The 71,028-nt window shown below is 42.9% G+C and overlaps 2 protein-coding genes across 4 annotated transcripts in view; one reads left to right on the top strand and one right to left on the bottom strand.

Annotated features, from left to right (window-relative positions):
* AHCY (adenosylhomocysteinase) overlaps positions 1-19,043 on the top strand; it is a 24,495-nt gene extending 5,452 nt beyond the window's left edge. Inside the window, exons 4-10 of the mRNA XM_058850417.1 lie at positions 1,099-1,251; positions 5,754-5,866; positions 8,624-8,831; positions 9,576-9,663; positions 10,541-10,658; positions 14,927-15,121; positions 18,063-19,043. Coding sequence (XP_058706400.1) covers positions 1,099-1,251; positions 5,754-5,866; positions 8,624-8,831; positions 9,576-9,663; positions 10,541-10,658; positions 14,927-15,121; positions 18,063-18,194 — 1,007 coding nt within the window. The 3' untranslated portion in view covers positions 18,195-19,043. The remainder of the gene's footprint in view (positions 1-1,098; positions 1,252-5,753; positions 5,867-8,623; positions 8,832-9,575; positions 9,664-10,540; positions 10,659-14,926; positions 15,122-18,062) is intronic.
* A 12,036-nt stretch (positions 19,044-31,079) lies between these two features.
* On the bottom strand, positions 31,080-59,107 carry ASIP (agouti signaling protein). Of its 3 annotated transcripts, XM_058850963.1 has the most exons (5): positions 49,456-49,732; positions 48,377-48,510; positions 34,454-34,656; positions 32,234-32,295; positions 31,080-31,270 (listed from the first exon to the last, which is right to left on the bottom strand). In XM_058850963.1, exons 3-5 carry the CDS (start codon positions 34,626-34,628, stop codon positions 31,094-31,096), a joined length of 414 nt encoding a protein of 137 aa, XP_058706946.1. In that variant the 5' UTR covers positions 34,629-34,656; positions 48,377-48,510; positions 49,456-49,732; the 3' UTR covers positions 31,080-31,093. The 3 variants fall into 3 exon arrangements, with proteins under 3 accessions (XP_058706946.1, XP_058706945.1, XP_058706944.1); XM_058850962.1 differs by lacking the exons at positions 48,377-48,510; positions 49,456-49,732 and adding an exon at positions 58,877-59,107; XM_058850961.1 differs by lacking the exon at positions 48,377-48,510.
* Positions 59,108-71,028: the final 11,921 nt, after the last annotated feature.

Here is a 71,028-nt window from a genome sequence, read left to right as displayed (position 1 = left end):
TATTGCCACAAGTCTTTCCCTAGCTGTGGCACATTCTGTGTCAACAAAGTGATCCCTTTATCAGCTCCTTTGGTGCTACCAGCTTCAGGCATTGCCTCTGGTGTGGGATGTCACAGGGCCACATGGGATTCTTTAAACATTGGGTTGTCTTCCTTACTGCTTTCAACACCCAAAATTCAACGGAAGAGCCATTTACAGGTTGAGTGTTAAAGTGTTTGCCCTTTGTATCCTTATTTTTTGAACTTGCGCTTTTTGTTATTTTTGCACTTCACATACTGAATTTGAAACAGTGGAGGAATGGTGGGTGATCCTTTGGCTTCAGTATGAGATCCTGATACACATTACTTCAGAATAGGTAATTGCATGATTGGCTCTTCATGGCTCAGGTCAGTTTTCTGTGTAAACAGTGAAAACATGACAATTTAGCCAAGTGTTGGGGTGTGTAAATAATGTGCCCAATATGTGTTTGAGTGGTTGAGTACTTCTAGGATTGAGTATAATGTGAAGACAGTACAGATGCCTGGAAAGACATAAATCCTGGTGGATGCAACATGCCAGTGGTGGCAACCTGTTGCTGGGGCTGTACTGGCGTAGAAATACACTGCAATTAGAACAGATGAAGCACCTCAACTCGGATTTTAGTGCTGGGCTAGAGACTAGAATTTAAATTCAGAATTGCTGAAGAGTTTATATTCTGCTGCTTAGCTCATGCTGAAGTCTGGTCCCTCTTTTCTGCTGTGCTAGAAAATCCTGTAGTTGTGTTTTCATTTATCTATAACAGTATGTCCGGTACCTATTTCTAATGAGTGGGGTGCTGTGGATGTGAGTCTTTTTTAGTTTGCTTTGTCTTCTCCTTTTTAATAGGGAAGATGAATAAGGAAAGTAATGAAGTCTCAAGATTTTGACCTTGTTTGTGATCTGAAACAATGATTATTCTGAAGTCTGTTTTTCAATGCAAATGTCTTTGCTGCCCCGTGGGCACAGATAATCATCTGTCTGTCAGCTGCTGCTGGGAGCTGCTGATGAAATCTTCCTTTGGCCGCTTTACTACATGCTGAGTAAGAAACTGGCTAATGGTTTGTGTTTGTTCCCATGCAGTGTTTGCCTGGAAAGGGGAGACAGATGAGGAATACTTGTGGTGCATCGAGCAGACCCTGTACTTCAAGGATGGGCAGCCCCTCAACATGATTTTGGATGATGGTGGAGATCTTACCAACCTAGTTCATACCAAATACCCACAGCTGCTGAAAGGTGACTTGTGTTTTGTTCTGGCAGGCACAGTTCTGCCTGGGAGGATGTTTGGAGGGGTGTTTCTGCAGGAATTCACTGCTGGTGTAAAAAGGGGTGGGGGAAGAGGGACAGACAGGCATGTGCAAACAGGCTGTGAAAATTCCTTACAGTTCAAGACCAGAATCTCTTACCTGCAGGAGCTGTTTCTACCTTTGCTCTGTAGCGCATAAGCTGCATTGACTTGTCCTGGCCATGTTTCACTGTGCCCATTACCTGAGAATGACCACTAGTTCTGTGGAAAAAGCTTCCTGGAAAAGGGCTGTCTTAGTGCAGTTCTGAATGAAGTCGTGACTACCTGTAGCCTTCTGTGGAAAAGGAGCAGTTTTCTACCTTAAATAGTCATTCAGTTTGTCAGTGAAGATGCTGATGGAGTCAGGGACTCTTGCTTTGATTTGCCTTCCATGCAAGTTAGTAAAACTTAGCAGTGTAGTGTTGCTAGCATGTGTTTATGTAAAAGGTTAATGTGAAGGGAATTTGACATGAGCAGGTTGATCTGTGCCTGGTGAAGTATGACAGACTCTCCTCAGCCCTGCCAGTGTCCATCAGCTGTGCTGCAGCAAGATGTGTGCCCAGGGTTGTTCAAGGGCACATTTGGTCTGGGATGTGAAGGAAATTGGTGGGTGATACATTGGGGTGTGTTGGTGCTTTTGTAGAGGGGAGGTTGCTGTAGAAGTCTGCTGGATCAGCTCTCCTCTGAGTCGTGCTCTGCTTTAGTAGGAAGATAGGAGGAAAAAATCTGAAGGTGGCAGGCTGTGAACAGGGCTGTGTGAGGGGAGTTTGGGGCTCTGCTCCTCATCTGTGTGCTGCTGCAGGTAGGGGCACCAGGAAGAGGGAAACTTTCTCTGTGACAAGCCTCACTTTTGTCCTTCGTCCTCAGCCTGATGTCACTCATAATCCAACGCTCAACATCTTTGTGTTATTTAAACTGTAATGAAAGTTCTTTATTGGTCTTTGCTTAGCCTCTCTTCCATCAAAGGTCTTATGGTTTCTGGGTTGCCTCTGTGTGATACTCATGACCTCTTGCTTTTCCCCTGTTGGAATCCAAAGAATACCACAATTGATAATCCCTCTGTCTTATTTGTCTTCTCAGAGGCTAAAGAAAGTTTTCCATGTTCATTCTCTGTTTTGCAGGGTTCTTTCCCTGCCATGCACACCTTGGTTGGTGTCCTTGTTCCCAGGGTCTTTGAGCTGAGCTTCTTTCACACTTTCAGCCCTCCTGTTGTACTTCTTTCTCCTCTCCAGCCCTTTTCACCCTCTTGCTTGTCTTTTGATCCTGATGTGGGAGGGACTGGCATAATACAATGCAGTAGGACAATGGCTCTTGAACTGTCTAATGTCTTGGCGTCCATCTGTAGCCTGCCTCTGATAAAAAACATCCCTGTGTGGGTTTGCTTCCTGAATTCATGGAAATAACTCTTACTCTGGGGTTTTAAAGAGTCTAGGGAAGATGCAATACTTGTCAGTGTTTCCCTTCCCAAGCTGGCTGTAGTTGAAAAGCTCTTTGCTGCAGTTTAGTAAATTAAGACTGATTTTTGTAGAGGATTGCAGACTTGATCTGTTTTACCTTCCAGTCCATTGCTCCTTGGAAACAGCAAGACTTCCAGAATGGGACTCACAGAGTAGTCTTAGTCCTGATCTCCTTAATCTGAGATCTGTGCTTTGCCCTTTGCTGCAAAGTCTGCTTAAATGAAGCAGTGTAGCATCCAATTTTGGTATCTTATAGCTAACAGAGGCTAGTATATCCTAAGGGCTTGTGGGGATATCTGACCTCTGCGGAGGTGGGACAAGAGTGGCATTGGCAGACCATGCACAGTGTGTAGATTGTGAGCACGGGAGACATTTTGGCATGAGGCAGCTGAAAATAACATTTTCCATTTAAAGGCTGCTTAAGTTTTCTGGGCTAATTTCAGAGGGAATTGTCTTCCATGCTTCAGCTGCTTCTAATTTAAATAGTTTGGTCCTAGTGTGCAGCAAACAGTTGAAAATATTGTTCATTCAACCAGGAGATGTGTTAAATGTGTGTGTGGACCTGCTCAGTAAGCTTCCCCTCTTCTGAAGTGTGCCTGCAGTTAGGGAGCAGAATGGCCTTTGTACTGTTGGCCTATTTCATTAAGCCCAATGCCCTTAACACCAAGATAAACAAAGGAACAAAGGAGGAAACTAACAACTGACCTAAGGTGAACATCATCTGTGCAAAGGAGGTCTCTGGCATCTTGGCAAAAGCTATGTGTGGGGAACACTGGCTCATTTGTGATTCATTGATCAGATTTGCTCATTGCTCAGGTGAGAAATACAGGGCAAAGCAAGCCTGAGCATTTAGCAAGGCTGTGTCAGTTTAATTCAAGTTTGTCCTTGCTGCAGGCCCTTCTCTGCTCTCCAGTCACTCAGGTATTGACCATGAGTGGTGTAGGCAGCGCTTGGAGCAGCTGCAGAGTGGTTTAGACCAGCTGAAAATGGCAGCAGGGCACTGCTGGGGTGCCTCTGGGGTGGGGAAGCTGTTGGCATATGGGATGTGAGGTCTGCTTAGTGCCATGGAAAGACAATCTGCTAAGCTCAGGACTTATATCTGGAGAGCCTTTGAAGGATGAGGTGTGTCTCCTATTTGCCAGATACATAGGAAGAGAGAGGGCAGGTTTGAACTGGAGGTTCCTGATGTGACCTCCAAAAGCTTTCCTTTAAGGGGATGACTGTCCATGACCCAGGCAGATGCTCTGGAAACTGATGCTTTTGGGAAACTGTCTACAGATCCTCCATTTCACTGTGCACAAGGCTGCACTGTGAACTTGAAAGTCTCCTCCAAGCAAGCCCTAAATATGCCAAAGCCTGAATGCATTCCCATGCATCACCAGCAGGTGACCATCAGGGAAGTGGGGCTGTCGAGGGCTCTATGCTGAAATAGAAGTGGTGGGGATCAGTCAGCTTAGTCATAGAATCACAGAATGGTTTGTGTTGGGAGGGACCTTTTAAAGGCCATCTATTCCAACCTGCCTGCAATGGGCAGGACACCTTCAACTCAGGTTGCTCAGAGCCCTTTGAATGTTCCCAGGGATAGGGCATGTGGCACTTCTCAGGGCATATGCTAACCTCATTGTAAAAAAAGAAGCTGTGTTATATCTAGCCTGAATCACTGTCTTTCAATTTAAAACCATTCCCCCTTGTCCTGTTGCAACAGGCTATGCTAAACAGTCTGTCCACATCATGTAAGCCCACTTCAAGTATTAAAAAGCTGCAGTGACCTCTCTCTGGATCTTTCTCTAATCCAGTTCATCAGCCTTTTACCTTCTAGTCCTGTTGGTCTCATTTCCCTCATTTGCTACAGAATGGTCTGGGGAAGAATGGGAGGGTCCCATGGCTCAGTCTCCACTGGAGAATCTGTCCAAGTCCTGCTGTGAAAACCATGTTGAATTGCATGCAGAATTCCCTGTCTGGGCTTGGACCAGCTCACAGCTGGTTTTTTTGAGGAGTGAGGATGGTTTTGGACCAGACTTGGCAACTATAAGTAGGCAGTGCCCTGGAGCCAGGAGGACCAGTTGTGTAATGAGGGACATCACCAGCTGGTCAAGGGAGGGGTTTGTCTTGCCCTGCTCTGGGCTTGGGCAGCCTCACCTTGAATATTCTGTGGTTTTGATCACTGCAATGTAAGAAAAACGTTAAACTATTAGATAATGTCCAAAGGATGGCGAATGACCTTGAGCCATATGAGGAGGGCTAAGGGCACTTGGTCTGTTCAGCTAAAGGAGCCTGAGGGGAGAGCTCATTGCAGTTACAACTTCCCTGTGAGGGGAAGAGAAGAGGAAGATGCTGATTTCTTCTCTGTGACCAGAAACAGGAGCTGTGCCAGGGGAGGGTCAGGCTGGATGTCAGGGAAAGGTTCTTCCCCAGAGGTGCTGGCACTGCCCAGGCTCCCCAGGGAATGGGCACGGCCCCGAGGCTGCCAGAGCTCCAGGAGCGTTTGGACAGCGCTGCCAGGGATGCCCAGGGTGGGGTTGTTGGGGGGTCTGGGCAGGGCCAGGGCTGGGCTGGGGGATCCTGGGGGTCCCTCCCAGCTCAGGATATTCTGTGGGTCCGTGTGGGCTGAGGGCGCTCCGGGCTGTCAGCAGAGGGCGCTGCGGCGCCGCGGAGCGCGGCCGGGCCGGGGCTGAGGGCGAGGCCGAGGCCGGGCGGGAGCTGCCCCGGCCCCGATCCTGTCCCCGGGGCAAACCAGCCCCGAGGGGCTGCAAGGCACCCGCCTGCCTTCCCTGGGAGCCGGGCTGCTACAGCCCACTCCGGCAGGTGCAGAGGTGTGTGGCCCTGAAGCGCATCCTCTGGTGTTTCTCCAGTTGTTTGAGAGTTTTCATCTCTTCCTTGCTCTCTGCCAAGCGTTTGTTTAACTTAAGCCTCTGGGGGATGCTCCCAGCACCTGGATGGGCTGGTCTGCACAGCATTGACTCCAACTAAGGTGAATCCCTTTACTCTTCCCACAGGAATTAGAGGTATTTCAGAAGAGACAACCACGGGCGTTCACAACCTGTACAAGATGAAGGCCAGTGGGACCCTGAAAGTGCCAGCTATCAATGTGAATGACTCTGTCACTAAGGTAATACAGACAGAGCCCTTCTGCAGTATTCTCCTCTCTGGCCAGCTTGGTGTTGGAATGTTGTCATTCCCATGAAAGTATTTCTTTTCTTGCTGAGCTTCTCCTGATCTGGTTCTGAACTGAGGTTTCCACCATATCCCAAAAGTGACTCCGTGATTGACAGTGGTTACACGACTGATGCTGAAGATGGTGGCAAGCATCAGCAGTTTATTATCCTGCAGTAAAATTTTCATACCTTTTCTCTCCAAATTCCCCTGGGCAGCATAAAGCAACACTGATTCCTTCTTTCAGCACGGCCAACCCACTCTTTTATAACACACATCCTTATTGGACACAGCTGTGACCTGTTAAGGGCAAGGCTGCTTCCACTCTTTGGTAATTAGTACAGCTGCAACTCATCAGGGGGGAGGCTGCCAGCAGCGCCATCTCTATTCTCTTACAATCCATTCTCCTACACTTGATGTCTTTGTAAACTGTTGTCAGGACATCCAGGGGTTTTTTTGTATGTAAGGACATCCATTCTTCTGCTGTTTAATAGTGTGAACACACTTCTGGAGATCATGACTCCTGGGCACAGTCAGTACCTGAGGTTTCCTTACTCTGAGTAGCTTAAAGCCCCCAGGCGTGTGTCAGGTTCCAGCTGGAAAAGAGAATGTGACCTCCTTGAACTTGTGCTGGTAAAGGTTGGTTGGTCAGCCTGTGGCTGATCTCTGTGAACAGCAGTTGCAAAGGAGAAGGCAGGAGAGAGATACTTATCCCTTGCTTAGCTTTAGTGCTGCTTCCAAGATAAACCCTGGTGAGTTGACAATGAAGTAGAGTGGTGTTTAAAGGGTGGTGGTGCTTTTTGGCTGCAGATGAATTATAGTGGGAATTAAAGGTGTACTAAAGGTTTATGCATCTTGATGTTTTTTAAATCCAGTTACTGACTCTTATTTCAAGTTGCCATACAGATATTATCCTGTTGAGTTGGCAGTTCTCACGTTTGGCCTGCCTTGTCTGCAGTTTGCTGTCTCCTTTCTGCTCACTAAGATGTACCTGACACTTACTTCATAGGCTGGAATCCAGTTAATGTTGAAAGAAGTTCTTTACATCCTTTTCACCCAAATTTGTGCCACTTGCATAATAATTATTAATACTGTTCAGTATATTTGGAAATTCTAACAAAGCCTCTTGAGGGGATTTGGGATTCTAGTGCCAAGCAAGGGCTTGTTTTCAAGTACTGTTTGGTATTTATACACTACAAGATTTGTACTAACCACAATTACAGATCTCTGGGAAAATGTGCAACTGAGCTGACAAATTCTGCTCTCCCAGTCTGATACTTCCAGGTGGTGCCAAGTTCCTGTGCTAGCATTTGGAGAGAGAAGGCAGGCACAGCAGCCAACTCTGTTCTTCCCCTCTGCCACTCAAATGTTTTGGGTGGGGCAGATAGATGTCTGCATCCAACCCTCTGTATTCTCTTACTTGCATGGAAATGTACAGATACCTGGAAGGCTTTAATTGCAGTTGGGGAATTTGGTGATAAGGAAAGAGGGATGCCAACTGGCCCTGGCTCTAGAATTTGGAGGATTGGTAACAAAATTTTCTGATATATTAGTGGCAGCTATGCCTCTGATAATGTTTATAGGCACTGAGTCAGGAACTTCTGGATCTGAGGTATAATATGTTACACTTTGGCCATTATCTGCCATGGACATTTTATCCCATTTTGATTCACACAAGAACTGCAGGTGTTGTGGGTGTACCTTCTACTAGACCAGATTGCTGCCTCTGGGAATTTAATCTTAAGATTACCTGTAGCAGACAATGCTATGTTAAGTGAAAGCAAGAAGGACTGGTACCCTAAGACTGTAGAAAGCCAGGACAGGCTTTGAGACCAGAATTTTGCTGTTAATGGAGATTTCTTAGTATTGCTTCCTTGGGGAGCACAGCACAGCCATTAGTAGAAGAGGAAGCATTACAAAAATCAGCACAATAAGGTGTGTTTGAGTTTAGGAAGATGTTCAAGGGGTAAAGTAATATTTGATGAATGACTTATGGCAGTTTTGATTGGAGGGTCTGGCTGTTAATGTCAGTGTTACAGTAGGAGGATATTGTGTGATGGGGCATTTGAAATCCGGGGGTTCCTGGTTACAGTGACCGTTATTAAGAATGGCTGCTTGCTGAATTTTTCCAAGTCTTAGCAATAGTGAGTGACAGTGTTAAGGTAACTCTTCATGGGGGAAGATGTAATTTTGATCCTCTGGGGCTGCAGGAACCAGTTTCTCCTGGTTGAGGTGGGCAGCTTACTGATCTGCAGGCTGGATGTGTCTTGCAAAGATAGATGATGTGATGCTGGTGTGCTTTGCCCTCCTGTGGCATATGGTTCAGTTCATTGTCTGATAAACAGCAGCAGGGAACTGGTGAACATCTGGTTTAGGAACCCAGACCTACAGAAAAACAAAAGAAAAAGAAAGACACTTGATAAATTCAGGTTACCTGTAACAAGTTTTTAGCAAGCCCAAGCGCTGGTCATAGACACAATGTATTTATGAAATGCTTCTCACCATGTTGAAGCCTCTGTCTGATATAACCCTACAGACTGAAACTGGATAAATAAAGACATCAAACCAAGTTGTCTTGTTCTTATCCCTCATGGTGGTTAAAGTATTTAAGTGACTCTTGTAGTATTTGCATAGAAGTCCATTTTCTTTCTCTAAGGAAATTTCACTTGAGTGGTTTTCATGTGTTCTGAAACTGTTCCTTTTTCTCCCTCAGAGCAAGTTTGATAACCTTTATGGCTGCAGAGAGTCCCTCATCGATGGCATCAAGCGTGCCACAGATGTCATGATTGCTGGGAAGGTGGCAGTGGTGGCAGGATATGGGGACGTGGGTAAGGGCTGTGCCCAGGCCCTGCGGAGCTTCGGAGCCAGAGTCATCATCACGGAAATCGATCCCATCAACGCGCTCCAGGCAGCCATGGAAGGTGGGAGCTGAAGCAGAGCAGGAATTTGGGCATCTGACAGGGTCTCTGCAGTGCAGTGTAGAGCAGTAAATGAGAGCTGGCCAAGAAGGGTTCAGTGGGTTTCAGCCCTGACCCTGCTGAGGTACAGTTGAATCCAGTTTAATTGTAGGAATTCTTTCCTTGCAGTTAGGGAAGGGGTTACTAGAGGCCTTGAAGATGTGTTTGGAGTCAAGGATTCAGAGACCATAGGGTGATAAGGCTGAGGGATTGTCCTTAAGTTGTGTGGCTCTAAACTCCATTAAAAAGCACCTTACCCTCTCAATAAGCTTTTTTAAAGAGCAGTGCCATACTGTCTTTCCAGCTGAGCTCAGGGATGCTCTTCTATGGTTGCCTCATGTAACTGTGCCTCTTGGTATCAATTTATACCATTTCTGTTCATACCTGCCAAGAACTGCAGGAGTTGTGGGGGCATTTTTGCAAATTCGACCCCCTGAATCCAGTCTTGAATGCTGTACCCAAGACTATTCCTCTGGGCATTGAATGCACAGACCCACGGATTTGAGAAGGGTTGAGGGATGGATGGTTTTTGTGCCATGTTGGTGTTTTGCAACAGCAGCATCCCACTACCTTGCATCATCCCTAGGCCAGGTGTGGGCAGAAATGTTTGACTCATTCTTTCTCTGTACTCTTTTACTTCTGGTATTGTGTCCCACTTGTTAATAAATGTTGGAGGTTGTTTAGAGGAATAACTTCTTCTCTTTTCAGGTTATGAAGTTACAACTATGGAGGAGGCCTGCAAAGAGGGCAACATCTTTGTCACCACCACTGGCTGCACTGACATTGTGCAGGGCAGGTATGGCTAAGCCACTTGCTTTAGTGAAAGCATACCTGTACAGTTAGATTTGTTTTTTTAAATACAACCAAAACCTGTCAGCAGTGTGGTTAGGGTTACCACACAATTGGACTTCTGGACATCAGAATTTAGCATGAATTTAGTGAGAAATTAAATCTTTGGTCAGTTTTGTTGGATTTTGCCACATTGCAGTTGTTCCAGGCTTATGGAATCTAATGGTGCAGAAACAAAAGCTGCAGAGGGATAGATTGACTTTTGGAGAATGAGGACATCAGGGCTGAATTCTGTGTTAGGCCAGACAAATGTGAACAGAGGAGAGGAGGCAGGTAAAGGTTGAAAGTGATTCCATCAGTGGGTGCATATAGCAGCTGAAACCAGCCTGTTCTCAATGAACTGCCCTGCAGCGTTTGGTTACTGCTTTGTAGATGTCAGTTTATAGCCCCATCTCCACACAGACTCCTTCCTTTCTTTGCCATGATGACTGTACATGTTGTAATGGAAGAACAGATTAGGTAGAAGGAGATCAGGCTATTAGTGTCTAGAGATGTAAAACTGCTGGGAACTTCAAAGTCATGAAGAATTTTTTTTCTGTGTAAAAAGGAAACTAACTGCAGGTATTTGTTTTGACCAATAAAAATTTTATTACTTTCCACACTGGGAAAATACTTTCTCTCCAGTAAGCTCTTATATCCTTGGGAAATGTCCTTCCCTAGAAGCTTGAAAGTCTTTTTCCAGTAGACTTCCCATGCCTGGAGGGGTTACCAGCCCCACACACTTTGTGAGAGTCAATGCAGTCAGGATTGGGTACTAGTCAGGAATGCGGATTAGAGCATCTGCTTTTGATTAACTTTTGATGCAACTTTTTTTTCTTTTGCAGGCACTTTGAGCAGATGAAGGATGATGCTATAGTGTGTAATATAGGCCATTTTGATGTGGAAGTTGATGCCAAGTGGCTGAATGACAATGCAGTGGAGGCAGTGAATGTCAAACCTCAGGTGAGACAGCCTTTCCACAGGCTCTCCTGCTGGAAAAAAGCAATGGCTACTCAGTGTCTGTTTCTAGAGAGTATTTCTCTTCAGGTTCTTTGGTGTTTCTGGCTTTGTTGGAAGCCACTGTTGCTCTGGTCAGAATGCAGATTCTGCTAACCTGGAACAAGCTGCACATGATATTCTTGGGTTGGCATTAAAGTGATTGTTCCAGCCAGTGCCCAAGTCCCTCTGGGGAGAGGTGCCTGGTATGGGTACATCTTTCTCCATGTGTTCCCAGTTCCTTGAGAGGCAGGAGCCTACCCTTAGTGCTTGTTGTAGAGACAATTAATGTAATCAAGTCCATTCAGCTTTGATATTTGGGGCATGGGGTTTGCACATGTGCTTGCTTTGATAGCCCTGAGCTGAAAACAATGCCATAGCTCAGCTTCAAAAAGCAAGTTAGATGAGAAATACAGAACAGACCATTAGAGACCCGATAAAACTTAAGAGCAGAGCCCATAGATTGCCTGGTACCTGCCCCAAATTTCCTCTTGTAGAGCTGTTTGCTCATGTACTGCTCTGTAGCAGAACAGATGTGATCCTGAGGGAATCTCAATGGAATCTCTTTTGGGATTCTGTCAAGGTTTGAAAAAATTCACACCTCTTTGTTTTCAAAGTGTAGTGTATTTTTTTTCAGTCTACTCTGAGACTGAAGCCTCAGGAAAGCCTGTCTGGATCTCTGACAAACTTGGGTTTCTCTTCCAGACTTGGTGGCTTCAGTTGAGAAACCTGTGTGGGCAGACCAGGCAGGATGTTTTACCCTTGCTCAGTTTGCATGCCCACCATGTATTTGCTTTTAGCTATGGCTGTGGCTACACAAGGAAAATCAGGATCTGAAAATTTCAGGTTTTTTGCTGTGTGTCTTAAAGCAGAAAAACAAAACTGAATTAGATCAAATTTGTTTTCTGACACCAACACTGAGGGAGAACATCACATAAAGCAAACCAGGCTTTATCTGACTTGGTGTGGGACTTGTGTTACCTTTTGAAGAGGGAGTGTCCTTGCTGATAGCAGGATTCTGGGACAGGTTTTGTACTTTTTAATAACACCACACCCAAATATACCTCTCAGATCTTCATCTGCCCTTCCAATTTCCATAACTCCCCTGTGCCTTCTTGGCCACCTGCATCAAAGTCTTACCAAGTGTTTGTGGGAGGTATGTTGGGACACTTTGCATGGCCTTAACCAAGTATGGAGTTATACCCTCAAGTGCTCACTTTGTTCAGGTTTGTTCTTGCCCATGGCCTTAGTGGAGCTGACTCTGTTCAGCAGCTCTTGTCCTAGAGGAGCCCACAGGTACCTGCCTGCTTTCTGTTAGCTCAGGTTGTTTTAAAACTAAATCTTGGACTGTTTGAAGAATAAACACTGTTGAAGGTTTAATTTGGTGTTAATATGACACCACACAAATCGCCCTCAGAGAGGCAGTAAATCCCTTTTTATATATTTTGCTTTGAGAAGCAGTCTGGCATTGATGACAGTGCTATAAGGTGCAGTGTGGTCCCAGGTGTGAAAATTGTAACAAGTTTCTGATTGTAAAACAAATAAAATTACCTTTTGAAAAGGATGGAATTTGGGTCAGGGTTGTCCATATGGGTTAATGCTGAAGAAATCTAACTTATTGAATATTCAGATTTTTACTAAAGCTTGTCAGCTTCTTTTCTGTATCCTGAACCAGAGAGGGGAATATAGTACAAGAACAAAAATCCCTGACTTTTTGTGAGGACACCTGTCTCTTGATGAGAGGATTAATGCCAGGGCTGAAGGGGTGGTTAACTTCACCTGGAGGTACAAAGTAATTGAGACTGTCCAGCATGAAAGTTTGAGCACTGGGCTGATTTAAGAGCTATTTAGTACTTTAATAAGAAGAACATTTAACTGTGCCATTGTGACTGATGTGTTGCTTTCAGAGGACAGGTGAGGAGGAAATAGGTTTTTTACTGAAAAGCTGGTGGGTTGGTTTGGCTCTGGGTTTGCACTGCAGCCTTGCTCAGCTGTGTTTGGGTATCAGAGACTGACCTGCAGCACAAACTCAACTCGAGAGGTCAAGCAAAGGTCAAGGTCAATGAACTTAGGCCTATAAATTATTCCCATATAGTGTGAAGGGAAGTGCAAAGCAGCCAAAAAATCCAGAGCTAAGTAAATTTGAATGGGGAAAAGGAGGAGGCATTTGTCTAAGTGTGGAGAGAAGCTTATTGCTTAGATAATTTGAATTCTGCTTCTGGAGCAATTTTGTGAGTTTATGAATCAGCCTGTATATGAGATGTGTTTCCACAGTACTGACTTAAGCCTCTGCTGGTACCACTACTATTTTTGTATTTCTGTGCATTCATTTTGTATTTTCTATGTTCCTGTGTGCATTGAATGACTCCACAGGTTGCTGAAGGTGTGGGGTTCTGTGCACAAGCCAGCAGCTGTCCAGGGGCAAGTTGTATGGATATTATGAAAGGATATAATATTTTGACGTCTAAACCACCCAATTCAGACTTGAAAACTGAAATGCTACTTTAACTGCACAACTATCTTTTGTAGTTCAATCTGTAAATGCAGTGTTTGTTATAAGCAATACTGTAGCTGTTCTCAGGGTTTTTCATGTTCTGCTTCCCATCTGGTTCCTTTATTTTTTGTTACTTCCTCCCATAATCTCATGATGGCCCATATGGTGTTTTTTGGGTGGACTGAGCACTGTCACTGGTGGTCCACAATGGAGAATTGGCATCCAAAATAACAACTGCAGCTGCTCAGAGGGGATCATTCTTACCCCACTTGATGAGTGTTTTTGGGCAGGAGAAATCAAGGCTGACTTAGGGCTGCTTTTTGAGGTGGTTACTTCCTGCATGTGTTGTGCTGAAATCACAATAATCTGTCATGTGAACCCGAGAAGCAGAAAATGGTGCTGTGATTGAAGCATAGCTGGAGCAGGCAGGTGGAGGCACAGACCTGCTCTGAAGGCAAAATGCCTGTTACAGAAAACATGGTTTGTATTGGTTTGTTCTTGGCATCTCTGCTAAAGACCTGCATGAGGATCTTTTTTCAGAAATGGGTATTCTTACAATTACAGTTTCATCACATGTGTCTTTTAACTTACACACCAAAGCTTTAAGAACAAAATTGAAAATTGTGTTTTACTTAATATTAAATAACTTTTAGCTTCTAAAGTTTAAATAAAGCTGTAAAGAAGGACCTTTTTAGGTCTGTCACAGTTGCTTTGCTGTGCTAGCAGAAGATAAATGGTCTGAAGCATTAAGTTTTGTCAAAGGAGATTGCTGATTGTTTTAAGTATTTCCAAAGTGCTCTACTCTCAAATGCTTGGTATGACATGAGCAGTAAGTACCAGTTAATACTGAATATTCTTGTGACTTTATGGGCCATATTGGTGTTTCATTATTGCTTTAATAATAAAATGTAACCTCCTCCAGGGTGAAGGCAGGGCAGAGAGGAGCTATTGAAAGTGGAAAGGAGAAGCTGGTTTAAGTTTAACATTGCAGGAGTCCAGTCTGCCCTAGGCAGCTGGGGCACATGCTAAGTGACATTATCTCCTGAGCTGTGTGGGACAGTGACATTATCTGTCTGCTGTGTTGTGTGGGGCTCTCACAGCTGAGGCCCTGTCTCCTTAGCCCATCTGAGCCTGGATTCTGTGTGCAGAGTCCTGCTGTCCCTGGGGTGGATCCTCCCTTGGGGAGGACCATGCCTGTGGTCCCCCAAGAGCAAAGCAGGGTACACCAGGAGCCAGGACAGCTGTTATTGTATGTATTGGCCTTGCAGGGGTGGAAACAATTCCAGGGGACCTTCAACAGGCTGAGGGCTCTGGCTGTTACCCTGTGTTAGATGCCAAGGCTCTGGACTGCTGCATGCAGAAGGTGTTCCTTCTTCCCTGCCACTACACACCAGTTGAGACCAGTGGGTGTAGATGAACTGGTATTTACTGCTAGCAACACATTCCCGTCACAGCTGGCTGGGACTATACCACTACATGTGGAAAAACCAGGAGAATTGGAGAGCTGGTTAAAGAAATTGGAGAGCTGGTTAAAGAAATTGGAGAGCTATACAAAACAGATGCCAAGATAGGTGTGCTGTGAAGCCCAGGATTGCTGCAGGCTTTGAAAACACCTGGGATGGAGATGAGAGGGGTGTCTCTGTTATAACTGAAGTGCTGCAGTTGCTGAAGGGGGGAGGCCCCTTGAGCCCCCCAGGTTTGCCCCATGGCTGACGTGGCTGTGGCACTGCTGTTCCCACAGGTGGATCGCTACACGCTGCGCAACGGCCGCCACATCATCCTGCTGGCCGAGGGCCGCCTGGTCAACCTGGGCTGTGCCATGGGCCACCCCAGCTTCGTCATGAGCAACTCCTTCACCAACCAGGTCCTGGCACAGATCGAGCTCTGGACCCACAGTGACAAATATGCTGTGGGGGTCCACTTCCTGCCAAAGAAGGTGAGTGACAGCCACATAAAGGTGCTGGTAAGGAAGCCAACATCAGGTTGTTTGTGCTTGTACTCCTTTTCCTACGGAAGGTTCTGTTGTTCAGAGGATGTTTGGCTTCAGACATGCTGGGTGTGAACGGGCTGTTCTTTGGTGTGCAGAACTGGGACTTGGCTTTCCTGTGACTGAACATCCAGGCACTTTTTGACTTCTCAAAGGTGCTGGGAAGCCCTGTACTGCCTTAGGGTAGTTGGAAAGCTTCTACCCAACCAGCTTGTTACTTCTACAAACCTGTCCAGCAGAAAAGTATCATGGGCAGAGTTGAAACTGGAGTGAAACTGAGTCCCTTTTACTATGGTTGATAGAGTCCCGATCCCATTTGCACCTGAGAGAGCTTATCACAATCTGGTCCTAATAACTTCACAAGATGCCAGATTTCCTTGGATTTCCCTTTAAACTTATCTTTGCATTCTTTGTTCTTGGAAAAGTCTGGATCATGTCACAGCTTGCACATTCCTTTTAGAAAGCTAACATGGTTTTAATTTTCCAAAACAAGCCTGAGAATTTGAGATGTTCATTGAAAGAGATGCTGGAGTTAAATCCCACTGCCTTTGGAGCACAACCAGGTGGTAGAGTAAATGTGAAAACACTTTCCATTTGGGAAGTAGAATGTGTATGTTTGTGCTTACTAATGAGGTGTTTCCTGAAGAACTTAAGTTTGCAAACTCATCAGTTAAGGATCAAGTCAAGCATACCAGAAATGCAGTGTAGGAATGGATCAGCAAACTGCCAGTTAATTGTCTTCAAAGCAACAGTCTTACTGACAGCTCTCTTGAAAATGAAACCCCAGTGTTGCTGATAAAATGTGGCTTCATCCTCTCACTGAATAACAATTTTTAGTAAGCATATTTGAGGTGGAAATACATAGAAATGAGAAGAAATGCCCAGAGCAGTTAAACATGAAGTTGCCTGTTAGGGGAGCATGTGGCAGTGATCTCCTCAGGTTCATCGACTGTGATAAAATACTTTTGACCCTCTGTGCTTCACAGAGGGTTTTATTCAAAGAATAAAGCAGTCACCTTGTCAGAACCAACAAAACAGCTTTCTCTGATAATTTTCTGGATTAGTGCCTATCCTTGTTCTGTGCAATTGTTTTGAGGTCCAAATGTAAGATTTAACAATTACCAAGTACCTTACACTGCACTTTCTTTGACTGCAAGAATATTGCTTTGATCAGGCATTACAAACATGCACACATTTCTGCAATGTGTGTTCCTGGAAATCTAAGAAAACCCTTGTCTCCACATTCTTGGCACCAAATCTGTCCTGCTCAGCTTTGATTTTAAGGTGAGAATGTCTGCTTACCTTCATCTAACTTTGTGTGTCTCTTATGTCTGAGTCTCGAAGTCCCCAAGCTGAAGCAGCTGTGAAACAATTGATCCCTGCTGCTGCTTGAAAACCTCATCTGGGAATTGTCAGGGACTCTGTTCCTTTTTAAGTGGATGGAATCTGTCTTACATTCCCTGGAAATATACCTGTGAGAGCTTCATACCTCAGTCTAATCAACCAGATAAGAATACAATTTCTGACCCTTCTTTTTTTGTTTCGTGTCATCCTGACAGAATGTACTAGGCTTAAATACTTGATTCACTTCTTAACACAAGCCTTCCCCTAAAGTTTTCTTTTTTTCATGGTTTACCTGACTCTTTGGTGGATTGCATGGTTCATTGCCACCATTTCAACCATTTCCCCTTAAGTTTCTGATTTTGTCTTGTCCCTTTTGGCTGTACTGGTTCCCAAGAGGCAGGTCCACTGTGGTCATTGTGAGCAGGCTGAGCTGCAGTGAGTTACACCCTGTGCAGATGGAGCTTTTTACCTGGTTCAGCAGTGGTGGCTTTGTTACCACAGAAATGGTCCTTGGATGGGGAAATCCAGGACAAGTTTTTGAGTCATTTAGGCCCTGCTGGTTCACACAAGCTGCAGGTTTGGCCCTTGATTGTTTTGTTGATTTACTGCCCTTCAGTTACATTGCAGCCTTTCATGTCTGCTTAACTAATATGAGGGAAATATTGCTGGTTTTCTCTGTGCCACTAGGATTTAGACTTATCTTGTATCTGTTTCTTTTGCAATGATTGCCTGCTGTTTTGCAGGAATTACAAATGGTCAGGTTTGTCCCTGATCCCTGCTTGTGCTGTACTTTTTACCTCTGAATATCCCCTCTGGCTGTACATCCCCCTCTGACACAGCAGCTTGTTCACCACCCTCCTGTTTGTTTTCTGACTCTCCTGGAACACTTAACTGCCTTCTAACTTTATACATTTTTCAGTTTCTTGAGTTTACACATCTGCCTGACACCTCTGGGACAGAGATACTATATCAGCTTTTCTGTGCTTGTTTCCTACAGCTCACCTTGGTTTTAGTCTTCATAAAGACAGTGCCAGTAGATACAAGTAGATCTGCTGAATTGGAGATTCTGGAATGAATTTCATTATTCATATGCCCCTAAGATGGGCTATCTGGAGAATGCAGGATTTTTTTTTTTTCAGTGTTACGACTTGCATAATATTGTAGGAAATTTGGTATGTCCAGGTATCTTTGTAGTGGAAACTGGGGCTTTATCATTCTACCAAACTGGGTACTCTTATCTCTGAAGAGTTTGAACTCTGCTTTGCTTGCTGGATGATATGAATGTGTAAATGAGATTGAAATGGATTTGATTATATAAAATTTTGTCTCACTTAAGCTTGACTCCCTCAAAAGCACAAGCACTTCCATGTGAGTACAAGTCTGTGCTCAGACAGGTGAGGGATGTTGGCAGGAAAAAAGCTGTGTCAGTGTATGTCCTCCTTGGGGCTGCTGTTGGTTTCCACATATTCATTTCTCCCTATGGACTGTGACTTCCTGAACTAATATAACTGTTCTAATGTTCTTGTCTCAATGTTTTGTTTTCCAGCTGGATGAAGCTGTGGCTGCTGCTCATCTGGACAAGCTGAGTGTGAAGCTGACAAAGCTGAGTGACAAACAGGCCAAATACCTGGGCTTGTCCAGAGATGGGCCCTTCAAGCCAGACCACTACAGATACTGAGCAGGTGGCACTACCCAAAGACCAAAGTGCAGGGATACAACCTTCCAAAGCTCCTGTGTGTGCTGGGCTTCTGAGGACAAGCCTTTTGCCATTTTCCCCTCAGTGCTGCACAACTCTTCCCCTTACCAGGGAACCTTCAGGGCCCTGTCAGTGGAAGAGGTTTACTGACTCCTGGAATTAGAATTGGTTACTTAGCTAATGTCACAGTGAAAAGAATCCTATGCACCTTTTGTTGGTTTGTAATGCTCCAGTAAGGGGAGCAGGACAGAAGGTGGCTAAATGAGAATGTGTAGTCTTGTCATACAAGTGGCTGACAGCTTTGAGCAGTCTCACCAGTGAGGTGGGGAACGGTTTCTGCAGGGAGATGCTTTTGCCATGCCCTGCTCCAATCAGGTGAATCCCATTAGGGACTGGCACTGTCAGGCCCTCTCCACAACTGTGCCCTGGTAAAGTGCATGTTGTGAAACTGGGGGAAATAGGGAGGATATGAATTGCTTGGTCTCCTTGCTGTAAAATCAACTCCACCTCCTATTCAGAGATTAGAGCTGGAGCTTTTTCTTGGGTTAATTTACTCCATCAGCTTTGATCAGAACAAAGACCCATTTTGTGCTTCTGCCATACCAGCTTGAGGAGGGGTGAGGCAAGAGAGACTTTTAGCTTTCCAAGTGTGTTGTGAGCAGCTGAGGAGCCACTGAGGGCGTGGTTTGGTTTAGGGTCCTTGTTCAATCCTCTGCAGACACCAGCAGCACACTGCTACTCCCAACTTGATTTCTCTGAGTTGTCATGTCTGCTGTATCATGTTTGTCACTGACTTCAAGTGCTTTTATTAAAGATCTGACTGTGGCCTGACTTTTTTTTGTGCAGTGAGATGTTTTGGGGTTTACCATGGGTTTATTTACCTTTGTGTGGTCTTTAAGCTACTGAAAATACTTAGTGTAGCCACATGGGATGTCCTCAAGGCAAAGCCAGTGCTGTGGCTGCTCTGCATTTCGTGCTGTGGCTGTGGAAAGCTGCTTCTCAGGAAATATTTGAAGGGCTGAATCTTACAGGATGGTCACTCTGCCCACACAGAATTATCTCCATATACCATGGAAGTTTTTTCTTGCCACTGTCCTCTTCAGTTAGCATTGTACTGCAGACCACCTCTGTTTATAGATGTAAGAAGATAAAAGGTGGTGTTACAAAGTGCTTGAAATTCTCAGATTCATGCCCAAACCTCAGTGAGCAGTTGGAACAGATGGTGTGGAGTGTGAACTGTTGGAAGAGGATACAAAAGAGGTAAGTAAACAAGGTGTTGTTCAGTGTGCAGATTTTTTCATGGTTTTGTTTTGACCTCTAAAAATCACCAATTTGACCTGAATTTAGGTCCCACAGGGGCACCATAAATGACTCCATAATCGTTAATGGTGATTATCCTTTCTAATTTTGCTTTCTAACATCCTTTCTAATCGAAATGTAGGTGATATGCACCTTGTGCTTTTGACAGAGTAACAGGGGTGGAAAATGTCACTGGGAGAACAAATGCAGTAGGAAAATCAGGATTCCTGGTATCCTTATTCCTTAGTTTCCACTACTTTGGGCTTTGCCTTCTCAATCCACTTCACAGCTGAAATCTGCTATGCTGAAGTGCAAGGCTGTAGTTCTGCTCTTGGATCATGGATTCCTAAAATTCAATTAGGAAGGGCCACCTGGAGGTCTCTGGTTCATCCCTGTCCTCATACCAGGGCCATGCTGAGATGAACTTGCCCAGGAGAGTTTCAGTTGTCTTGGGACCGATCACATCATCTCCTTAGGCTTCTCTCCCAGAATGCGATGTCCCTCTGGTGAAAGTATTTTTCTGTGCACTTAACTGGAATTTCCTGTGTTAAAACCTGTGCTAGCTGTTTCTGTGCCTCTGGCTAGTTCCACCTTTGCTACATTCCTGACTCTGTAAACAAATCAGGGAAGTGTCCAGACCAGCTCTAAAAAGGTCTCATCTGCTTTGCAAGGCCCTGGGCCACAGCATTAAAGTACCACTGTGAAAACAAGAACTGTTTTGTGACTTCCTAGCACAGAATATTCATTATTAATTCATTCATAATTAACCAAACTAATGAAAACGTGATTTGCTGCTGAAAATCCACCATTGTGAACAAGTTAGCAATGTGGGATGATGATGGTTTTATTTGATAAAATGCAGAATTTGTTTTGAATCTATTTATTAGGTCTTGTATTTATTTTTTGCTGTTGTTGAAGAGGACTAGATCAGGCACAGGCCCTAATAAAACCACTGCCAGAATTTCTGTGCCTTCTTCCCAGTGCAGTTGTAGTTTGGTGGCTGCAGCACTGCTGTGGTCAGTACCTGTCAGCAGAGTGGTTTGGAAACTGGAACTGCAACATGAGCAAGTTGAGTGTTTTTGTTCAGCCTTTTTTTGTGCACTTCACATTATTTAGGTACAGCTGTTCAATCTCAATGGGGTCATCTTAGTTCTCACTGTGGGATGAGCAGTTTGAACTCTTTCTCAAGGGCAATTCTGAATAATCTTTATGGTAAAATACACAGATTTTTTTTTCATTTCAGAAGCTTTCCAGGATGAATAGAAGACTTTGAAACCTGGCCTTTGGTGTAGCAGCTGATTTCCTTTAAAAAATGCATGTTGTTCCATGTTGTGACTCCCTGCAGGTTTCTTAACGTGTACAATCCTCATTACAGCAAAAGTGTGCCCAGGTGGGCAGGGAGGCCAAGGGCACCTGGGCTGTCCCAGGACTGGTGTGTCCAGCAGGAGCAGGGCAGTGACCGCTGGGGGCCCATCTCAAATCCTGGGGTCAGTTTTGGAACCACTCACAAGAAAGACATTGAGGTGCTAGAGTGTCCAGAGATGGGAACAGAGCTGGGGAAGGGGCTGGAGCCCCAGGAGGGGCTGAGGGAGCTGGGAAGGGGCTCAGCCTGGAGAAAAGGAGGCTCAGGGGGCCCTTCTGGCTCTGCACAATCCCTGCCAGGAGGGGACAGCCGGGGGGGTCGGGCTCTGCTCCCAGGGAACAGGGATAGGACAAGAAGAAATGGCCTTGAGTTGTTCATGGGAGGGTCAGGCTGGATTGTGAAGGAAGTTTCTTCATGGAAAGGGTGGCCAAGCATTGGTACAGCTGCCCAGGGCAGTGGTGGAGTCTCCATCTCTAGAGGGATTCAAAAGTTGCATGGGTGTGGCACTTGGGGACATGGGTTAGAGTCAGACTAGAGGTTCTGGGGGAATGGTTGGACCTCCATGGTCTTAAAGGTCTTTTCCAACCTCAGTGACACTGAAATCACTCAGCATTATTGCTTGCTTGCTCTGTAGTGGCAAGAGCAACCCTGATGTTGGAGTTTTGCTAAATCATTCGCACCTAATTTCTTTGCTTTTTTCTCTTTGTTTTCAATCCACACACAATTAATTCAGAGTTCACTCTAGCCTGAGGCTGAGCATGTAGATTGCCTAAATACAGACTGCCAGACCCATTGTGGCTGCTTTACGGTGGTTTTAGCAGGAGCTAAATGAATGAAGAATAGCACTGAGGAAAGCCTGGCATCTGTAGGGGCCCAGGCTAGGGAGTGTTCCCTCCCCAGCACCAAAACCCCTCAAATGGGCTCCTCTGGCATCCCACATCTGGCTGGTGAGTCAGAGGACAGTGACAGGCTCCAGCTTTTCTCACTTCTGGGCTTTCTGCACAGCAGATGTCGCAGCACTGGGGCAAGATGTGAGCCAGGGGATCCTGGAGAAGGGGAGCTGGGTCACTGCGAGCACAGAGTGTGCAGGCAGGGCTGGCAGGGGGAGCAGGGAGCAAAGGTGAGGTTCAGTCTCGGACTGGGGAAGCTCAGCCCGTGTTGTGTCTGGGTGAGCAGGGCCTGGATGCACAGAACAGTGCATTTGCTCCTTGTGGAAGGTGAGAGGCTGTCCCAGAGGAGCCCTCAGACCCCTGTCCCAACCAGGCTGAGCAAATGAGCAAAGTCCCAATGCAGCCCTACCTTCAGTTCAGCAGCTCCTTCCCCCCAGCCTTGTTTGCAGGCTCATTTTGAGGGGCAAAAATGCAAGAAGTGAGATTTCCATGTGTGCCCAAAGGAGGCAAGTTTATGAAAGTGGGCACTGGGAATGAGGAGAGCTGGTTTGTGCTCTCTTTCATACAGTAGCAACCCGCTCAGATTTGCAGCTTCCTCCCACCCCTTATTTCCCCAATACCAGCAACCATGGGCTGAGAACTGGGATATAGTAAGTCCACTCTAGTTAGTAGCTGTTCCTTAAATTTAGCTGTTCCTTGCTATTAATTTAGCAGTGCTTTTCCTACTGTTTCTACTTGATCAGGAAAAAAACCTCAGTAGTAAAGTAGTGCTAAACCAGATCCGTTTCCTCACTGGAAAAAGCTTTTATTTCATGCTGTGCCCAATTTCAGGTTGTTATTTAGCACCTTCAAGTAGTTTTCACTGTCCCATTGCCTTCAGTGATGTTGGGTTGTTCTGGGTGGTTACAAGCATTGTCATCCTGGGAAATCTGTCCCTGCAAATTGATGGAACCTGGTGATCAAATGAAATCAATGATGAAAGACTCTACTCCTGGTCTTCAGACAGCTCTGATTTGGCCAAAAGTAGTCAAGTATTTCTCAAATGTCTGCCAGACTAAGATTCACTTAATGCTTTCCTTATTGTTACCAGTGAAAACACACTTCTCTTGTACATAAGGCACCTCCTGCCCGTGTTTTCCCTCCATTGTTGAGTCAGAAGTGATAACAGAGCACAGGCCGTACATTTTTCTCCATTTATCTCAACCAGAAATGCCAGACTCTGAGTTTTAAATTTGCAATATTGTCTTCCTAGGCCCTGCTCTTTATTTTTTTGCAAGGCTTCTATGACATGGAGATTGATGGAGGTGCACAGGTTGCCTTGGGAAGTACAGATCAATGCAGAGGAAAACAAGGTATGGCTAAATAGATGCTGCACTGAGGATTCTGAGATTCATGACTGAGCTTGTTTTCATAGCAGTCTTTCTTTCTGCAGATGTTATGAAGCTTCTCAGAAGCTAATTGTGGGGTTTTTTAGCCTGTGGAGCTTTTTGCTAAGACAAATCAAATGTAGTAAATGTAGCCTGGGAAATCTCAGCAGGGCTTGCAGCAGCATTGCTTGCCACTGGACAGCTTTGCACCGCTGTAACAATTACAATTATTTTTCTTCTCTTTTAAAATCCCCTTCATGCCTGTGGTTTGCACACCAGATTGGGGGAAGCAAAAACAAACAATTGACTGTCAGAATAATAATAAAAAACTCCATCCTTGTGAAAAAGTACTTCTAGAAGTGGGTGGGATTAAAAAAAAAATGAGTTTAAGGTTCTGCAGCATCTTTTTTATGGGATGGGGACACCCCAACTTCTTGTCTACTTCCCTGAAACTGCACAGCAGAAAGATTAAATACTTCAGGATACTTAGAAAGTTTGTACTAAAATTTTCACTTATTGTTCCATCTGCAGAGTTCAGAGACACTTTTCAGCAAACCTGGTACTTTTCTGTAGCACCCTGGTTTTGGTTTCATTAACTGGAAAATAATTTCTATAAGGGAGTATTTAATGGGTTACAGTCACAGCTTTGTGCTCTTTTTCCCTGCTGGAGCAGCAGCAGTTTGCAAGTAAACTGAACAGATTGCAGAGGTTCAGGCACCTTAACTCCTTATTAATTGGGCATGAGGTTTTGGGTTGAGCCTGGGCTTCCTGTCACCACCTGCCTTTTTATTAACTTGTGTCCACTAAGAACAAACATTTGGTGGCCCTGTTCTTCCTTCTCTCCAAAACTTATGTCCTATATATATTTTATTAACAACTGGCTGCAGACTCCTTTGATCCTTTTTGGGGGTCTGTCCTACCACTGAGATGTCATTTTGGAGATAAAAATCAACATCTCTGACCACACTCAAGACTTAGGGGAAAGGAGCAGTGGTGGAGAATGTTGAAAGGAACAGAGGGAAGCAAACCACCCACTCTGCTCACTTGGTGCTCCAAATATTTGCCTCCCAAATGGAGAAATTAATATGAATTGTATCACAGTTTTATAGCCAGGAAATCTTTGAAATACTAAAACCTTTGTGTTTAAAGTGGTTTGGCTCTGTCAGATATTTCTGAGGTGTTTCCAGAGGAGGAGGGACCCCTGGCTGTAGAATTACTTTGAATGCTCCTATTTTCACTTTAGAAGACTCTAAGGTTTGATTTCTTTCATCAACAAGTGAAAGAACATTCTTTCAATGAATTTTTGTATGTATTTATAATATATATATTTTTTAAATGCCACTCATTTCTTATGGAACACAAGGAAGAGTGAGGCTGTATATTCTCACAGTTCATTTCTGGCTATCACTGTTGTAAGTCACATCCTACTGTCCTTCATCTACTTGAGACAGCTGTGCACAGTGAAGGGGAGCCAATATGAGATTCCAAATGCCATTTTTGCTGAGGAAACTTCCCAAAATGGCAAAGATACCACAAGAACACTGTTAAGTAAATCTAATAGATTAGCTAAAATGGGGAGAGTGATGAAGGTGTTATTAAAGAGTTTATTAAAGTCAATAGATGATTTCCACTCATTCAGAGGGGTCTGCAGTAGATCACTTGGGAATGGTGTATTTTAGTCTTTTCCTGCCTTTATCTGTATTAAATGAAAACCACATGTGAAATGTGTTATGACATTAATACAGCCATTTTAGGGCTCCCATATTTCAGGCAGGGTTTCATCTTTAAGGATTTCCTGTATGGAAAGATATGTGCATATGCCAGGCAACAATTGAAATTGTTTCTCTCATTTCACTGAAAAAAAATCCCCAAACTTGCAGAAATTACTAAAGCCTCCTTTTCCTTCTGGGAGAGTGACTTGACCATATGTTGGCCATCTGCATATCATCTGAGAAATTTGCCAATAAAATCTTTGTATTACCTCATGTGCAGGCCCCACAGATCTCAGAGGGCCCTTGCAGAGTGGGTGATTTTGCTTTCCCGCGGGGCCCTGGCCTGGTGCTGCTCCTCCAGGTGGGAATGGTGTCCCACAGGTCCCCCCTCACATCTGCTGCCCTCACACGGCCGCTCCTGGGCCTTTGTGGAAATCAGGCAAGGGGCAGGATTTCATCTCCCTCTTCCAACCCTCCCTGCTGTGACTGTGCAAGAGGTGAAAATACTCATCTTGATTCTGAAGGAGCAGGGAACCTTGAACTAGACTGTCTGACATTGGGATGTCTGTGTGCCCAGATCAGGGGTAATTTGCTGGTGAAGGGGGAGAATATCCCACCAAACCCCTTTCTAGCTGTGAAACTCCATTTTACAGCTCTCAGAGCCATTATTGTGGGTGGCCACATGCACTGGGCAGCCCAGACCCCCCCGTGTGCCAGGCTCACCCCAGTGTGGGCAGCCAGGGGACCCTGCCTCTCCCCCTCTCAGCACACCCCCCTGCAGGGCTGAGCAGGGAGAAGGACAGGGAGCTTTGGAGCTCCAGAGGAGGCCACGAAGATGAGCTGGGAGAGCTGGGGGTGCTCAGCCTGGGGAAGGCTCTGGGGAGATCTGATTGTGGCCTTTGAGTAGTTTCAGGGAGCCTACAGGAAAGATGGGGTCAGACATGTCAGCAGGGCCTGTTGTGGCAGGAGAAGGGTGGTGGTTGTAAACTGAAAGAATATAGATCTAAAGTAGATATAAAGATTTTGCTTTTTATGCTGGGGGTGGGCAGGCCCTGGCACAGGGTGCCCAGAGCAGCTGTGGCTGCCCCTGGATCCCTGGCAGTGCCCAAGGCCAGGCTGGACAGGGCTTGGAGCAGCCTGGGACAGTGGAAGGTGTCCCTGCCATGGCAGGGGTGGAGCTGTGTGGTCCCTTCTAGCCCAAATCATTCTGTGATTCTAAGAACGAGGAAATGCACTGTGGGATTGTTGTGTGTATTCCTGTTCTTTGTGCTACCCAGGAGCTGCTGATGCCTTTGAAAAATACCTGTTGGAATCTGGACTCTGGCAAAATGAAAGCTGAAAGAGTGGAAGTTGTACAAAGAGAGGAAAGAATTGTTCATGGAATGCCAAGATTCAGCACTGCCTGTGTGTGTGCCCACCTGTGATGTCCTCAGTTGTGTTTTTATGACCACATTTATAAGGGTGGGGATTTCACTCATTGCCTTTGGCCAGAGCTTGCCAAAAGTGAGAGGTGACTTTCTCACCCCCAGTCAGAAAAGCTCGTAGTGCTTCAAGTGGTTTGCAGCTGGCCCAGGAAACAATTATTTCGTTCCAACTATTAAATTTACTACAAAAGCATAAGGTTATATTTCTGTCTGGCAATGAATAGCTGCTTGCTGTGCACTCTTGGTTTTGGAAATAAGGTGCCTGTGGCAAATTTGATACAGGTATTACAGGGGTAACTGGGATTTGGAGTGCAGTAACCACAGCAGACCATCTCATGTGTTTCCTGCTGGATTCTGGAGATTGCTATGTGGGGAGCACTGTCCAGAAGAGCAGGCTGGAGCTTGGAAAGAGACAGAAAAAAAACGTTCCTGGGTTTGTTAGGGGAATCCATCATGGATCATTTTCTTTTCCAGGTCTGACTGTACAACTCAAAGGCACATTTTGGACTTAAATAGATCACTGGATGTGGACAAGTGTTGACTTGGTCTGTTTAGTGTGTTTATAGAGTCACTTCTGGCCATAGAAAGGTCTATTTAATCTTAAAATGCTATGTTGAAATATGTTATGCTTTAATGTTTTTTTGCATTGGCTTTCAGTACAATTTAATGTCTACACCCAGGCAGGGAGTGAGCTGGAGGTTGCAGCACCTCCTGAGGAGCGTGTCCCACGCTGCTGTGAGAGGCCTCTTTGCTGTAGTACAGGGATGGATGTCATTTGTGCCCTGTGAAATAGAGCTCCCACAGAGTCACAGCTGTGACACGGCACACACGAGTTCTTCCCTGGCCCCTTGGTTTGGTTATACAAATCTCCTGTTGCTGCTCCAGTCATTCTTTTCATCATGGGTTTAATGCTGTCCTCATCTCAAAGGGGCCTCATTCAGTCTTTCACCACCCTCAGCCAAGGTAGCATCACAGATACTGCTGACTCTTCTAGAGAACTTGGAAAAAGTCATTTTACAGTCCATCAAATCTTCCCTTCTTTCAGCAATTCCTACAGGCTTTGGTTGGTTTCCTTTTGAGGACTTCCAGAGAATTTGAGCAATTAGCTTGGAAAACTATGATGTGTTTAGAGGTAATTTGGCCATTAAGGTGTTAGTTCTGCCACTTCTTTTATCCATCAAGATAAACTTGGATTTTATGGGCCTTGGATGTGACAATAAGCAATCAAGCCAGGAAAATACAGTATCTGTTTTAAATTTACACAAGGCAGACAATATGTGGAGAAGCTAACAGTGATTTATTTCTGTTTCATCCCACTAACCTGTAAGTGGGGTAAAATTTCCATTAGTCTCTAGGAGGACAATGACTCTGTCACAGAGCATTCCTGGGACTGTCTCTACTCTTGAATTCCAGTAAGTTTTCAGTGGCGACATTTTGGTGTGTGACAGGTAAAAATGACATACTCCATCTTTGTCATGTGCATGTTTTATCATCTGTGTGCTGATGACATTTCAGATGGGACCCGGGGGGACTCCTGCACTGACAAACATCCCCTCAGTATAAATAACTGCTCAAACTAAATACATTGAAGCAAATATTTGGTGTACATGTTTTGCTGATTTCTGCATCCTGTGTCAATACCTCATGCAATGTGATCTTTACCCAGAAAAGTCAAATCACTAAGGCTAATAACAATTTCAGAGTACTTGATTATATGTATTCTCCGGTGTGATAGATGAACTGCAAAGAAAGCAAAGCCTCTTTCTAATAAATTCCAGTTACAAAGAAGACTTATTAATAAATCAAATTTAGAAATACACTACAGATAGATGCTATATTAAAAAGTATGTGCGTATATGTTGAAAAACAAATTCCCTTACAGTCATTGACAGCTTTTTTCCTTTTCTTTCGTTGCCTACATGCACAATCCTGTCTTGCCTGGGTCAGCTGCCGTGTCTGTGGGTTCTTGGGTGAATCTTGGCACTTTGATTCCTTTGTCTGAGAGCCCCAAGATTCTGCCATATCTCCATCAGTGATGTGGACGATGGGACAGACGCCCTCAGAGGTGTCTGGGGACACAGGCCTGGGAGGAGTGGCTGAGGTGCTGCTGTCCAGAGGGACTGAGCCAAGCTGGACAGCTCAACAAGGAGGAGCACAAAGTCCTGTCCCCCAGGGAGGAGCAAGCCCAGGACACTCTGGGGGACACCCAGCAGGGAGCCAGGAAAGGCCCTGGAGCACCTGGTGGGCACCAAGCTGACCAAGAGTCAGCAGGAGCTGAACTGTGCCCTGGGCCGTGTTGGGAACATTGTCACCAGCAGGTCAAGGAGGGGATCCCTCCTTGCTCATCACTGTGGAGCTCATCCCTGGACTGCTGTGTCCAGTTTGGGCTCCCCAGTGCTAGAGAGACAGGAGCACGCTGGAGAGAGTCAAGCACTAGGAAACATTTCTTTTTCTGGTTTTAATGGTGAGTGAGGGTTGCTGAGCATCAGGACAGGTTGCCCAGGGAGCTGGTGGAGTTTTCCTCCTTGGAGATGTCAAAAGCTGCCTGGATGTGGTCCTGGGCAAGCAGGTCCAGATGGATGGCTTCCAGAGATCCCTGCTGACCTCAACCATTCTGAGGTTCTGCAAAGCTGGAGTGGGAGCTGCAGTCAAGCTGCTTGTTGGATTTCTGGCTCTCCTTCCTTCCTTCCCTTTGCTCCCACTCCCCTTGACCATGGTAAAATATAATTTTTATGACCAGCTGAACTTCCTGGTATGAAAATTATCTCGTGTCCACATAAGAAGTAGTGTGATTATTGGTATGTTTTTAGTATCAATAAACAACAGCTTGTTATAATTATGAGAATTTTGAAACAATTTGAATTTTGAAGCTACCTAGTAAAAGGAGCTGCATTCTAAATTCCATTATAATGTATTGTTGTTCCTTCTCATCTTCTTTTTCATAGTAACCAAGTGGCTTCCAGATTCCTGAGCCAAGAAATCTGACTAAAGACACACATATATTTACAAGAATTCAAGCTTATATCAGACATGTCAATTGATGTGCCTTATAAAATGTAAGGAACACAATGACATTCTGTCATTATTAGGGCTCTTTCTTAGATTAATCTGACAACTACATATATATATCTAGTATGAACAAAAATTTCTGTCAATATCCGACCTTAGAGTTCTGGGCTTTAGACTAATAATTAGAACTAAAAAAAAAAACCCTTTATATGGCTTGAGCCCCTTTGGAGTGTTATCTGTATCATCTTTTTCTGCCTGGAAGATGTTTGGAGCCCTCAGCTGTGTTTAGAAATAAATTAGGAAGCATCTGTCTTCTCAAACAGACCTGCACAGGGGATTAGAAAATTCCCGATTTGGATTAGAAAGTTATGGCTAGAAAAAATCTGGCTGTGAAAGCTAAAGAGCACTGGAAGGGATCCTGGTGCAGGCAGGTGGAGAGAACAGGGGAGATGTGGGTTAGGCCTCGAGTGCTCCTGTGGTAACAAAGAATAGCAGTGGGATAAAGGGAAACCACTAAAAACAAGAAAGTAGCACAGAATAAAAAGGAGCATAAGGGAGCAGGGGAGAGACACTGTGGGTAGAGAACAGAGGAGGTAAAAAGCATGAGCTGGAGTCTGGCAGATAAAAAGTCCTTGATGTCAGGGACATTTTCTGGGTCTGCTCCCTCCTTGCTCTCCTGGGAGTTTAACTGAGAAGGGTTTTCCTCCTGTACCTCAAATTTAAGGCAAAGAGCTTCAAGAACAAGAGAAAGAAATCTTCTGTTGCCTTGAGCTTCAGCCATCTCTTTCTGAGCCTTTAAGTGTTGATACAGCACGTGATGTATTTTTTCCCCTGGTTTCTGCAGCACTTGGACATTCTCACCTGAATTCACCCTTGGAGATGGTTCTGGAAGTTCCTCCAGCAAGAAAGGGCAAAGAAAAGGATTGACTGCTTGGAGTGGTTTGCTTCAAGATATACATGTGGGATATACATTCATCTTTTATTGATCATTCCTTTCTTCCTCAAAGTCCCAGATATATCTTCCTGCTTTTGGGATCTGTACATTGCAGTGTCCTTGGCAGCAGGAGAAGAAGGGCTGAGGAGTTGGTTCCTACAGATATGGCGGGGGGGGGTGAAAAAAAAATCTAATCTTTATATTCCAAGGCACAGATACATTTAGGTTTCAAGTATATATGCATTCCATACCCCCAGGAGGTACTGCCTGGTGGCAGAATGACCAAAACCCCTGAAGGTGGATGCTTAGCTGAGAATGACTAAAAAATGTCATTATAGCCTTGGGTCCATCTTTTCAGGTGGAATAACCTACATAAATTCTTGTCCTGATTTTTGTTGAATATGTGGAAAGGGAGTTAACCCCAAACCCTGCATTTTCAGCCTGATACTGTGCTGAAGTATTTTTTCCCCCTGCAGGCAAAGCCAAGCTCTAGTCCCCCACTGGCCCAACCAGTCCTGTTTTAGTGGCCATTTGGGTGTCATGGGGGCAGGTTTGGTGGTGCTGGTTAGACACTTCTGCAGACTGGCATTAATATGACCCTTCAAATAACCCTCAAAACCCACAGGAATCCAGAATTCATCATAAAACACAGCTCTTTTGCTAAAAAAGCCTAATCAATGCCTCTCTGGTTATCTGCTCCCAGAAATAACATCCAGCTTGTGCCAACATTAACCCCATATTAAAAACTGTCCATTGAATTTTAAGAGGGGCAAATTCAAGCTTCAGAGCTCTCTATTTTGATTACTATACACATGGGGCAATTTGAAATATCCACTTGAGAAGCTAATGAAAGACAGAAGGCTTGTTGTGTTTCTGACTTGGCTTAGCACTTGGGGTTTAACATCAGGCACTGGCAGATCGTCTGGAAAATTCGGCATTTGCACAAAGCACAGTAGTGACAGCAGGAATTCAAGTGTGGCTTGCAGGTTTTGAAGGTTGGTACACAGTTAGCAGCTGGTGGGGGCCTTGGCTTTGGAGATACCTTGCGTTTAGCATTTTTCTGGAAGACAAAAACATGAGAATTCATAGACAGGTGAAATGAGGGTGGGGAACAGCGGGAGGTTCTGGGGGAATGAGCAGGTGGCTGTGGCAGTGGGAGCTGTGCTAGCAATGCAGAGGTGTGGTGGGGCTGGGAAATGAGAAAGGGTGGCTTGAGACCAACCTTCTGAGCAAAATTACAAACCTCATTTTGACCACGACTGGATGGAGCTTTGGAAAGGGTCTGTAGGAAAGAGCGTGGCAGTGGCGAAGAAAGGGGTGCTAAAATGTACTCAGGTGGTGAAATTATCAGTAAAACCAATGAAGGTGTTATGTTTGGATCTCCCAGCTTTTCAGATGAGTGAAAATTCCCTGTCATTCTCTTGTTTGCTGAGCTGTGACACTGAGAGAGCAGGGGAATGACTTGGAAATGCTCCACCTCATGAGCCCGGTGATCCTCCATCCGTGGGAATCCTGAGCTGCACACAGAGTTCAGGGAGTGGAAAAAGACCTCTCATCTCCCCCAGGAGTGCAGCCTCTCTGCTGGGGACTTGGAGAGGTGGAAAATTTTAGGTTGCTCAGCACGTACTTGGGACCTGGGAGAGATGTCTGGAGCCCAGCAGCTGCAGGCACCCTGTGTACTTCTGAAACTCAGACTTATGGAATTGTTTGGATGGGAAGGGATTTTAAAGGCCATCTCATCCCACCCCTTGCCATGGGCAGGGACACCTTTTGCTATCCCAGGTTGCTGCAAGCCTTGTCCAGCCTGGCCTTGAACACTGCCAGGGATGGGGCAGCCACAGCTTCTAATTTTCTTTCCAGCATTATTGTTTCACATCTATTTATACATTTAGAGCTTTAAGCTGTAGGTAAATTATTTACATCAGGGAATGACAGTAAAAGCCTTGCAAATGAATTCACCAAGGGAAACTCTAGAAGTAACAAACTATTCTAATCCAACAAAGTTTTCTGAAAAACCACCTACCTTGGAAGATTTCTTGTTCTCTGCCTCTTTCCTGCTGACTTTCTGGGATTTTCTAGTTAAATCTTCAATGAGAATAGCACAGCAAAATGTGGAATCAATGTTACAGAATGTTATTTCAAGGAGATAATCCTATTTTTGTGTGAGAGAAAACAGATAACTTCCATTGCAACCACATGGCTGCAAGTTTTGCAGTGATATTCATCTCAGTTCAGAGTGTCTGAACTCCGTCACTGCTGCTTGTGCAAAGCAGAAGAGCAACTGATATTTGTATTTTAGAAGGGATTTTTACACATTGTTTGGTAGATGCAAAGAGTGAATTATTTCAGAGAAATAAAATTAAAGGTCTCTGTAAAAAGATTAGGGTGCACATGCACAGTAGTCACATGAACAAAAATAGGAAAAATCTTTAGAATTCCATCATTTCTTCTGTTAAAAGGTGGTGATACATGAATAATTTGGGAAGGAATTAACAAGTGTACACTGCTTTCCACAAGCAAAAACTCTGCTGATTTGGCATAAACTCTGCATCTATGATGCCACCTTTCATTCTGCAGTTCTTTACTCCTTCTCCCCCCCATGACCTCATTTTACATAATGTTACTTGCAAAGGTGTTTCATTCCTGTGCCCTTAGCTTTGCTTTCTCTATATATTTGTCACCACTTCTAATTTTAGATATTTATAACTGTGTAAATTCCATGGGGCTTGTTTTGAGTTTAACACAGCAAGACTGTTCAAGTGTGAGACACTTCTCAGCTCACCAAGCCATTGTGGTATTTTTGATACCTTTATTCTGCGTGTGAGTTTTGTAATAAGCACTACCTGTATATAATGGATTATTGAGATAAATACTATCCACATCCCCACTGGAGAATGGTGGCTCCTTACCCGTTCCAGGATCCTCTATCAATATATTTTTGGATATTTGCTAATTGCTAGGATTTACAGGGTTGCAGAATGAAGAATAAATATTTTGAGCTGCTTTGGGGGGGTTTCATTTATTTATCTTGTATCATTATAAGTTAGGGTGATGCATCTCTAAGAAGCAATGGGGAGAAATGTGTCACAGCTCAGCCCATCTACCACATCTAAAGCAAGGGCTCACTTCTGTGAGAAGATGGAGAAATCAGTGGAAGGGATTGTATTTCATATCCTTGATTTTAATTGGGTAAAAAAGCCACTGGAATTGTGACAGGGAAGGCATCAAGGATCACAAGGACCACAAAATTATATAGCTTGGGAGGCTGCAGAACAGCACAAGCTTTGCTAAACCCCCAGTTAAACAACATCGTTTAAACTCAATGTTATGGATTCAGAGGTTCAGATTTCTTTGGAAATGCATGTGTGGGGCAACTGTTTCTCCTTAAAGATATGCTGTCCTGAGCAAAAGCATGTAAAAATACAGGAAACAGGGGAAGAACCAGAGTGCTTAAAACTAAAGCTCTAAAAACCTGCAGAAAGGATCTAAACAAGAAAAGCTTTATTTTTTTTATTTATTAGCATTTTGACACAGTTATGAATGTTCTCTAGTTGATTATCTCCAAACAGCTGTGAGCTTCTTGAGAGAAGAAACTGGTGTAAATAATAATAATAATAATAATGTGAAAATAATGTGTAATAATAATGTGTAAATTACATGGAAAGAGTTAGGGCAGACATGAAGAAAGAATTTTGTGAAGAGTTAAGCATCACCCTAAAGAGGCTCTTCCCAAGCAGGACAGGTGGTTATCTGCCAGTAACTGTAGGGATAGAGCTGGTCTTGTCTTGGATAGGTAAATAAATGACCCCTGGCTCTCCTTTAAAATGCTTTTTTCTTCTCCTGTTTAAAGGCCAGGTAATCTGAGGTTATATTAATACCTGTTAATACTGTTGATTTTTCTGCCACAAGAGCAGACCCTTAAAACCCTCACATTATGTTTTTTCTCATATGCATAAGATTTTTCAAAGGAAGGTTATGTTAGCACAAAACCATTTTACTTCAATGTAAAAAGGCTTATAGTGTGATAGGAGGTGAAGTGAAACATGTAAAACTAAAATAAAATGTATAATTTTTTTTTTCCTCTAAACTGAGGTTTACTACATTGTCATTCTTGGGTGGTGCAGCCACCACAGATCTGCATCCTATGAAGCCAAGCAAAGTTATCCAAATAATCCAGAATAACCAACAGCAGTGTTTCCTGTTAATCCTGTTAATTTGGCACCAAAGGGCAGGTTTTACTCACCTACTATGGAGATGGGTGGAAGATCTGAGAGGTCCATTTTGCTCCTCCTGGACAGGTTGCATTCTGTCTTCTCCTCAATGACCAAATGGGAGTCAGCAGCTCTGAACAGGCTGTAGCAGAGCAGGAGGCTGAGGAAGAGGTTCTTTCTTGCCATCGTGGGGAGGAAAAATTCCATTGTCACAAAAACCAAAGTTGTTCAAAACCTGTAAAAGTGATGCAGGGATATGAATCTCAGCAATGGTTTCCTGTCACATTGTGCAGCTTTAGCAACAAATCTCTAACAATTATTTTATTTCCAGCACCTTGCCTCTGGTATTGGAATACCTCAGATTGTAGTCGTAAGAGTGGAAAAATGCTGTCTCAGATTCAACTCCCTGAGATGGTCTTTTTTCCTGATTCTTTTCTCAAAAGGTTTATTTCCCGTAAGATGTGATGGTCCTCCCAACTGAGGAGGTTTATAATGATTAATATACGGCCAAGGGCAGAAACTCAACCACATCATCAAATTTTACCCAGAAAATCTTGTCTACAAAATTGTGCTAGAAAACAGAAAAATAATGTCTCTTTAAACCCTCCCTCCCACCCCTCAAAATTGTGTTTCCCGTTAATTTTCTGGTCTTAAAAATAAATCATGAAGTGATATCTTGTTTTATTACAGCTCCAAGTGTCTGCTCTAATCCCATATAAATCACAGCCATAACTCATGTGAGTTATAAAAGGCCAGTGCCATAAAGTGTTTATGTGCCTTGGGGTTATGCACTGAATAACTTCCAAGATGTGGCGAAGTCTGAGATTTGGGAATACTCATGGAGCCACCTGAGCTGTGGAGCGTGGCCATTCACCTGAGATGACAGCCCCTGCAGGGTACACAGACTGTGTCACCAGCCTGGACTCCTTTTCTTGTACTTTCTTGTATTTTAAAGCTGATTTTTATTTCAATGTGCATCAGTTTTCTGCAGTGTCATGGTTATGGGAGCCTTGTTCCCCCAGAGGCACTCTCAGTCTCCAGATTTATGGGTGGCTTTGTGTCAGCAAAAAGCTACTGGATGCAGTAAAAAGAGTGAGTGAAACCAAATGTTTTGGGTCATTAATCTGGTTGCAATGACTTCATTACTGGGGAGTTAAAAGATGAAGAGTTTCTGCATTGGGAGGGCTTCAATCCGGTCACTGCTGCTACACCAAGTCTGTCCTACACCTGCTTTTATAGCCCCACTGACCCATGCTTCCCTGGGAGATGGTCAGTATTATGCTTCTGATTCCAAGTGCTTGGGATCAGTTCTAGAATTGTCTGCTCTGCAGACCATGCTCATGTAGCAAATCAGTGCTGGGGCAATCGAGGCTGCTTCCACTGGTGGCTGTAGCTGTGCCATGAGGACACTCACCTCTGCTCTGGAGCCAGGCTGGGAGCTGGGGGGAGTTCAGCCTGGGGAAGACAAGACTCCAAGGAGACCTGAGAACCCCTTCAGCTCTTATCAAAAAGAAGGAGAGCAACTTTTTATCCAGACAGAGAGTGATATGGCAAGGCTGAGTGGTTTTAAATTAAAAGAGAGATTTAGATTGGAGACAAAAGTTCTTTACTCAGAGGGTGGAGAGGCCCTGGCACAGGGTGCCCAGAGAAACTGGGGCTGCCCCTGGATCCCTGGAAGTGTCCAAGGCCAGGCTGGACAGGGCTTGGAGCAGCCTGGGACAGTGGAAAGTGTCCCTGTCCATGTTGGAACTGGATGGGCTTTAAGGTCTCTCCCAACCCAAACCAATCTGACAGTCCATAATTCACTCCTGGATCTGTCTGGGCTCCATTGGGATTTGCAGGGACACACTTGCTGGATCCTTTGTGGTTTATACATCTGCATGAGCTGCAACTGAAAGAGATGTATCTGAGCCTGGAGTTTTACAGGGGAGGATTAACCTCTGAGGAGGCAGTGCTGCTGTGTCTGCACCTGAAATGCTGCACAGCTGGAGTCATTCAAACCAGAGGTGAAAGTTCAGACTGTGGCTGGATCAGAGGCTGTGGGCAGGAGTCTCCTTTGAATGAGCAAATTCAAATTTTGTCATATGAGATGTGAAGAGCCTTTGATTTGATCCTGAATCACCTCCAAGAGGAGAGGGTGCATCTAGTTAAGAAGATTCCAGCAACCAAAAGGAACAAGTCCTGCCACAGAATTTTTTGTTGTCTGGGTAAAATCATGGGCTTGAATTTTCAGCTACTGCAGTTTAGCAAAGTAACAAGGTGACACTTCTGTGTTAATTCTTTACCTACTCTGATCTTGCAAACAGCAGCTCAGCCCTCGCCCGTGGCAATTGCCCACTTATAATGGGAGTATGTGAAAATATTTGCTAGGTCAGTATCCTACCCTGATCTTTTTCTTATCTTCAGAAGAGATGCCCTTTTATTGGCTTTTTCTCATCTCCTTTCACAAAAGATGTCCAAACCTCACTGAGATTTCTTAATGCTTCCTAAAGACTGCTCTAACACATACCTACATGCATAAATGACCATTAGGTCTTAACCATTCAGGTTGTAATTGGAACTTCTTTTCATCCAGCTGATTTTACCAGCCTGAGTATCCCTGGTGGTCTTCATATCCCAGGTAGATGCTTACAACACATACAAGAACTAAGTAATGACTTGTGTGCCCAAAAGCTTGTCCATGTTTTCCAAATATACATTGGTCAAATATAAAATATTGCCTAAAAATCTTAACCTGCAAAACACAAAAGTTTCCTGATTTTTCAGATCTAAGCTTAAAGGGAAAAAAGAAATTTTTTTAGGGTGAAGGTGATGAAACACTGGCACAAGTTATGCAGAAAGGTGGTCATGCCCCATCCCAGAAAACATTTAAAGTCAGGCTGGAGGGTCTTTGAGCAACTTGATTTAGATGAAGATGTCCCTGTTCATGGCAGGGGAATTGGACTAAATTACCTTTAAAGGTCAGTTCCAACCCAATTGATTCCATGATTCCATGATGCAGGGCTTGTTTGTGGCAAGTGGATGGAGATATTTGGGCTCTAATTCTTTCCTTGCCCTGAGCTGGAGTGAAGAGAGCAAGCTGTGAGCTGGAAGCTGTTTTACTTTGCACATAGTGCTGTTCATGCTGCAGATTTTGGTTTTTAAAGCAACTTTTTTAGCCTTGTTGAAGGATATGTTCTGTACAATACCTGTGGTGTTCAGGTAAGCGTGTGCTGCCCACCTGCAATATTGGCTGGCACAAAGCTTCCCCCAAGGCACCGTTTAAACAAGCTCACACCCCAAAATGTTGTTTCTGTTGTATTTCCTTGTCTTTATCTCAGAAAAATTGAAAATGGATGTGATTTTTTCTGAGCAAACTAAAATTTTACAGCTGACATCTGTTCACTTCAAACAGCAACACCTGAATGATGGCTGGGGTGGAAATGCAAAGCTGCCTTGGTTTGAACCCTGATGCACATGGGGGTTTTTAGTTACAAGCACTTGGGTGGTAGGGATTCTACAGCCCTGGGGTGAGTGTTTGAACCCAGAAATTGCACATGTTTGGGGAATATGCATTTGATTTGCAAAACTCTATCCATTAGCTGGAAAAGCAATGCTTCCTGGAGCAACGGAGTCTGCGAGGTGTGAGTGGCCAAGTTTATGGAGGGTTGAAAGAGGAGGAAAACGGAATCAGAAGTGAAGTTAAAAGGTGTTTGTGGCCCCAAACCTGCCAGAGCTCGAGGAGTGTTTGGACAATGCTCTCAGGCACAGGGTGGGATTGTTGGGGTGTCTGTGCAGGGCCAGAAGTAGGACCTCATGTTCCTTGTGGGTCCTTGCAACCTCAGTATATTCCATGATTCTAAGGGTTTCCTCTTTTGCATCATATTGCAAAACCCTTCCTTAGGTTTATTTTCTGGCATTAAAGAGAGGATTACTTTTCCATTTTGCCCATTATTTTCCTTCTGGGACTCATCAAAGGCTGATTAAAGCAATCAAACTATTTTCCTTACCTCTAGCTATCTTCACATCTGTTTCTGTCTGAGCATTACATTTAAAAGTTTATTTTCCTTTTGAGCCCCTAACAATTTAGAATAGCTTTAACAGCGGAATCTTGAGAGGAGGGTTCAGATTTCCCTAATGTTAAAATGTGTGAGGAAAACTTTAACATATGATTTTTCAATTTTTGGTTCTGGAGACACAGTCTTGCCCAGCAATGAAATTTAAGCAGTGAACTTTAGTTGCAGTTTAGCAAATTATGTAAGGAAATAGTTAACATGTTGCAGTGGTCTTGATTGTCAAAGGAATGACAGAATTTTATTTAAAACAAAAACAAAACCAGACATTTGAAAGTTTGTTGACTGTCGTTAGAGAGCACAGTACTCTTTTCTGTGCCATTGTCTCTCTGCTTTGGACTATTATATTCAATATATAAATAAAGCATTTTAATCTTTTCCTCAATTGTTGTCTTTCACAAGCATTTTTCCTGAATGTAAATTTCGAAAATGACAAATAATGGGAAACAACTTTTTTCACTTTCTAATGATTTATTTTTTTTTTTTTTGTGATTACATACTAAAAGTCTTAATGGAAATTCCATTTGCTTGGAAACACCCTGGTATAATCAACAGTTTTGAGGAGATCTCATTTCTTGTCACAGCTGATTTCACTCTTCAGAGATTTATTTTCATCTACAACAGAGTGAAGAATATGAGACATTCATGCAAAAAGTCTGCCATGAACACTGGAAGGGACAAGCTGAAATTTTCTTAGACAGATTTTCTGACAACTTCAGACTGACTCACCAATCAATCAGTATCTTTTTAAAGAACTGAAAACAGATGCTTGGGAAAATGAGATGTTAAAGTAGGTGAACAAAGACCTATAAAATACAGAAAACCATCTTACTCAGCACTCAGTAAATCTTCACCTACACTGGGCTCCTGAGCTTCTGCTTTGAAAAGGATCCTGGAATCATTCAGGCTGGGAAAGAGCTCCAGGATCACTAGGTCCAACCTTTGAACAAACACCACCATGCCCACTAAACCACAGGAGAGGACAGAAAAAAAGGGAATGCAAGAAAAAAACCCCAAGAATTAGTGTCTGCCTTGAAAAGTGTTGAGATTTTCAGAGGGTGAGGGACTGAAAAATTTGGGAAATGAAACATGGAAGTTAATGGGATGACTGGGGATCTCCTGAGGGAATTCCATGGTCAGCTAGAATTGTCCCATCCATTCTGCAGAGCAATCCCACCTCAACCATCAGGTTTCAGCAAAGGAATAGCAGTAAAAAGGGAAATGGTGTGTTAAGGAGCACTTGGAGGGAAAAGAATGGATCCCCCTGAGAAAAATGGGAATCACCAGAGCCCCAGGCAGAATTCTGCTGACTCAGCCACAAGGCTTCCTCTGCCTTACAAATTTCCTAACAACAGCTTAGACTGACTGCACAGAATGCACAGATAAAATAGGTGTTTCTTCAAGGCTGTAAAGATATGAAAACACATGAGGAAAACCAAAGAAATAGCTGCTACTCCTCCTTAAACCACAAAATAATTGAAATTTAAATTTATGCAAATTGTGCAATTGAAATAGATTGAAATTGTGTCCCCACATAATAACCTGGTGGCTCTGTTTGGATTCTGACCTGAATCTCACTGAATTTCACTTATTTCACTCAGTGCTGGGGGACTGGGCTGGTAATCTCAAGTGCCCCTTTTTGGCATGGGCCTGCTGTGCACCTCTGAGAGAAAAGTGACAGGGCCACACCTTGCAGAGAGTTTTCGGTGTTTGGGTGGACACCTGAACTCCTCAATCCCCTCCCCATGTTCTCCCATTCCTCCCCTGAACAGCTCTTTGCCATCCCAACCTAGCACATCTGCCTTTGTTTTTAATATTATTAAAATAAGAGGAAAGTTGAGAAAGTCCTTAATGTGGAAATGTGATGGCAGATTAGAAATACACTCAACACATGCTCAATTTCAGCTGGGTTAGGGTGGAGTCTGCCCTTTATCTGTTGAAGTGGATCCTTGGAAGCATGAGAAGGGAAAAAACAGGATGTTTCTGTTTTCCCATTGTGTTTTGGTTTTAGTTCTTACACCATTTGGAAATTAAATTTTCATGCTCTTCAAATCCAATTGAAAAGACAAATTCTTGAGCACATCCAAAAGAACAAAAATGAAAGGAATTTCTAACTTTCAGATTTCCCTAATGTTAAAATGTGTGAGGATGCCCCAGCCCTGGAAGTGTCCAAGGCTACGTTGGAGGGGGCTGGGAGCAACGTGGTCTAGTGGGAGGTGTCCCTGTCCATGACAGGGGGTGGAACTGGATAATCTCTAAGGCCCCTTCCAATCCAAATCATTCTGTGATTCTATGGTTTTATCATTCTACACCAGGAAATATGTTTTCCTCAGCATTTGGATCTATTAATGTTTTACTCAAGTTCCACTTAGCAGTTGTGCCACAATTTATGTTGGTGGAGGAGAACCCAAACAGGTTGTCTTACACAGCCTGCCCTCCGACTGAGATGAAGGCTTCTCTGGGATTGCTCTCTCAGGTCATTCTCATTCTTTCTTCCAGACTCTATCTGGTCTTTTGTGTATTTTTTTGTCATTCCCAAGTACAGGGGCCTGGCCCAAGAGGCACTGTCTCCTCTAATTTCTCTATACTGACCCCACAATCAGTTCACTAAAGTGAGTTGTGTTTGTGGTACAGAGAGAAGTGCACCAGAGAGAATTCTGTAGTGTTTGATGCAATATGCTGTTTCTGTGCAATTTTACTTTTAACATTTTTTTTTAACTTACTGAACTCAATCTACCCTTCTTGCTCCTTTTATTTCAATTTTCTAGTCCTACTTCCTGTTTTCTTTCATTTTCAGACATCCACTGTTCCCTGCTACTTTTGACAAAAGTCCTTTTAGGAAATTTTCTCTTGCCTGCTATGTATTTAATTCTTTTTCTTTTGCACACTTTTATTGCTTCCCTACCTTTGTCCTCAGCATCTCCAGCTGGATAATCCTGAGGAATGAAGCAGTGAAACTGGATGAGATGCAGCAGTGCAGAGGTCACATTGAAACACTTTAGCTTTAGAGAAAAAACCCATTATTTTCTGAAGGTAATGACTTCTGGATTTCAAATGATAGAGGAAGAACTGGCTGTATTGTTCACAGCATGACCAAGAATGAGAATATGATGCAGCTGTGTATAAAAAGGCAATTGAATCCAGGGTGTCTAGAGAAGTATCTTGTAACTGAAATATGAAAGTGTTTAATATTGTATGCACATACTGGTCTTCATTTAGAGAATCATGTCCAATTTTGGTCACCCATGTGGAGCAAAAATGTGTGTAAGTCAGAACAAGTGCCAGCAAAGAATAGTAACTGCTCGAGATAAAAAGTGATCCAGCAACACCTCCAGTAGTCCTGTGCTTTACCCCCAATTTCCTTATACTCCACTGGCAAAAGTTCCTTTTTTTGCATCAATCCTACCTATGATCTCCAAATCTTTGGGGCTCCTTGATGCCTACAGAGCAGTTAGGAAGGTCAGATAATATAAAAAGATTTGCCATGTGCAGGAATATGCAATGACAGGCATAATTTGGCTTGCATATATTTAAAACCTCTGATTTACAGATGCTGTATATATTATTGCGTACATAAATATAAATGCAACCATTTTTAACTCTATGTGTGTGTATGTGAGGGAGGGGACAGCTCAGCACACTCTTTCAAACATCCAGAGTGTATTTTTCTCTCACAGTTTATTAGGCATATGTCAGGCTGTTCAGACCAAAACCACTTGAGCTTGGATAGGCTGGAAATGAAGAAAACAAATTTCCCTCTGGAGGATCTTCAGCGGAGTTCTCTGTGCCATCATAGCTCAAATTCCAGGTAAAAAAGGTGGGAATCACACTTCATGGCAGCGAGCAGCCAAGACTCACTGGCTTTCAGAGACAGCTGTGGTAAGACTGAAGAGTCCTCTTAGAAGAACTTGTCCATCACAGCCTCTGCAACTCAGGATAAATGGCTCTGCTTGTTCTCCTTTCTCCTACTGCCTGTTTGGAGCCATCCCTGCTCAAATGCTGTGTTCTTTGCTCAGGATGGACAGGTTCAGAGGAGATGTAAGAGAAACCTTTGCCATGTGCAGGGTAGGGAAGCACTGCAATTCTTGCCTCGAGATATTCAGTTTCCAAATTCAGGGAAATTTAGGAATGGATTGGATGTCTGTCAGTCAGTCTGCTCTGACACTTCTCATATTCAAAACTAACATAGATTCAAGAAGAGCCCCCAAAGCAGAGAAAACTGCACCCTCCCAGGAAATACCCAGTGTGATGGTACATATAAAGCACCATCAAGAGCTGGATCCTTGTCTCACTTTCCACACAGACATCAGATGCCACAACTGAGGATGGAGTGCATCTTAAAACTAGAAACAGATTAATAACATAAATATTTAGACACAATTAACATCTAAGGAAGTAACTCTGATGTGAACTGCATTCTACCCAGGTGGAGAAGGCCCAGAGAATGAAGAATTCTAAAGCCTGTTTGCAGGGAGGGGGATGAATGATGTGGCTTTTGATGAGAGCTACTGTGCTCATCACTGTGTTTGCAATGGATTTAGAAGCGACTACTGAACCCATAATTTAGATGAACCTTGAGAAAGTAGCCTGCAATCCCCAGAACAGGACTGGATAAACAAAGTACTGCTAAATACCTAGGAGAGGGAAAGTTGTAATGAAGATGCAGCTTGCAAAAGCAAACAAAACCATTGGGATCACATGGTCTACTTTCTTCCAGGACAGGCTGGAGGCCCTGCCTAGATTTCAGTATTTCAGTCTTAGTTGAATCATGTGATAACATCTCTAGTAATTCATTGCTCTAAATTTGTCTTATTTCAATTTCTAGGAACTGAATCCTTCTAAACCTTCTTCTTCATTGTGGAAAATGTGTTTACTTTCTTTTTCCCCTCCTGAGAGGTGCTTGAGTGAGCAAGTAACTTTCTAATAATCTCCCAGCTCAGGTGAACAGGTTGAGCCTGTAGAATTGCTAAATATAAACTACTTCTCTTCCAGTTCTTTGGTTATCCACATGGTTCTCCTGTTCAGCTTGCTAATTTTTCATTACAAGCAGAGGTAGTGACCTTGACTGTGCTAAATAATCTCCTTACTCCACTCTAGTCATCTTCAATCAAGTTGTCTACCTTCTACTCCAAAATTTTGCTAGGATTTGAGCCAAGCCAATGCCCACACAACAGGTTAATTATCCACAGGGCTTGGATCCATGTAGCTTAATTATCCACAGGGCCATTAAGTCAGTGAAAATGATCTGTTTATTCCCTGTCTCACTGAAAGTGAGTTTCTCACCCAGCTTCACCAGTTGAACAATTAGCAGATAATCTGACATGGCTATTTAGCCTTCCTCCAAGGTGCAACTTGGAATTTAAGCTGTTTCTGAAGAGTATAATTTTGTTTCTTGTTTTTATTTCTAATATTTTGTTTTAATACCATCAACCTTTTATAATATTTTTTCCATTTAAAATGGCATGTGTTCCTAGTCCCAGGGTTGTTTGGAGCTGAGCGACAGGACTCTTCAATTGTTTGAAAATGTACTCATTCCTTCATACTGACATTTAGGGGATTTTTTTTTTTTTTTTTAACGTTCTTTAAGTATTCTCTCCTGTTCCTCATTTTCTGCATGTTTAGATATTTCTACCTCATCTGGGGGAAGTCTAAGATATTATGATTTCCAGCTCTATGGAACTGTCTCTAGAAGGGTGAGCATGTAAGAAGAGAAATGAGGGAAGTACCTTTGAATATTGTATGAAAGAGGAAGCTGTCAAGCTATTGCTGCTCCATTTTTCATTTTCTAGAAGAACACCTATTTTAAATACTTATCCCTTTGCTATCTTGTAAGAGCTTGCCTTGTCTTGTAAGACGTTACTTTTTTGGCATGTCCTCCTCCTCTCTTCCAATTCATTATGAGATACAGGCTTTACAGACATGGATATGTGAGATTTCCTGTTGGTATTCCCTTTGAAGCATCTGTTGCTTTGTGGCTTGTTCTATTTGTACATTCAGAAACAAATCAGCTTTTATGTTACAAACAAAACACCTAAAATGTGAAATTGTTGGGGTTTTTTTAATAGAATATTTGGTCTGTGAGTGGTGGAGGCTGATGGTGGATTCATCTCTGAAATCCTTTGAGCAACAACAATCCTTCTGGCTATGGAGTAATGTGATAACTAAGAGCAGTCGTTAGTTTATATCTGGTGGTAAAAACAACAGGAATTTTCTGCCTGTTCCTGCTGATCAGTTTTAAAAAACTTCCTTGACAGTCAGAGGACAGAGCTGACAGATGTGCTGAGGCTCATGTGATACCTATTTGCTGAGGGTGGGAAGCAGAGTGAGGAACAGGAGCTGTGGTGTTGGCAGAGGTTCCCACTGTGCAGCGCCTGCCCAGGAGATGGGGTGCAGCTCCTGGAAATCAATCCAGGCTGTTTCATCCCAGACTTATTGGGGTCCTGGGTGTTTCTCCCCTACTCGAGGTGATGGGGCTGGCTCTGATAAAGCCCAGCTGGGATCAGGATGCTGGGGCAGAGCTGGGAGGTGCCCCCAGGCACTCCCTCCTTCCCTTGGATGCTATGGAGAAGGGAGGAATTCCTGCGTAGTATATGACAATCACACCCACCGGGAAACCAAGGGAAATCTGCAGGGGCTATGACTAAAGGGTTAAATTTAAAAGAGGATGCTAAAAATCTTTAATTTGTGTTCCATGTATAATGGAGTTTCTAAATATATCCTTTTTTCTGCCTGTGTCCTTCACATCCTCCATGAGGGGGTCTGACTCAAATTACTCTTGGTTTGTAAACACAATTGCTTCTTGAGGGCACCACTTGCATATTGGTGACACGTGTTGGCCTGTCCCAGCTGAGAGTGCTGAGTGGCAGGAAAGGAAAGGGAGATCTTCCTGGCTGCTAATGGGGAGAACAGGAGCTTTCTGGACATTCCTTCCTCATCCTGGCAAGGCTGTGTTATCCTGACCGTGGCACAGACATTTAAGAACACTTGGAGCTATTGGATTTGCATGGAGTAGCTGCAAACTTTATCTGTTGTGCCCACATGTCCCTGCTAGATATGAGGAAAAGGAAAGTAAGAATAAGGTTATTTGTGTTGCTCTTGTCTGTGCATGGAAAATGCTGGGATCAGGGACTCAGATGTCGTGTCCCATGTGGAAGGAAGAGATTGGAGCAATCTTGGGTATCTGTGCAAGGTCAGTGAGAGATCTGGACTCTCTCTACAAAGCGCTGTGAGGCACAGCTTTTCCAGGGAAGGAGGGAAATCCATGTGTTGCCCAGAAGTGGGAAGTAAGGATGAAGACAAATTTCTGGAAGTGGCATATTAATGGATTAACTGCCCACAGGCAAACAAGAAACATCTAAGAACAAAGTAATGATGAACAATCATCCAAGAAAAAATGTGTGTTGTGCATTTGGGCTGAGAAATGCTGTTTTGGGAAGCAGGAATGCAAAAGGGATTTGGATTGAGGTGGAAATGAGTTTGCAGTGTAACACTGCTGTTAAAAGTGAAAATTGAGCTCTCAAATGGGAAAATTGGAGCAACTTCAATAGGAGGGGGGATATTTGAGATTGGCATGGCTGTATCCAGAAGGCACTCCCAGAACACCACTAATTTATTGGAAAACACTTGGATAAACCAAAGAAATTGAAAAGTGTCTTAAAAGAGCCTTAAAGCTCAATTCCTGAAATTCCAAAGGGAAAAGGGAGTGTCTCAGTTTTGGAGTGTGCTTGGCAGGACTGGAATGAGAATGGGGTGAAAAACGAGTTTTCAAGCAAGATGACAAAGTTCTAATGAGATGAAGCTGCCAGAAGTAGAAGCCAGATCCAAAACATTTCCAGGATTTGGACCATTCTGGTTCAGAAACAACTGTACTATAGAACTTCTGCCTTTGGCTTTTCTGCTACAGAAACTTTTTTTTTTTCCCCTAAGAAATACAGCTTCTAAGCAAAATTGCTGGAAATTACATCATTGCTTGTGTTATGGGCTAACTAATGACTAGAATGTCAGTTTATTGATGATCTTACCAGTCTCTGAAGCTGTGCCAGGTGTGTGGATGCTCATTTCAACTGTAGAATGTTAAGAACCCATAAAATCATGGAGACAAAGATGTTGCTTTTAAACTTATGGCAAGTTTTCCTACCAACTTGACCTACCTCTTTACTTATTTATTTCCAAGTGTTTTTTTTTTTCATTTTTATTTTCATTTTAGATTTTTTCTTTGTTTTGTTTTAGGGTTTTTGTTTCTTTGGGTTGTTTGTTTATATTTTTTTAATCTTACATTTTGAGATCTCTAAAACCTCTTTAGGTCATGGAAAATAAGTTACCTCCAGAGTGTCAGGTATTGAGTCAGACCTATTGAAGCAGCCCATTTGAAAATCTTAGGAATATGCTGAAAGAATGAGCTTTGAAATTCAACATATATTCCCATCTCAGTGGGAATCTTAATACATACATAGATATTATTTATATATACTTATAATATGTGGTAACATATGTTACATCTGATGATTCACTATGGGCTACTGGATGGTTCCCCACTGGGAATTGGCCACTTTCTGAATTTTTCTTTTAAGCAAATACATTTCCACCCACAAAAAACATGGATGTCTGTGTCAGCTGTGCCTTCCCAGAGTGTTCCCCCAAAAGAACATCCCTGCTGCCATCAGCAGCTGGATCTGGGACCTGCAGCTGCTCCGAGCACAGCTCCCCCTTCCAGAGCTGCTTTCCACTGGCCAGGAAATGCCTCAGCTATGGGAACTTTTGAAAAGTTCATGGCAAAATTAATTTAAAATTTTGCTCTGCAGGCAGATAAGGAAGAGGCTGATGTGCGCACACAGACATTTTTAACTGGGATATTTCTATTGTCAGGACAAAAGCCATACTTTATATTTTGCTAAACAGTTAAAGTTATCATGTTGAACGGATTCAAAATGCTTAATTCAATACTATTTGTAATGTAATGTCTTTCTCATTATCCCAGGTTGTTTTTCTAATGGCATGAGCATTTCAAAATACAGAGAGAAGCAAATGGAAAAAGTGTAGTGAGTGTTCCCTGTGGAGAGTGCTGCCTTCTGTTTCCTACTCACTCAAATTCTATATACTCACTGCAAATTAAATAAAAGTTTAACCACCCGAGAAAAGAAATTTGAAGAGAAATTATCTGATTTGAAAAAAAAAGAAGACTATTCCACTTAGGTTGGGATTTTTTTCCATTAAATTTGCCTTTCTAAAGGAATGTTATTAATATTTTTAAAATAAACAATTTAATATTTCTTCTATGCAAATATCCTCCATGAGCATGCACAATTAATTAACAATGTGTTAATTATTTATTCAAGGGTTTTAGTAGGTGTTCAGTCTGCAAAATACTGGGGACTGATTTGCGTGTATCAGCGTCTGTGTGTAACATATTGAAGGGAATGCTAAAGGAAAAAAATATATATATTTAAGCTGGCACAATCCTTCAGTTTTCAGTGAATTGTGAGTTTTACATGTACAAGAAAAAGGGAAGATAATTAGGGTAAATACTCTGTTATTTGTGTATTTTTGCATTTGGACTAGAATGCTGTGAAAGCTTTCTGAGCCTGCTTCAGTGGGGAAAAAAATAATTAATCTGTGAAGTGGGAAATTCACTGGGAAGTGAAACTCTGATATTTGGAAAGCAAACATGGGATGTTCTCGAGGAAAAAACCCCAAATCAGAACGAAAAACCAAACCCAACTAAAAGAACAACAAAAAAAACCACCACCAAAACCAAACAACAAAAATCCCCCCTCAAGCCCTAGTAAGCGCCAAAAGACCTTTCTAAAAGAGATTGATTAAACTGAGTAAAATGAGAGACTTCAGACTATCCGAGTAAAATGCCTGGAATTTTTAAGGAGCAGGCAGGGGACAGTGCAGTGATACCTCTGCAGGGCTTTCCCTGGCTTGGTCAGAGCCTTTCTCACATTAAGAAGATGCCCAGGAACTCCAAAATTTCCAGGCACAGCACCAAAGGCACTTGAGAATGCAGTGAGCTCTCCTTTGCCTTCATGACGTGGCTGAAAGGCAGCAGAAAGAGAGCTGTAAAGTATAGATGGAGAAATAAAGCAGGGAAAAGTAGACAAAAATCTGGACAACAGAAAGAATTTCATAATTTTTGGAGAACAACAACCACAATAAAATCACCAATAAAATCTTTCATTTTCCAGTGATTGCAGGGACTATAAAATTGATGGAATTGTGTAGCAATTGATGTTAAAAGAAAAGTTCTGGTGCTGCAAACAGCAATCAGAAATGGTCTCTGCATTTTCTTATCTCGTTAACTGTGTAAAGCAACTATGGGTTGCTGAACTCACACAAAATTAAAGAACATTAAGAATACTAATGGAAGACTGGAAAATGGAATATTTGTAGTGTAGGATTACATTTTGTGAGGTGCTACAGAAAAAGCTGACAGGGCAGGTCAGAAAAATCATTATGGTCTGCCAGTTAAAGAAAAATAGTATCACTCCTAAAATAGATAAAATCCAATCATTCATCTTACTGGAGTTATGAAAGCTTCAGGAAAATAAAGATTTATTTTAACAAGATATCTTAATTTTATTAGATAAAGGCTAAAGACAGGAATAAAATAACGTAGCTAATCGATTGGAACAGTGTAAAAATACAGCTTGGGAAATGTAGGTTGTTAATTTTAAAATAATGTAATAAAAGAGTGAAGAGGGATAACATCTAAAATAATTTTAGGAAAAAAGCTTAGAAGTAGACTAAATGAAAAAGCAAAATTTGCAACAAAAAAATAATTGAAGAGGTAGAAACAGCAAACAGAATCGAAACAACCTAAATCGCAGGCAGTGCTTGGAAAATAAGGTTTTGGAGCGGAACAGAAAAGTGGAACAAATAAATGCAGAAGAGCAAAATGGTAAAATAACAAAGTTAAGAGAGTTTTAAAAAAAAAAACTTTCCTGCTTGCCAGAGCCGTGAGGGAGATCTGCAGGACTGACCTGAGGGAAAGGAAGGCGAATCTCTCCGGCGCAGCGCGGCAGGCGAAGCGGGTGGGCTCGCTGAGGGCAGCAGGGCCCGGGCAGGATGGCCGGGAAGGCCTGAGGGGGCTCGCTGCTGGCGGAGCGGGAAGGTCGCTGCTCATCGGGCCTGAGGCCCAGCAGGCGCTGCTCTCCCTCGCCCCTCAGGCCAGCGCCGCCGCCTCAGCTCCGCGTCCCGAGCGCAGAGCAGGAGCACTGCTGGTCACCCTATCCTGCTTCAATTTCTGCTTTTTCTTAGTCCCCTTCGCAGCCACCCACCCCCGCTCCTTTCCCCCCACCTCCTTCTCTCTTTGGGAAAAAAAAAAAAAAATTAGTGGAAAGTTGACCCTCAGCCCCTCCTTTTTCCTCCCATTTGAAACCACCAGGACAGAGCCGGTCCCGCAGTCTTCAGGCAGAGGCGATTCCAGCTGAGATTTTCCTGTCACTCAGGTAGAAAAGGACAGACAGCGAGGGAAGGAAAAGGCCTGCTGATAAAACCCATCTGCCGTGCTCTACAGTGCTCGTTTCGAGCTCCTTGCTGCACATTCCCTGCCTGGCAGGCTCGCTCCCTGAAGATCGCTGTAAACGCTGGGCAGCTCCTCAGCCATTCCCGGGCAGGAGAACCGGGAGCTTTACACTGACTAACTTCACTCCAACGAGATAGTTCTGTGGAGTCACTAAAAGTCAAAATGCCACGGAGGAAAGGCTTTTTTTTTTTTTCCTTAAGCTTGGTAAAGGTTTGTACAAAGCCCAGATAAGTTTACCTGAATGTGGGCGCAGTTATTCAAAAGGTATAAAATGTCCCTTTATAATTTTAAGGGTTACATCATACATCTCCGTGGTATATTAATACTTTTTTTTTGGACCATTTTGCAGCCAAGTGCATGTCATGTGTGCCATGAGGGTTGGGTTTTGGGGCTTTTTATGCCTACTTGGGTGAATTTTGTGCGAGGGGATAGAGAGAAACAAGGAATGCTTGAGCTCTTAAGCTGCTCGTGCTTGCAGCCTGGGGCACCAAAAGCTTCAGACTGGCAGGAATGAGAAAGTGGCAATGGGTATTTTGAAAGCTGAATGATAAAATTTGATTTAGTGGCCTCAAGAGTGTATAATAAAAGCTGATTGAGGGCTTGAAGCTCTGATATGAAATAAAACTGCAGCCCCCTTGCAGTTCTCTGTCCTATTAGCAAGTCTGTTTCTTTTAGTGCTGAGAACCTCACCAGGACTATTCTGGGGTAGGAAAAATGCATCTTTGGAAGGTCTTTTTATTACTTTTTCTGTTTCAGTCAGCCTCCCACACTGTGGCAGTTTAGGTGAGAAAGACGATAGAAAGGTAACACGAGCTAATTTTACAAGACTTGAAAAGAAACATGGATCCATGGGAATTGCTGGAACTGGAACTACTCCTTAAAACCCCCAGACTGGAAAATTCTGTAAATATCTACAGTTGTTATTTTCTTTTTTACTACTCCTGATTGAAGGCACTGGCTGTTTATGATGTTGCAGTGTTTTAGAGTGCAGAACATCTGCTAAGGGTGCTAACACAGTGCTTAGGCTGTGTTTTTTCCAAAAAGCATGCAGAATATTAGCTTGGATCTTGGGACACTTAGGGATTGCTCACTAACAGAGTTCCTGCATGAAGGAAAGGTGTGTCCAGCCACCAGAAATATGGGGGACAAAAGGGGACTTCTGTGAGTGCTTGAGAAGCAAAGTTTGAGGGACCAGGTAGAGAGGAAGTTGATGAGGAAAAATACCTGAGTGGTGCTCGGAGCAGCTTCTTGGAGGAGCTGTGTGAAGATACCTGGAACAGCAGAGGGGACACAGACCTGCATGAACATATGGAATTTCTGGGGTTCTTGAGAGATGTTTTTCCCTTGTTCACTTTTGTTGGGTGATGGGTTAGAGGTGGGGCACGCTAGTAGAACTGGCTGAATTTCAAAGGTTTGGGATGATAGTTTCTGAAACTGGCATTTTTCACATGAAAAACTTTAACAGCAACCATATCCTTCATCTGAAAGCATTTCAATTACAGAATTATGTGCTGATATCTGTAGGGGAATTTACAGCATTAGCAGCCTTCCTTTTGAAAGTGCAATTTCAAAAATCATGTTGAAAATTTTATTTTTTTATATCCCCCTTAAAATAAAAGCTTAGTCTAAACTTCCCATTACAAACCCCCTATTTTTCAGACACCGCTGTTATCTAAATTAGGGCCAAATTCTGTTCTTAGCTTCCCTTCCAGCCTTGAGACCCTGAATTTGCATCGCATTATATTGGAGACATTTATGAGATGCAATTAATTTTCTCATTTAGAAGAGAAAGAAATCCCTGGGATTTGTTCTGTGCTGCTTTGTACAGAAACTCCAATGTCACGGTGGAGTGTAGTTTGGGTTGTCAGATGTGATGCAGAACATCTGGTTTGCATTCACCCATGTTGTAAAAAATTGGTGTGTGAGCATATTTAGGCCTCTTTTCTTTGCTTTATCTCAGTCAGTGTTTCATTTTCTTCTTGTTTTTATTTTCCATTCTTTTGCATTACAACAAAATCAATGTATTTTGCCTTTTCTTGTTCCCCTTATTCTATAGGTAGCACACCTTGGCTTTTCTTTCTTCTCTTCTGTACATGAATGTTTTCCTCTAAGATACTTCCTCTAAGATATTTTTCCAGCCAAATTTCCTTTCATTTCTGACGCTTTTTTACACTTTCCTTTATCCACCTCATTTTTCCTACTGTCCATGCTTTTTGATCTCTCTCAATTCCCCCCATTTTTGTCAACCTCTCCATCTTCCCATAATTTTCTGTGGCTGCCCTTCATCACTCTTTGTTCTCTGACTCCTTTGTGCTATCTCCTCCCTGCATCTTCCCCCTGCGCATCTCCCTGTGAATGCAATTAGTGGCATTGGGAATGGGTTGAGACAAAAAGAGTCCCCACAAGGATCTGGGTACATATGGGGTCTGTTTGGTTTACACCAGGGAGAGTGTGGACCCATCATCTGCAAAGCCCTTTGAAGAGTCTGTGGATTGTTAAAGATCATGTGTTTCCATGGCCTTGTACCATCTTATAAAAGGATTTGATGTCTTTCATGGATATATGAGATCTGACTTCTCTCAGCAACATCTCTTTGATTTTTGGAGTCATGTTCCTGCGAGAGAAAGCAGCTGAGAAACCTTGGTTTGCTGCATTTGTACAGTGCAAGAATCTATTTTGTTAATAATTTTTTTAACTTTCATCTAGGTTGCAAATGTTTTTACTGGGAAAACATTGCTATTCTGAAAACTTTCCCATCTTGGCTTAAAAGGGCTTTTTTTCATAATAGATAAATAAGAAAGTTAAATTAAAATGCTATTGTTTACAAGTCTGCCACAGGTTTCACTCTGCTTCTGTGACATGCCCATATCAGCAGGTGATCTAAAAGTATTTACTGGAATGACCACCTGAAGGGACAGTTACAGATTTCACATGACTGTGCTGCTCACTCCTAAGAGGAAATAGAATAGAATGTCTTTGGGCAGCAAGAGTGCTGCTCTTGGATGGGAAACCCTGGCAGAGTAGAGTCTAATTTCAGCATTTTCATGCTTCGAGATTTGGTTTGGTTTGGTTTTTTAAATCCAGGCTGAAATCTCCTGGAAGAACAAGCTCTCAAACCTGTATTTTGTAATAACTTTCTTTCATCCTCTAATATTAAATGAGAGCATGAACAATGTGCAATATCAAGTTACAAAGCATCTTGTCCCGATCATCTAATGAGTCTGCTGTGATGTAAATAAACCCAGCATTAACTCAGAACTGATATTCACTGCAGCTGGGATAAGCAAAGCCAAAGAACAAAAGTTCTAGTTGATAAGAATTAGATGAAATTCATATCCAGACTGGTGTAAACTCTGGGTAATTAATTGGCCTGAAATATTATCCAAAGAAGGTATGGATAATTTGGTTCAGCCCCCCTGAAGATCACCGATGTTTCTTGAGACCATTTGTGCTTTAAAGCTGCTTCCCATTTTCTCCATCAGCCTCATCTAAGAAGGGCTATTCATCTGATAATTTACTTTTCAGAACTTGTTAGTCAAGACAGGACAGAAGCAACAAGTTCTGTGGGTAATTTAAGAGAGAATTTATGCTGGTGGCTTTCAAGAATCTAAATCACTGTAGTGGAGATCAAAGACATCTCTGAAACAGTTCAGTCTAAGCCAGAGATCACATGGTAGAAGAAAATAAGCTGGCCAGGAATTATTATTTTATGCAACATTTCTAAAGAAAGATAAAACCTATATATGCACACATAGAGCACTGTGCTCCAGACCCAGGTGTGATTCAAGTCCTCTACTTAAAATACTTGGGTACAGAGGCATAGAACAGAATCAGGGAATATCCTGAGCTGGGAGGGACCCCCAGGATCCCCCAGCCCAGCCCTGGCCCTGCCCAGACCCCCCAACAACCCCACCCTGGGCATCCCTGGCAGCGCTGTCCAAACGCTCCTGGAGCTCTGGCAGCCTCGGGGCCGTGCCCATTCCCTGGGGAGCCTGGGCAGTGCCAGCACCTCTGGGGAAGAACCTTTCCCTGACATCCAGCCTGATCCTCCCTGGCACAGCTCCAGCTGTTCCCTGGCTCCTGTCCCTGTCACAGAGAGCAGAGATCAGGGCTGCCCCTCTGCTGCCCCTCATGAGGATGTTGAGAACCCCGATGAGCTTTCACCTCAGGCTCTTCTTCTCCAGCTGAACAGACCAAGTCCCCTCAGCTGCTTCTCATACATCTCCTCCAGACCTTTCCCCATCCTTGTGGCTTCCTTTAGATGCTCTCTAAGGGCTTAATGTCTTTTTTTATATTGTGGTGAGCAAACTGCCCCCAGGACTGGAGGTGAAACCTCTGCAGAGCAGAGCAGGACAATCCCCTCCTTTGCCTGCCTGGAGATGCTGGGCCTGATGCCCCTCAGGACAGGGATGTCTCTCCTGGCTGTCAGGGCACTGCTGACTCACATCCAACTTGCCATTGACCAGGAGCTCTTCCTGCAGCTGCTTTCCAGCACCTCATTCCCCAGTCTGTTCCCACACCCAGGGTTACCCCATGCCATGTGCAGGATCCAGCACCTCCCCTGGCTCAGCTTCACGTGGTTGGTGATGACCCAGTTCTCTCATTTGTTGAAGTCCCCCTGCAGGGCCTCCCCTTGCTTTAAGGGAGCAATAGCTCCTTCCAGTTTTGCATCATCTGTGAACTTGCTCAGTTTCCTTTCCAGTCCTGCATCCAGGTCATTTATGAAGGTGTTGAAGAGCACAGGGATGAGGATTGAGCCCTCTGGAATCTCACTAGTGACCTGTGCCAGGCTGATATCACCCCAGTCATTGTCACCCTTTGTGCCCAACCCATGAGCCAGTTGCTCACCCACCCCATGATGTGTTTGTCTCGTGGGGGATGGACATTTTGCATAGAAGAATCCTGTGAGAGACAGTATGGAAAGCTTTGCTGAAATCCAAATGAATTACATCTACCAGCTTTCCTAGACTGACCAAGTGTTGTTCCATACTTCCATACTTCCACAGAAAAAAATCAGGTTGGACAAGCAGGACTTTCCCCTCATTAAGTTTTGCTGGCTGTGACCAATGGCTGCATTGTCTTCCAATGTTTTTCTCCAATACTTCCCAGAATAACCTTTTTCCATTATTTTACTGGGCACTGAAGGGACACTGACAGGCCTGTAGTTTTCAGGATCCACCTTCTTGCCCTTCTTGAAAAACAGGACAACTGCCTACTTCCAGTTGGCTGGGACCTCTCTGGATTCCCAAAATCACTCAAAAATCATTGAAGAGAGGCTTTACAATGATGTTAACAGCTCTTTGAAGAGTTTTGGACAAATCCTATCAGGCCTCATCTATTTTTAGGGATTGAGTTGGGGCAGTAGATCCCGCACAATTTCAGGGTCAACTGGGATTTGATCAACCTCACAATCATGGTCCTCCAGCAGAGGACTCAGAGACCCCCCTGGTCCATCATTCATTCTTTGCCTCCATCTTCAACAAGAATGACTGACTAAGGGGGTTCCAGTGCCCTGAGAATCAGCTGAAGTCAGTGCCATGCCAAATCAGACATTTGTTAGAGGTTTGGGAAGGCACATGTGAAATACCTGCCAAACAGCAAAAGCATTTCAGTAGAAGGAGCATCAGAATAGAAATTTGCAGATTTTACATAAAATATTTTAAAAAGAGAGCAAATTATCATTGTCAAGCAAATCCTTATCCATATGTGTGAAAATAGATAACAACAATCAAAACAGAGGAATGAAGTGTCTGAAGCATTATGTCAGGATAGGGTTTGAACAACACAATGAGTCATGAGAGTTTCTTTGCAGAAGGGCTACCAGCACTCAGTGAGGTCTTCCATTCTCTTACATCTGAGCTCCTGATCCCTCCTGAAAGCAGCCAATTTAATTAAAAAGTTTATATCTGATTAGTTCTTCCTTTTGCATGGGAGTAGATGTACCAAATATCCCAGAAATATCAGGTTATGCACATCTGTCTTCGCAAAGCTCAGTGGAAAGCAGTTTAAGACATTTGTTATTTCAGTGATAAATCTCTTGCTGTTGGTTCTGCAGAGTTGCACTGGTATAATTTTTTTTTTTTTCTGTGATAAGTAAAATAAGTGCAATAAGTAAAATAATAAGTATAGTAAGTAAAATATGTAAATGGAGAAGACAGGCATGTTTGGAGACTGTTTAGAGAAACCTCAGTGTTGGCAGTGGGAGAAGTGACACATGAAGTGAAAGTGAAACCAATCCGATTTACGCTTTTGAGTAAAATACTGTGAATTGTTGCACTGCATTTTGATGGAATAATGCTACAGCTCAGGAGAATGTCTTACCTTTAGGCTCAAGAGGCCTGGTGTCCAATGGTTGCTCTGAAAGTCTGTGAAATCAAAGGATGCTGTTTCACTAGAAACAGTGAAAGGGACTGAAATCCACATGACTACGGGCTAGTACTGGATTTACTGCTGGGCTTATGCATCATAAAAACCCCCAAACTCCCACTCCCTGTTGATATTCTGGTTACTCTTTTCCCATCTTCTCTCATTCCTTTTCATTGCTTGGAAATTCATAATGTTAGTTGTCTTTCACTCTTGTGGTGACCTAAAGTATTTCAGCCAGATTTGACCTATTTTCTTTACCCATCACCCTCATTTTTAGAACCTTGTGGTCCATATAAGATTTTGTTTTGCAATTTAAATACTTTAAATCCCTGAGAAATAGAGAGAGCATATTGATGATGGAAATATTGAAAATGTCAGAGCTTTTGGATTGGAGCAATTACAGGCAAAGTATTTATTGGAAAGCTTTATCCATAATGCCTTTCATTATGTAACTTAATAATGACAACAGCCCATGACCAGTTAATCCTAACCTTCTCTTTCCACTTTCATACTTAATCAGGAAGAGTTTTAGCAGAGGGTTGAATGTTTTAAAATTTGTGTTATAAACTTGTCTCACTTGATCCTGCTTTCATTAAAAAGAAAAAGAAAAAAAGGAAAAACTTTAGAGGATGTGTTCATAGAGAAAGTTTCTTCACTTGCCTGAAGAATAAAGGCAGCAAGAGAAAAGCATTATGTACAATGAAAGGAAGAGAGGGGCGATGGTAATGCAAACTGAAAGGTGAAAGATGTACTTTTTATTGTCAGTAACATTCTCAGGACTTTTAACTGTAAAATGTTTTTAGGGAAGGAATTTCCATTACTCTGTGAAGTTCCTACTGTATTTTTCATCACTGCAAAACCCGGTGCATCACAATGGCTCAAATGTCAAAAATCTTCACTATATATGTATATTCTATAGGTAGAAAATGAGGTTTGCTAAGTGCTTAAGTATTCTACATGAAATTCTTACATTCTTTGCACTTTAAGTTAAAGCTATAATGGTTGCTATGACCAACTCAGTAAAAGAAAAGCAACGTTTTAATTAAATAGCTAATTTACATCCATCATTCATAGCTTTGTTAATTCATGTTATGTTCATAACATTTTTCATATCTTAGTGAGTTACTGTGTTATGAGGGATGTATCTGAACACTAAAACAGGCTGTACTGTTGGGATCTTTGAATGTCCTAAATCAAATTTATTTGCTCTGCTACAGCCATATTCTAACTAATCACAAAAAAGGATTTTAAGGACCCCATAATATTCAGTAACGATTGCCATTTTTTCAGAGTCAGATATTTCTCAGTAGTACTGCTGTATGGTTTGAGATAAAGCATGTTTTTTTGTTGCAATGGAGCTTGAAATGGAGGGGAAAAACATCCACTACAAAACCGGCATCACAGTACATTTTTGATTTTAAAAATTATTTTGGCTTTTACTTTTGTACCATTTAAAAATTAAAATACTGGAAATGAAGATCAGTGTTCTAATTATCCTACAAAAAAAAAATTATCCAGGCTTGCCATCCTCCCTCAACAAATGCAGAAAAAGGTCTCAGAAAGTTGCTAGAATTTATCTGAAAGTGCAAAACTTCTTCGGCACTTGTGCGAGAGCTGCAAACTGCGGAGACGTGAAACCCAGCAACAGATTTAGAGACCGAGGCACTGAATTATTCAAATAATCTGGATTTCCATCTTCTTATTTTCTATACCAGAAAAGCAGTGGACATCTGATCCTTGTTAATGTTATCAGTGTATTCACAGGTTTCAGAATTCTGTGTAGGTCATAAAAACATCTTGTGTAAATTTGAACATATATGGTGACGTAGCATGTTAATAAATTTATTAAGAGTTGCTGATACAATAACAAAAACATTTTGGAAGTGGTTTAAAACATCCCAGCTAAACATTCATGAAATCTCTCCTTAAACAGAAAACTAAACTCTCCACAGTGAAGAAGCCACTTATTCTGCCCCACATAATATAAAGAATTTGAGGTTGGAATGTGACAAAACTCTGTAAGAAACAAAAGTATGTATGTTTCATATGCAAAGATGCTTATGAACTTTAGCTGTCCCATTTCTAAAGGCAAGCTTATCATTTAAAAAGAAAAAAAAATACTCTGTCTTGCAGATAAAGGAGATTCACAGAAATTAATACTTTAATTTAATGAAAACTTGTCACCCTTTTTAATACATTCCATTTATATTTCACAAAATAAAATATGAGTAGTTATAATCTTCAAGTTTCAACCAACCTGTGCTGCTATTTTAAAAGTAAAAAAATATATATCTATTTATGCCTACATATAAGCAGAATATTTTAACTGTAGATTTTTCTGGCCCCTGTAATTTTGTTTAACCTTGCTAAACAATCCATATCACATCTAGAGTTCTTGCTGTATCTTCTGAAAACATTTTGTTGTAATTTAAAAACAAAAAAATATAAAATCATTAGTAACTTACAAATAAAAGCAAAACATCCACTTACACCACAAAGAGTTTACTCACCCCAGGAATGTAGCTGAGGAAGCTCTACTTCCAGCCAGACTGGAATGTCATAGAAGTGCTGCACATTGACTGCCAGTTCTGGTTTTTCTCATGGAAAGAAATTCCACCGCAAGTCTGGTGAAATTAATCCTCCTAAATTCTTTGATTTCTCTAGACCTTCTTAGGTAACTCAGCTTTTAAGGCCTCTATCTAGATTTATTTTTACTGAAAAGGAGCCAGGGGAGCACAGGAGGGAAGGGAAGAGCTCTGGGAGCGCGAGGGCTCATGGCCCTGCGGTGTCAGCCCACGGCAGGGAAGCACAACAGGATGTGCTCTGGACATCTTTTTTAGCTGCATTACAGATGAACCTTCAAGTGCATTTACCTTTCTCATGGGCCTTCCTCTGGCTGCACTTTGAACATCCTGGTCTGGCTTCCTGGTTTTGTAAATCAGTCATGAAGGGAAGGAAGGATGCGAGTATCCTTTTTGATATATCCAAAACACATTGGCAGGGGCTGTACTTTGGAAGGGTTATAATTTCTTCCCTCCCTCTCTGGTCCGATGCCAGCTGGGAATCCTGCTGCCAGGTCATCCCATCCTTTAGTTACACTACAGAGGTTTGTACATCAGGTACGTAGGGCGCAGGAGACCCACCCACAGGCACTTCTGGAGAAGCAAGAGACTTCTGACTTAGTTCTGCTTTGTGGGTTGTGTTGCTTGTTTTGTGCCTTTGGTGTTGGCAGCTATCACATGTTGAAGGCAAAGCCCTCCTCATAAAAGGAAGTCTATTGGTTTGGCACCTTCCTTCCATGAATTACAAAGTGATCAAGTGGCCTGGTTTATAGTTACAGCCCCTGCCATGGCAGGGACACCTTCCACTGTCCCAGGCTGCTCCAAGCCCCGTCCAACCTGGTCTTGGACAGTTCCAGGGATCCTGCCCAGCTGTTCTGGGCACCCTGTGCCAGGGTGTCCCCACCCTCACAGGGAAGAATTCCTTCCCAATATCCCATCTATCTCTGTCCCCTGGCAGTGGGAAGTCACCGATGGCCCCTTGTCCTGGCAATTTAGGTCCTTGTCCAAAGTCCCTCTCCAGCTCCCTCAGAGCAACTTCAAGCACTGGAAAGCTGCAATAAAATCACCCCAGAGCCTTCTCCAGGTTAAACCACCCCAGTTCTCTCAATGCTTCCTTATAGGAGAGGTGCTCTAATGATGAAATGTTCCAATTGTATGAACCACACTCACAGAAAAGAAAGGTGCAGATAACACCAGAAGAAAGAACTCTTCTCTACCTCTGTCTTGCCCTTGGTCATCACCCCCTGTTGTGTGAGTCAAGGGCTGGGAGGAGAGGCTGTTCTTCCCAGCCACCAAATGGGCCCTGTATTGATGACACTCAAGTGGATGATACGAGGACAAGGGGAGAGGAAAAAGTCTGGAGCTACAGCATCCGAACTGATTCCTGCTTCCCTGATGCCTGGGCAGGGCACTTTGAAGTGAGCCCTGCTCCCACAAGACCTGCTTGATCATCACCTCTGCCACCAGGGCCTGGGGTAGGTTCTTTTCAGTTTCCTTTACTCAGATCTGCCTTTCTCAATTCTAAGGGCATTTACTCAAATGGAAATTTTTATTAAGCAATTGCTAAGCATGAATAAGTATTGTGCAGCCTTAAAAACCTTCTCCTCCTTTTTACTGCATGCAATGCTTGTGGCTATTTATTTTTGCTAGCAGCATGACAGCAGTGCTGGTCTGAAAGCATTGTACAAGGAGAGCTGTGCTTTTTCACAGCCACAGCTGTGCCACACACAGGCTGGGAGTGCACGTTGGTCAGTGCTGAGGATGGGCATTGCAGCTACACATGTAAGCAATCCACTCCCTCCAGTTTTCCCAAGAAGGCAATAAGAACAAAGAACCCCTTGAAGCAGATAAAAGCATAAAGATTGGAACCACAGAAAAGATGGTGAAATAATGTCTCACATTATTTCAGTGAGAAGAAATATCAAAGGTCTTTTCCACAAGTTTTGGGTCAAATTTGGCCCTTGGGTGAATGATGGTCTATAGCTGAGAGTAACGCTTTCAGTAGATAAAAATATTGTTTATTATCTGGTTATGAAATTGTTTTGTAGTGACTTGTATGCAGTCAAGATAGAAAACTAAGAACAGTTAAGCCCTCATAATTGAAAGGGTACTTCATTTTAAGATGCAACCACAGAAAATCTTTATTTAATTTTTAAGGGGAAACCATGTAATTTTATTTCCTTTTCAGTATTTTTACTTGATATTTCTGTTGTTCAAATTTCTTTCATTTGCATCAGGCTGAGTCTGGCCTTATATATGATTAACAAATAACCTTACCAGAACAAGCTGGAGCCTTCCTTGCAAAACTTCTGATTCTTTCAGCTTCCTATGACAGTGATTACACAGGGAATTTTCCCCCAGAGATTTTGGTTGTATATTCACCAAACATGCCTCTTCAGGTACATAGTAGTTGAAAATTTAGCTGAGAAAGGTAATTACATATTTTTTGTGAGTGAAGCTATTTTAAGACAAACATCCTTTGCTTTTTCCTAAAACTGTTATAATTCTGACTGAAAATGCAATATAATACAATATTATATAGGATTCAGTCTCTTCTCTCTCAAGCTGTATGTTTTTCTACCATCCCCTGTCAAGCAACACAATTTTATTATGCAATTTTTCTGTCAGCCTAGAAGTGATAAACAAAATTCATCACTGAGTAAATGTATTTCATAACGAGAACAAAATCTTCAGATGATTGAAGTCAACCAGTCCAAGTGCAGCTTGGTTGGTCATTTTAAACCATCTGTAAATCTTGACTCATGGTCCTGTGTAGCCAGTGTAGAAACTCCCAGTAATACCAGTTTGAGAAGCCTATGCAAATGGGCACAAAGGACCAATTTGCAACAAAAACCTAACTTTGAATCAAGGAAAAACATGTCTTTTCTCAGGATGTCCTAGTTAACTCCACAGCCCCATCAAGATGTGCAGGAAGGCTCTTACCTTTGCACTTATTTCAAAGCTAAATGGCAAAATCTTAATGGACAGGAATCTGGAATTAAGGCAATAGCCAATATTGACTATCCTTTTTGATCGGTTCTTCTTGTAGGATTTATCTAATTTCCCTTCTAATTAGGCTGATTTCACTACAATGAAAAATTACATCTATCAGAACAATTGTGCACCCAGTGAAGGCAGCATATTGCAAAGAAAACTTTGGTGCCTTGTCACTAGGCACGCTCAGCGGTTTGTTTTGGGACCCAGCACAGCCCCAGCAGTCACTGTCACAGAGTGACATTGTTGAGTTGAAGTGTGTGTAAGGCACAGACCTGCTCTGGGTACATGTGGCTGTCCAAGCCATTGTATATTTGGGAAAATCTGAGAATGCTTGCAGCAGCATCAGAGCAGAGGGCAGGTTAATAACTGCTTTATTCTAAAATCTCAGATTGTTCTCATCAGCCTAAAGAAGGCACAGAGTTCAGATGAGCACGTGGAAAGTGAGAGGATAAATCAGGGACACACAGTTTTGATCTTTTCCCTAAATGGATGATGTCAAGCAACTGGCAGACACAATTGCTGTTTGTCCATCAGAGCTGGCTGCAGTTGAATGGGACCACAACACTGCCAGCCAAAGTAGCTGCATCCTGGACAGGGACAACATATGAAGTGCTGTAAAAGAGTTGAGTAATGGTGTAAGTGCTACAGGCAGGGCAGGGTGCCAGCACTGATCTGCACCTTGCAGCACTCTGCTCCCACTGCAGCAAAGACTTGGTGCTCACAGCTCCCCTCTCTTTACTTAACATGTTCTCCTTTGCTTTATCCAGGGAGTAAAGAGATTTCTTTTTAACTTTCCACTCCTGCTTGCATCAGTTTTTTCTCAGTATTAAAATATCCCATTCCTCTAGTCTATTACATGGCCTTCTGGTATGACAGCAAAAGTGGGCAAGAAACCTTTCTCATTTTTGCACGAACTTCCTGTCACATAATTTTTAAATTCCTGTGGTGCCAGGGTGCTGAGGGGTCCCCACCTTCCCAGTGTTCCCAGTAGGGCCCCATGTCTGCTCCAGCCAGCCTGGAAAGGGGGCTGGACTGGGGGTGCCTGTGGCAGCTCTGTCCTGCCTGTCCCCCACCCCTCTGTAGGGCTGGCACTGGTGGGGCAGTGAAGACAGAAGAAGAAGAGCCACATTTTGGGGAGGCCCCACTCCATTGTGGCTGTGGGGCTGGAGGGGGTCCAGAAATGACCATGGTAGTGCTTGCAGAGCACAAGAAACTTGGCAGATTCTGCATCACCTGATGGCACTGACACACAGAAGGGATCACCCTTTACCTCTGCAGGACCCACACAGATGTGTCTTCCAGAAAGAGCAGGCACAAAACACCTCTCTGCAGTGTTCCCACACTTACCTCTTCTATTTGCCATCCAACTCCTCTAAGAAGAGTTCTAGGAAGTGTGTTGTCTGGCTTTAGCTAAACATGCTCCTCTTCAACTCCTGAGTAAAAGATGTTTTCCCAGAAGTGCCCTGTGAGTGGGATGTGCTACTCCAAACTTCCATATGATCCCTATGGTTGTCAGTCTTATTTATAACCAGTGTCATCTATACAGTCAAATTGCATTTAATGAAAGGTTTTGCATAAAAGAAATGGATGCTCAGTTTCTTTTGTGCCTATGGAAAAAATGTTAATCTTTACCAAGATGATGCTTATATGGCCAGGGACACCCTTGGTGCTTTTTTGGGAACTGGGAAGAACAAAAGCCTCACTCGAGGTTGGGACACGTCACTGAGCTGTGGAGCACATTGTTTCCCTTTCTGTGACTAGACACAAACACTACAATATTATCTACAATAAAATGGAAGATTTTATTGAAGGGAAGTTTTTCAGTTCTGCTGAGTGGGCAGACTGAAGCTACTGTTCTCTTTTTGTTTAGGACAGGGCATCTGTGTCCTGTCCACAAATCCTGGACAAAAATCTAGGAGCAACACAGAGGGAGTAGGAGGTTTGAGTAGAGTTGGCGTGGGCAGGGCTCTGCCTGGTTTTGGCATCTGAGCCACAACACTGCTCCAGCTGAACCTCTGGTGCCTGGGACATTCTGTTCCTGCCAGTGCTCCACCACAAATGCATTCCTGAGCAGCACGTAACAGCTTCATTCTGCTGTCGATGGATGGCAACAGGCTCAGCATCTCCCTGGCTGCAGGGGTGGCAGATGGGAACATGGCTACTCCTCTGAGGGGATTGACAGCTCTGGGAAATCCATGGAAACCACACAATTTCTTCAACATCTCTTCCACATCTGCTACCTGAACTCAACTTTTAGTGGAAGAATAGGTTGTGTGCAGCCCCACAGATCTGGAAAAAATACCTTACTTAGCAGAAGTTCCACTGAACCTGATATTTTCACCAGAAGTTTCATTTTGCCCCAAGTGTGGTTTTAAAGCACAAACTTGGTTTTCTCAGCTGCAATGCTCCATCTGTCACGTGCTTAGAGAATGTTGTGGCATTTTTATACTGCACTGTGACTTACCTGTGCCAGAGACTCAGGTAATTTTTATTGTATCATCCTAGTCAGAGAATACACATATTTTACTATGCTTTCAGTTATAGCAATTATGTTTAGCATTGTATTGTATTCAAAGTGTCTGTTAGACAGCAAAAAAACTGAAAAAAATGCTAAAAAATTATGACTTCTTAGGACTATAACTTATATCCTGGAGTTATTTTTCTGGTGCCTGGAGAAGGTGTGGCGTCCCCATCCTTGGAAGGGTTCAAGGGATGGGGCTTGGACCAGCTTGGTCTAATGGAAGGATCCCTCTTTTACTGTCCAAAGACAGAAAATGGTGCACTTAGAGTATCTTTTCATCAAAGAAACTTGGGATCTTTCAAGACTACTCAAAGTGAGTGATGAAGTGATTTAACAAATGCACAAAGTTTTGTTTTGTCAGAAAATGTTTTGGGAAGCCTAAGTGAATGTGTGTTCACTAAGGAAGCAAGAATAAACAAGACTAGGAGGAGGTTTCTGTTGAGCAGACATTGAGCAATAAGCAGTTGTACTCTTTAATCTGTTCTCTAGGACAGCATCTAGTAAAATAATCCATTGTGTGGAGAGACATCTGTGCTTATGGGCTTTCTGTGAAAATTATGAAACTTGTAATAACTCAAACTCTGAGTGTCTGACAATGTAGATAGTGAGTGAATTGAAGAAAAACTTCAAAGGCTGAGTCTCCAGACACAGAATAGTGGGTCTGTTGGAACACATTTAGCAAGCATGTAATTACCATGCCATTTCTTGATTCTGCAGGTTTTCTAGGACTCAAAATAAGATTTGCCCCATTTTTTTAAGACTTAAAATGAAAACAATATTCATTTATCTGTTTGGGTCAGGTTTTGAAAGGCTTGATTTATCAAGGCTGGTTAAAGATCCGTGTGCTTGAAACGGGTAATGGAAGGAAAACACTATCACTAACACTAAGGCACTATCCATAGCAGCATCTGGCCTTGATATCCTCTTAGATCTAGGATTGATCAATTCTGGTGTCTGAAATTCTGCAATGGGAAGGTCACATTCCCCTCCAGATGTTCCATAAGGTTTTTTTTTTCAGTTGGCAGCATCTCCTTGAAATAGTCAGTTTGAAATAATACAGTCTTTGGGGCTGAGGGAAGGTTTAAGGCAAAAGTCTGGTGAGTCCTCAAGAAATAATTCCCAAGTTAAGAATGTTCTTTGTTCTTGATTTTTATTTTTTTTTTTTTTTTGCAGAGGTCAATGCTTATTGTTGTTCCCTTAATAAGTGACACATTTTTTTTCTTGTTTCTCCTCTCTAAAGGTCTCCATTTTGTGCAATGCTGCAGTGCTTTGTGTAGGTTGTGTCTCTTGCTCCACATGGATGTAGGTTTTCCTGAGGATGGGCATTGAACTGAGGGAAATCCTGAGTCACTGAAAAGGGCACATGGGCCCAGCACCATTTGTGTGCTCTGTCATCCCCTGGATGCAAGGATGCTGTGGCAGTCAGTGTTCTCTGCTCTTCCCTTAGCCACATACATCAACTTCCTGATTCCTGTTTCCCAAACCTGAGTCTCTATTAATAATTTGAGTGTGGCTACCTGAAACTAATCCAACCAAATTAATAATACATAATAATATTATTACCTTGATCTGGTGACCAGCAGGTCAAAATGAGAGTGAGTGGCAAGGTAAGGTCCCTCCTGCTCCTGCCAGCTTTGGCTATTTAAAGGCATTCTCAGTGGAGAATATGAAATCCTCACTCTGAGGATGCTGAGGCCCTGGCACAGGGTGCCCAGAGCAGCTGTGGCTGCCCCTGGATCCCTGGAAGTGTCCAAGCCAGGCTGGATGGGGCTTGGAACAGCCTGGGACAGTGGAAGGTGCCCATGGCAGGGGTGGAATGGGCTTTAAGGTCCTACCAGCCTAAACCATTCTATGATTCTATGATATTGTGATTCTGTATGTCTCTGCTTTTGCTAGAAATATTGAGGTTTGTGGCTTTTCCCTCTGTCTTTTGTAAAAAGTGAATTTAAGGACCACAGACCAATACCCAAATTTGTTTTCAGTGTTGATGAAGGGGCATCACTGACATACAGGCCTTGGTGTGATTTACTGGTATAGCCTTCAGGCAGGGAGAGAAAGAGGCTTGCAAATTCCTGTTCCAGCTTAAGTGTATTGACCTGGAAAGAAGAGATATTCTTCAGACACAAAAACTTTAAATGGGAAATAAAAACAAGAAAGGAGGCCAGAAATGCCATCCAGCAAGGCTGTCAGCACAGACCTAAGGAAGATCCCTGAAAGGTTGAGAAATACTTCAAAGAGCTTAAAAAATTGTCAACAAAATTAGAGCAGCAGCTGAACTAACTAACTGTGTGTTGGTTTTTTTTTCCTTTACTTTCCTAAAGGAGCCACAAACAGGTAATGATTTCTCCAGCTTGTTCCAGGTGTGCTTCAGTGCAACACCTTTTATTGGTAAATATTTCAAATATTAACTATTTTTGGAGGGAAGTTGTCTTTGATTTCTCTCAGACTGCACGAAACCAACTCTTTTCAGCTCCCAAAGCAAGAGCAGATACAGCAAAAATCTGAAAATATCTGGAGATGTTTCCCCATGTTGGATTGATTCAAAGAGGCTGCCCATGGAATTGTAGTTGTGTATTTATTGCTGCAGGAACTCAGCAGCCTCTAGAATTTTCTTCTCATTGCATAACTTAGTTGTTGCTTTAACAACAATTTTGATTATATGAAATAATGACTTGGGTTTAAGCCTAAATATTCACAACTATAACTTTTCAAAATGACAGCTTGAGAGGTTGCAGTGTTTCCATGAATATAGAACCAGCTGTATAATTAAGAACAGCAAAACCTGCCATTTAGAAATAACAATAAATTAATTTGTTGCATCTCTTCTTTAAGTATTTATTATGCAGATTTGTCTGTAAAGAAATAGTAAAATAATATGCAAAAAAAAAAAAGAACAAAAATGTGTCATACATTTATATTTCTGGTGAAATAAAATGTATTGTTTTCTGTAGAAAATTCTGGCTGAATTAAAGAAAATGAACTTCAGAAATAATAAGAATTGAAGGGGAAAATAAATTGAGTTCTAATAATTTAAACTCACTGGAAGTTTATTTAGTCAATTTTTATTTGATTTATTTATTTACCCTCCTCTATTCATATTATTTTTAATAAGAGCTTATAATATTAATAACTTATGAGAAGTTTAATAACTTATTTGAAGTTTAATAAATTATTAAGCTTCTAATAATTTATTAGAAGGTTTTTTAATAAAAAGTAAATTAAAACTTTCTGAAGCAAGTTCAAGGAACTTCAGGAAGAATAAAAATAGCAGGGTAAATAAAATTTCTAACTAGTTTAATAACATCTGTCTTCTAATATCTTTATTAAAGACCTGTTTTTTATCAAATTGTGAAAGAAATTCTTTCTCAAGGAAATGGAAAACCTCCTAAAGTAGTTTTGAGATGCAGATAGTAGCATCAAGGAATGCTCCTGTATTATTTCTCTAAGTTCAAGTATCAGCTTTCTGTTGTTTTGTGTGCCCCCTCAATGGGAGAGAAGTTCAAGGGGTTTTAAATATGCATTTTGAAAATTGATCATTGACTGCAATTTCAGAAAATGTAACCTCTCAATCAGTTTTGTAGTAAAGCCCAGGCTGAGCTGAGAGATAAATAGAGGCTGGATGGTGACATATGAACTAAAAGAGAAAGAAATTACAGTTCTTTGCTTGTCCTTGCTGATAGAAATCATGCAGTTCTTTGAACTTCAAAAATACTGCTTAAATAGATTTCTGCTGAAGGCAAAATGTTTACAGACTGCAGCATGAAGAGAAACATCTGCTGGTGGATGACAACTGAGAACTGAACATGGACCACAGTAGAACAACATCTGGAAGTGACACGTGCTGAGTCTCCCTGTGAGAAATGAGATTTTATGGTATCTGTGCAAGGAATGTGTCACTGGAAAACTGCTCAGTGCTGGGACTGTTTTTGTCACCCTTTTTCCATTGGCCCATTTGTGTGTGAATGAGCAAACCCTGAAACCTTTTGGTATTTTCCATCAGCTTTTCCACTGCTGAGGATGAGTGAAGTTCATATAATTTACGAAGCCTTCTGTCTCCAAACACAAACTTTCTGGTGTGTTTGACAAGCTGCACTTGAATGAGGTTCGGCAGAAGGGTTGAAATGAAATAGTGGGAGCTGAAATGTGTGGGACTTCCCCAGCAACACTCTGCCCAATCCTGACAAATAACTGCTGTAAACCTGCTGCTGGAGACATGCTCCCCTTCCAAAAATCAGGCTGTGGAGGCACAAAGCTTTACTTCGTGTTTCTGTCCTCTTGAAAGCTTAGGGTCTCTCAGCATAACCAATGGGACAAGTTTTTAGTCTGAATTTTCAGTTTCCTTTGACTCCAGCAGTGCAGAAGGAAAAAGTCTTGACCAAAAATCTATACATTTTATACTGGCCTTCTCACCCCAGCCCATGGTCAACACTCTCACAGAATTCAAATTTTGATCCCAAGAAGAGCATTTAGCCACGAGCATTTGCTGATTGTTCCTCAATCCCAGCCTCACAGTCACTCTGCTGCCACCAGCTCAGATTTTGTTTTTCAGGACAAAGTGGTTTAAGCTACCAAGGGAGCAGCTGGAGCTGTGCCAGGGGGGTTTAGCTTGGATCTCAGGGCAAGGTTCTGCTTCCCCCAGAGGTGCTGGCACTGCCCAGGCTCCCCAGGGAATGGGCACGGCCCCGAGGCTGCCAGAGCTCCAGGAGCGTTTGGACAGCGCTGCCAGGGATGCCCAGGGTGGGGTTGTTGGGGGGTCTGGGCAGGGCCAGGGCTGGGCTGGGGGATCCTGGAGGTCCCTCCCAGCTCAGGATATTCCAGGATTCTGTGAGACTCCAGTGTGAGGGGAGGTTTGTTTGCTGGGCCTTTTGGTTTCTTTTCCCCTCCCCCATCTTAAATTGAGCTATGGCATAAATTTTGCTAGAATTAAGAACAGTCATTTACAAAAATATGCCTGTCAGGAGGAAATAGCTCTCTTCTCCACAGAGACTCCCTTCTGGTGCTGACCAGCAGGTGCTGAAATGCTCACAGTCAAGAGAACTGGGAATTAAGTCATGAGTGTCCCAAGGGAGCCCCTTTCACCTATTAGGCTGATTTTCAGGTACATCCAAGAAACCCCAACTGACTGACACACCCAGTTCATCTCTCTCTCATCCATACAAGCCCCACGGTTCAGTATCCTGAATCAGACACACAACAGTGATTATATTCCAGCTGCCTGATCTGAACTTTATCTGGTTTCCTGGAACTTCAGAGCCCTGAAGGGATTTTGTGTGACCTGAAGGTTTTTGTGGCAGTGGCTGTGCACAAAGTGCAATTCAGAATGAAGGTTAGAACAGCCTGCAGACTGTGATTCCATGTAGCCAAAGTGATGGTTTCTTCAGTACAAAGAGAAGAGAACTTCCTTTCCAAGGAATGACTGGTTGGCAGAAATGCTTTTCATGGGCTGGGATTGGTATTTCTGGCACTCTCTGCCTTCAGAAAGGGCCTGATCTCCGTAGAGAAAAATGGGTCTTGTTCACACATAGGCAGAGCTCTAATGCTAAATGAAAATAGCTTTGAGGTAGGGGGGAATGTCTTTATCACAAGGTGCTAAATATAAAATTAACTGGTGCTGACACAAGTTACTGGGTGTGGGCAGCGAAGAAAGCTGGACTCATTTTGAGACATCCTTACAGGAAAAGAAAAGGGATCTGGGATCCCCAGGGCTTTTTGTGCCTTCTGTAAAGGCCACAGCACCGTGTGGGGATAGGAAATTTGGCATTTGGAGCTGGCAGCAGGGGCAAGCCTGGCAGGAGCATAACAGGGCAATAACTGGCTGTGTGTGGCAGCTGTGTGTGACACTAATCCTTGGACTCATCAAGTGATTATTAAAACACTGCTTCGTTCCACCTTATTGTATTTCTCCCCTTACTAACCCAATTAATTTCTATTCAGGACTGCTGAGTACAAGCCAAAGCCAGATGTGCCGCCACATGTGTCCCTCAAACCCCTTCAGGAGCTGGATGCCTCTCTCACATGCATTAATATATCACCTGTTCCCACAAAGGTGTATTTAATTTCTATCTATCTATCGAAGCCATTCCATCAGTTTAATGCCTTGCCCTTGCCTCTCTCACTGACTCACAGTGGGCCAGCTCTGGAGTGAATCTTTATCACAGATTCCACTTATTTTCCATGGAGAGAATTTGGAGCTCAATCAACTCTGTTTTCTTGCAACTCTGAGTGAAATCAGCTGCACTCAACAGCATTGGAGGCTTACAAACTGCAGAGCTCCTTCCTAAGGGAGTATTTGACAAGAAACTCAGAGCAAACAATATTAGCTGGCTCTGAAGTGGTGGTTTTGTGCAGAAATTTGGGAACTTAAAAAATACTGGATTATTTTCTTCTACATTTCGAGGCTTTAGTGCACACTTATATTTTGGTTTCAGGCTTTTCTGCCTGACTGCTGGTGGAGAAATTTTGGTTGGTTTGTTGGTTTGGGGTTTTTGTTGGCTTGTTGGGTTTTTTTTTAAGAGAAAGAAAACAAAGTGTCTGCATTACCTGAACTCCACTTCTTCTTGTAAATCAAACAAGCATAATTTAA

This window comes from Poecile atricapillus, chromosome 15 (assembly GCF_030490865.1).
Source record: "Poecile atricapillus isolate bPoeAtr1 chromosome 15, bPoeAtr1.hap1, whole genome shotgun sequence".
Lineage (NCBI taxonomy): Eukaryota > Metazoa > Chordata > Aves > Passeriformes > Paridae > Poecile > Poecile atricapillus.
The sequence above is the reverse complement of the archived record's forward strand: the minus strand, read 5'-3'. Positions and strand labels throughout refer to the sequence as shown.

What these genes read in the sequence shown, in the direction of transcription:
- ASIP (XM_058850962.1), bottom strand. Translation starts at nt 34,628, where the DNA reads ATGGAATTTTTCCTCCCCACGATGGCAAGAAAGAACCTCTTCCTCAGC. An exon ending in TCCACCCATCTCCATAGTAG is followed by an intron (nt 32,296 to 34,453) that starts GTGAGTAAAACC and finishes TTCTCATTGAAG; the next exon opens with ATTTAACTAGAAAATCCCAG. An exon ending in AGAACAAGAAATCTTCCAAG is followed by an intron (nt 31,271 to 32,233) that starts GTAGGTGGTTTT and finishes TTTGTCTTCCAG; the next exon opens with AAAAATGCTAAACGCAAGGT.